The following is a 72,089-nucleotide window of genomic DNA, read 5'->3' on the forward strand; positions in this document are numbered from 1 at the left end:
GAACTTATAAAGAAACTAAAAGAGACAATAGAACCCAAGGGTAAAAGAGAAGGGTGCATGCAATATTCCTGAGGACATTGATATTTTTTTACTTTGGAGAGTGCTGTTCTTTTTTCTTTTATTTCCCACTCAACGTTATTAACCAAACACCCCTTGCCAGAAAGGATAGTAAGAGACCACTCTACTACTTCACAACCTCCTAAATACATAAAAAGGACAGATTCTTACCTATATGTTTGTTTCTGTTGAGGGTGCAGGCGCAGAGGAAACCCAAAGAACCTGCAAAAGAAGAAGGCATGGTTAATTATAAAGCAGACCTTTATGTTACATTCTTCAGCGATATCTCTACTAGTTGCCCTTCGAAATAAATTACCAAAAGTTAACTTAGTTCCTGAATGGTTGTTTGAACGTAAAGACCTACCTCTGGTCACAAGTGGTTGAGAATGTGGGCGCATCCCTCGCATTGATATAGAATTGATGCCTTAATACCACACCTTGTTCAGGGTCAACAGAAACTAATGGGCCCTAGAAGGCGAGATGTCATGCGCGACGGCTGACCGAGAACTGTTTCGCGATACAGTAAAGACTCAGATGGAACAGTTAGCTAAAATAGCCCAAGAACAACTACAGGTGACTTCTGGGATAGCGAGTCATGAGATGACCCAGTGTAGTGCTCCTATGGTGACTTTACAGAAGCTAAAACCCAGGGATAACGTGGATGCTTTTCTTACTAATTTCGAAAGTACTTAGAGAGCATGTGCCTGGCTCCTTGAGATGTAGCCCTTTTATTAAGCCCCCTTTTTGACAGGCGATGCCCAAGCAGCATATCATACTGCGAGCTCCAAAGGAGAAGCCACCTACTAAGAGGTGAAGAAGGTGATATTAGATAGGGCAGGTTTGCATGAAGAAGCCTACAGGATACGCTTTAGACAAGAAATGGATAGACCTGGCAACACCCCAAAAGTCTTGTACTTCAAGTTGAAAATGGCAGTTGAAAAATGGCTTAAACTCCACAAACATACTAAAGAAGAGATCGTGGAAAAAAATTGTTTAGAACTGTTTATAGAAGCCCTCACTCACCAGACCCAATGATGGCTGCACCAATATTCGGAACTCAGTAGCGAACAAGCCTGGGTTCAACCTCCGTTTTCATCCCAAGAAATGGACAGACACACCAAAAATCCCTCCCAAGCTGGAAATCTTCATACTGATTAAAAGCAAAATAAATTGACCAGTGAAAACAGGAAGACCGTCCAAACTAAAGCAGATTTTCAGATCCCCTCCGGTCTTCAGTGTTTTGAGTATGGCTAATGAGGCCACATCACTCATTTAATTAAAAACAAGAAAGCTACAGACGAACCGATGGAGGTTAATTATTCTCCAAACTCTGTTTATCTTACCCAAGAGATGGGCGGCCCGTGTTTTTTGTAAGCGTACAAATTAATCAGAAATGGACAACTGCCTTACTAGACTCCGAGTGTAAACAATCAATTGTACGAGCAGCGCTTGTTTTACCTTCCCAAGTCATACCTGAAAGATTTGTACTCATCAGATGTGTACTTGGGGATGTCAAGGAGTATCCCGTTGCCAGATTCTTTTGACGTCCAATAGGACAACGGAAGTAGATATAGGGGTACTTCCAAACTTACCTGAAGATATCATACTGGGAACTCCTAATACTAGTTGTACCTTGGCCCTCTAATATTTGATATCCAAAGCATATGCTTTTTTGGGAAGTGATTCTTAGTCCTGACCCGGTTAGGGTGCCCTGACTAGTAACCTACAGTATGTAGAATGTTTCTATATTTGTACAGAACGAGAACATCAGAACATTACATTTGTTTTGGAATTTTAATATCTTTTCTAGGTAGGTTTTAGTCTCAATACAATTTTCAACAGCAGAAAATGATGGTACAATGTACAGATTTCAAAGGACATCAATGATTTAGCAGGTTTCTTTTTCTAAATCCTCCACTTTTGTCCTGAGGAATTGAAGCAGGCAGCCGACACGTGTTTCGTTACTTGACATAACGTTATCAAGGCTTAAGCATCCTGTAACTGGGGAACATGAGTAAATTATTGTGTAGATTCCCAATTTAGAGCAAGTTCCCAGACCTGTTTCAGGATAAAATTGTTTCTTCCTGGGCATATAAGGAATGCCCTCAAATTGAATGAGTAAGTTCTGTGAAAATAACAGTATGTCGATTTTTAGAAAGCTCACGAGATATGGTTGCGATAGTTCTTGTGTGTGGAGCACAATGTCTTTTTATGTAAAACAGCTCTTCTTTTGGTCGCAATGTCGGGGCTATGATATGTCCCATAATTTGTAGCGCTCCCGCGCAAGATACAACTCATGGGCGTTTCACTCGGTTATGAGCATAGTTCCTCTTCACCCAGATAAAAGATATCTTCCTACAACCCATCTGGAAGTAGGCCCAACAGACTAACACCAAATGTTTACCCCATTTCCAAATAAAAAATTGACTTTTATATAGGATACCAGGGACCACTGACCCCCCCCCCCCCCCCCCACCAACTGTTGGTACCAAAGGACTTCCAGGACCATATTATGTTCTATGCTCACTCTCATTTATTAGCTGGACACTTAGGTCCTGAGAAAACAGCAAAATTTATATTGGCCTGGTAACTTCGCCCACATAAAAAGTATTGTTTAGAGTGTGAGGTGTACCAGAATAGGAATCAAATTGATAGGCCCTTTAGCTAAAACCACTAAAGAATGAAATATGCTCTTGTTATTGTTGATTATGCTACCATCTTCCCGGAAGCCTTCTCCCTTCATAATCCTGACACTAAGTCCATCGCAGGAAAACTTATAGAGTTGTTTTCCTGTGTTAGGTTTCCTAAAGAGATCATTACAAATCAGGGCACCCCTTTTGTGTCTCGACTCATGACTCAAATTTGTAAACAGCTAAATATTAAACATCTGAAAACCTCAGTGTATCATTTTCATTCAAATGGGCTGGCTGGACGATATAATGGCTCACTCAAACTCCTTCTCAAAAAGATGCTATCCAGAGAAGGAAAGCATTGGGATCAAATGCTTCCACTAGCCCTGTTCCTATTACGAAGCCAGGTGCAGAGTAGTTTAGAGTTTTCTTCTTTTGAACTACTCTATGGACAAAAACCCCGAACCCTTTGAGAAATAATTCGAGAGGCATGGGAGAAAGATATATAACTCAAAGGGGATAATCTGTTCGAGTATACCCAACAATTTAAAGATTGCATTGGGGAAACTCCGGGAATTAGCATTGAAAAACCTAGAGAAAAGCCAAGACAAACAAAAACGACTTTACGATACAGCGAAGAAATTAAGAATATACCAATCAGGTGACAGGGTTTTGGTCCTATTACCAAGCTCTCCTCATAAAATGAAATCTGAATGGATAGACCCCTTTTAAATCACATGGAGGATTGCAACCCTTAAATATAGGTTACAAATGGGAGGGCAAAGGGAACAGACATTTGATATAAATCTCTTTAAAAAGTGCTTAGGTCCTTTACCTAAAGAAGTGCATATCGTGATTATAGAAGATAATATTCAAACCACCCTAGAACAGCTACATATCAATGAGGAACTGTCTGGAGAACAGCTACATATCAATGAGGAACTGTCTGGAGAACAGAAGGAAGAGTTGAGGAAAATGCTACAACCCTTTGCTTCTGTTTTTTTCTGATATCCTCGGGAAAACACACCTAGCCCAAAACTCTATTCCCTTTCCAGAAGGTAGTATAATAAAGCAAAAACCATATCAAATTACAGCAGGAAGAAGACAAGCCATCCTTACAGAATTAGAGCAAATGTTGCAGATGAATGAAATTAAATGAATCAATGAAATGAAATGAAAACAGGATTTCTAAAGCACCTGGTTACCCTTAGGCATCCCCGCGCTATTGCCTAATTACAAACTGAGCTGTGACCCATTCATTTCATTACCGTTATAGAACCCTCGCAGAGGAACTGGTCTTCTCCCATTGTCTTAGATCCAAAGCCCGATGGAAGCATAAGATTTTGTATAGACTTCCGTGCAGTAAACAAGATCTCTAAGTTAGATGCATTCCCTCTCCTTATGCTAGATAAATGAATAGAGAGAATAAGAGATGCTAAATATATTACCATAATAAATCTTATGAAAGGTTACTGGCAGGTCCCATTAAAAGCAGAAGATAAAGAGAAAACCGCTTTCTCTACTTCATTTGGTTTGTTCCAATTCACAGTACTCTCTTTCGGACTCCATGGGGCCCCTTCTACTTTTCAAATACTGATTAACATTGGTCTAAAAAAGCATCTTGACTACTCTTCTGCCACATCATTATATTTAGCCATTCTTGAGATGGTCATTTGAAGCATTTACACTCAATTCTGAGTGATTTGACCAAGGCCAATCGTCACATAAACACAACAAAATCAAAGGTAGGTTTCAATAAAGTAAAGTATCTAGGATACCTGCTAGGTAATGGATTGATTGAGCCACAACGTGAGAAGGTCAGGGCTATCACTGAAGTTCCCTTTCCCTCCAATAAAAAAGCAGCACAATCTTTCTTGCGATTGGTAGGGTATTATTATAATTTCATTCCGGAAAACACCATCATATCTGCCCCCTTAACCAATATTTTAACCCCTTCAACGCTCATGACACGCTCAGCTCGTCATGAGATACACCTCTCGTACGCTCATGACGAGCTGAGCTCGTCATGAACGCATAGGTTTCCTTTTAGCGTTAGAGCACAGCGGAAATATGCGCTACATCGATGCGGTTAAGGAAGGGAACACCTACACCCAGTTTCCTGAACCCCTCAAAAGAAGCAATAAAAGTATTCCAAACGGTAAAAGAGAGAATAACATCTGCCCGATCCTCACTGCCCCAATTTTGAGAGAGCCTTTCTCCTACAAACAGATGCCCCTAACATTGGCATAGGGGCTGTACTTCTCAGAAAGATGATGAAGGTGTAGAAAGACCTTTTCTATATATTAGCAGGAAGTTATTCCCATGTGAGACTGTTTGCTCTACAACAGAAAAATAATATTTGGCCATCAAGTGGGCGATTGAAAAGCTCCGTAATTACCTTGAAGGCGAACCCTTTCTCCTATACACAGACCACACACCCTTAACCTGGCTAAGTAGGAACAAAGGGAAGAATCCCAGTGTTCTTAGGTGGTTAATTTCACTTCAGCCTTTTCAATTCGAAGTGTTCCAGAATCAGGTAAAGACTTATCTGGGCCAGACTTCCCGTCACGTTTTCCTTTTTTTTCTGATCAGGAACATCCAGGGATGGAGATGTGTCACTGACCTGACGAGCCTGATCCTCCGGAGCCCAAGGCTGGCTTGCTTTACTTTACCCTACTCAGAAGTCAGGCAGAGAGAGAGACCAGGATTCGCAGCATGACCCGAAAAATGCTGGTGATAATGGAGCGCGGCAATCTGGAAGACGCATAAAAGAGGAAGAGGAAGAACGGCATCTGTGTGCGCATTAGCAGAGGAGAAACGGCGAGGCTGAAGGAGCTGCAGAAGCAGGGAACGAGTGGCGAGGCCTATCCAGAGGAAGTCGATGCCCAGAGGAATAGACCGACAGCTTCAGCAATGGCAGAAGAATAAGCAGAGTCTTCTTACCGCCAGCTGCCGCTAGAGCCCCTTTGCGTACCAGGAGGGGCGTGGCTTCGCCAGGTGCATATGCAGTTCCTGATTCAAGGCCGAAAATAGTGTAGTGGGGAAAAGGAGGAAAGGGATTGAATGGATTGGGAAAAAGAGAGAACAAGGGTTGTCTAAACTTTTTTTATACCCCCTCCTAACAAATAACCCATTAAAAGAAAATCACAGGAACCTATAAAGAAACAAAAAAGGACAATAGAAACCAAGGGTAAAAGAGAAGGGTTCATGCAATATTCCTGAGGACAGTGATCATTTTTTCTGTGGAGAGTGCTGTTTTTTTCTCTTCTTTCCCACTGAACTTTATTAACTAACACCCCTTGCCAGAAAGGATAGTAAGAGGGCACTCTACTAATTCACAACAAGCTAAATACATAAAAAGGACAGATTCTTACCTATATGTTTGTTTCTGTCAAGAGTACTGGCGAAGAGGAACCCCAAAGAACCTGAAAAAGAAGAAGACATTGTTAGTTATAAATCAAACCTTTATGTTACATTCTTCAGGCATATGTCTACTAGTTGCCCTTTGAAATAAATTACCAAAAGATAACCAAGTTCCTGGGTGGTTACTTGAACATAAAGTCGTATGGCTGGTCACACACAGAGAAATCTCAAGTAAAAATCCTTAAATCCAATGTTTTATATGCAGCAGACAAGGAGAGTGATCCTTCCAGCTCCAAATCCAAATGAAAAGTGACCAGTTGACAAAGCACTGGGAGGAGCCTGCTAAACAGGAATGGAAAGTTCCAATCTCTGGGACTCTTCCTTCCTATTGGAAAAAAAGAGTACATTGGGCTAAGCAATCCTGTTGTTGCATCTGCTACAGGCCCATATAAAGAAGGTGTCTGAAAGGTTCGCCCCCTCAGGTGTGAACAACAACACAAAAGCACATGCTTTGGTTGAGAGCCTAATCCCTTGCTTAGCTTGTAATACAAGGCTGCAACAGGACATCACCTCGCCCAACCAGTACATCTGTGCCACACTACTTGATCCATGGTACAAAAGAATTGTGCCAAATTGTATGCCTTTTTCGGAAGGGGATGTTTCAAAATGCAGGAGGTGGATTGTTGAACAAGCCAGAGACCTGGACTAAAAACAGCTGGAACTTAGAGTCCTACCCCACCGTTCTGGGGTGCTGCCTTCAACTTCCACAGAGGGCAGTCTTATCTCGCAACAGCCAACAACAACATCAACCAAAACAACTGGCAACTCAGCAACAGAAGGACTGAACCTGACCTCTGTATTATATTTGTTTCAATCGGTAGGGCTTAAGTCCAGTGCAGAGGCGATGGCAAAAGAGGTTGAGCAAGTGGCAGCACCAATGACCATCCACAGGATGTTCCAAGAGTATCTGGATGACCCACTAGAGGTCTATGTGGCTCAAAACGGATTGATGTATTGGTATGGGAAGAAGCGTGAATAGTCGGAGCTCAGTCGGCTAGCAATAAAGTATCTGGCTTGTACTGTAGCCAGTGTGTCAGCTAAGCATGTGTTCAGTGCAGCTGGTATTGCTGTTACTGTGAGAAGAACCAGTCTCTCACCTTTAAACATGGAGAAATTGACAATGATCCAACTTAACCAACATTTAACACCAGCCTATTACACTATTCCTGAAGCAACAGAGGAGGAAGAGGATTGGTCAGATGTAAGCTTGTTAGTCGACCAACATCTGGGTGAACCAATGAGTTTGGTAATGAACTTTACTTCCCAGACTGAGTATGCCAGTGCCCCTATAGAACTTTTCAATTATTTCTCATTGACCCTCTACCACTGCAAAAAAAGTAGATAGTGGAGCATCATTTTTTTGTCAGATCTATGCTGCCCCACCATTGTTTTGTCACATATATTGCCAGATTGCATTGAAGAAGCCTCCATAATTCCTTCATGACATTGGAGACAAAGCCAGCCTCCCTCACATGGCTATCCTTTTTTACATCAGAAGGGCAGCTCCAGAAGATCGTTGATTTACAAGAGTGCCAATGCCACATTCCAATGTGTTGCCTGCATCAAAGATTAATTGTGTACCTACTATCTAACCTACTTGTGCGTGGATTGGAAGAAGTAACTACAACAATTGCAACAGTGAGTGAGTGGTTGTGAGTGATTGATGATTCATGTGGTGGCAGAGAGTGAGGAAAGGTGTTGAACTGTAATTTGGGAACTTGCTTGAGATGATTTGCAATGTTTGGGGCCTAAATGGGGGGTTATCATTTTTATCTTGGAGGTGATTGGCTTTTACACACTTACGTAGCAAATATTAACCTATGCGGTCCACTCCTATGATCCTTCTGTTTTTTCATCACCTAGGAGGGCTTTCTCAGATGATTATTTGATTTACAAGACTACTAAACCAATATGTTGCTTGCATCAAAGGGGAGATAGTGTACCTACCAGTGTGCTTGGATTGGAACTGGTAACCATTGCACCAATGAGTGATTATTGAGTGATGGATTCATGTGGTGCTAGGCAGTGGGGGAGGATGTTGAACTGTAATTTAGGGACTTGCTTGAGATGATTTGCAGTGCTTGGGGCATAAATAATGAGCAATCATTTTTTTTCTGGAGGTGATTGGCCCTTTCACACTTATCCAGATTTACTTCCAGGGTCCTCTCCTTTTAGTGATTCTTCAGAGACCAGAACAGTCACTTTAGTTAACAAACAAAAACCTATAAAAATTACTACAATTCCGTTTCTCTACTTTGTCTTCAACAGCAGTGCACTACACGACTATCTTGCTTAGGTCCTGACTATAAAGAAGTTACTTAGAGTCAGGAGGAGAATGAAAGAAGTACCTCATCAACAACTGGAAGCAAGATGTTAGCAACTTCAAAGGGAAACCATGGGTTTGCGGCCTGTTACTCAGCTATGTGGAAAGGGGAGAGGTTCATTGATATGTGAAATGTTGCTGTGTGTGTGTATGTGTTGCACTGGTGGCCAAAGTGACATATTTCTGCCTTTGTTTTCCTAGTACACTCCGCATGAAGCTCACCTTCCTTTTGTAATTCTCCTGAATCTAAAATACAGTTTCTGTTTCACAATTCACAGGCCTTCTAGTTTCATGCATGAACAAAAGGCGAAAGCTGACCTCAACACTCCTGCTTTCCTACTGGACCTGTCCATACAGGCACCCACAAGGGCTGGACACTCCAAAGGAGAATGCAGGTGCACCACCTAATTTTGCAATACAGTATCATTTCTATTTTAACAATAATATTTGGATAACTGGGTAAGGTGGTTCACTCTTCCATAATTGTATTTTTTCCAACATGGAAAAAAGAACATTTGGATATCTGATAACTTGGGTCTCACGGGCAGAAGGACTGTTTTTAATGCAATTAACGTTATGGTGTCATCCTCTTTCCTTTGTTTCCTTCCACAACAGATTGATGGCTATGATGTGCTGCTCATTGCCCAGATGAATGTTGCCCTTATGTAGTGTTTGTCTTTGGCAAACCTTTCACTAAATCCCCTTTCCCATCCATTCATCAAACCCCTAACCCTCTTCCCCTGGGTTGTGAAATGTATTGAGTTGTGGCTTACTTTACACCATCAATAGAACACACACCTGATGGGGCAGGTGTTGTGAAAGCAACACCAACTCACTGCAGGTTCTTCTAGTCCATAGTCCACACTTACCCTATTTATCCACCCTTGCATAAAAGTGATTCATATGCTTTATATATAATACAAAGAACATCAGTCATCGTGAAACATATTTTGTAATCACTTCACATGGCAATAAAATCAAATGTGGCACATGGCAAGAATGACTTTTTTTATGGGATGGAACAGGTGAACTCAGGAAAAAATAAAGGAGTGAAGAACTAAGATGTGACTGAGTATGCAAACGGAAGCACACCTTGTGTGTTCAGTTTGCCACACATTAAAAACTTTGTAAATGCTGCATTAACTAAAGAAGAGAGAATGTGGCCTAACGCCTAGATTGGTCAACCATTAAGCAGTGGGAGGCACACGGAGGGAGAGGAACATGGAGGCGGCAGGCTGACGGCTGCTGCGAGGTCCCACACTCTGAGACACCCTGAATAATGTTTTCGGTCGGTCTTTTTTCCACATTTTTGAGGAGGACTGCGTCTAAATAAGAGGTGAGGACAGATGCATACTTTTCAATCGATTTACCTTATGCAGTATTAAGTTTTCCCCTGTTTGTTTGCTTGGAGGTTAGAGGTTTCGGGGAGGAGAACACGAGAACGCTAGGACCCTGCCGGATGTTTGAGCGCCGCTACGCGAGGGAGGCAGAGACGGGACAGCTGAGTCGAATTGCGAGCAGCGAGAGCAGAGAGCTGCGGAAGCCAGCTGACGGTCGTAGTCAGAGTGTTGTGGCGAAACAAGATCAAAGTAAGCCCCGAGCTAGCCGTAGGAGTCTGTGGCTTCGTTCCAGAGAAGCGCTTCTTGTTCGAGTGAGAGCACCGGTATTCCGGGGGTCCCATACAGCGTTGAATAGCGGTAAGGTGGTTCCTGGAGGGGTAGACTGCATGGAGGCAGATAATCACAAAGCAGTTTGTCAAAGTGATTGTCATAAGACAACTAGAGGTATCAAGGTTGGCAGTGATATAGAGGGGGCAGCTTTTGTTGATTACCCTCTGAAGCAAGATACTGCAGTCAAAGAAAGATCGGGAGAAAAATCTGGAGAAGTAAAGAATAGATATCAGCTAAGGTCAAAGCAAGACCTAAGGAAACAAGGGGTTTGGAACTCTACAAATACTGTTGAAAAAGCGGGCCCGACGCCCATCTCTCCGTACAAACAAAATAAGAAAGGTGGAGCTAGAAGGGAAGGTCAGCTAAGGCTATAAAACAATTACAAGCGCCAAAAGGTACTCCCTCACTTAAAAGCTACTTTAAAATCATGGAGCAGGCGGTGAACTCCAAGGAGGGGGCTATAAATAAGGCAGAAGTTATTGCAGGCTCTAAAGCAGCTGAAGCAGCCAGGTCAGAAAAGCACCTACTCCCTCACTACATTCCATACTACCCTTGAGTAATAAGTACGCTATACTAGAGTTAACTCCTAATAAGGGGTGACCAGAGGTAGTAGCACAGATTAGCCCCGAGCATAATTTAGACACAGGCGCAGAAGCAAAAGCTCCATTGAATGTAGTTTACACCCCCCTCCCCACCAACAAATCCTGTATTACCGAGCTCTGCTGTAATTTCTTCCCCTTCAACCTCTCAAACTGGTTGTACTGAATTTCAATCTCTTCCCCCTCCAGCCTATGACACACATAGTTCGGCCCCTCAATCTAATGGTACAGATAGACCAATTGAGATGGAAAATGAGAGAGATAGACTTGGTTCTTTATTTCAAGCACTGAGGGATGATCTTCTCGGCAAGTTTGAGATCTCGGAGAGAAACCAAAGGTGATTACATGACAGATTTGATGGTTTAGAGGCCAAATTAGAGGGAATCAATGCTAGGACTAGTGTCCTGGAGAGTAAAGTTACTGCACTTTCAGAAACTTCGAAAGGAAATTCTAAAGATATAGAAGCCATCAAAGCACAGAATCAGACCCTAACAATGGACCTGGAAAGACTGGAAACGCAGAGTCGGCGTAACAACCTTAGGATTCTTAAAATTCCAGAAGGGGTAGAAGTGGAGGACATAAAGGGGTTTGTATGCAGACTACTTCGGTAAGATATATTAAAGGATCGACTGGATATTGATTTAGAAGCTGAGATCCAGCGAGTACATAGAGACCCTTTTAGGTTGCATCCGGATCGTAAAGCACCTAGGAAGATTTTGGTTTATTTCCAAACATACAGTGTTAAAGAGCTAATTCTTAGCAGATGTTCGGCACGTACCTCTTTGCATTACCGCGCCAACCCCTACCAAATAGGATCTGATATAGGGGGAAACACCGCTCAAAGACAATGGGAGCTGGGTTCAAGGATGCCAGAATTACGCTTAATGGGGGCCCAGGTCCAAATGAAGTTCCCCGCTCTGCTCAAAATTATGTGGAACAATAAGATGTTTACCTGTCACTTCCCAGAAGAAGTTGATGATTTATTATCTAAAATGAGAAAGTAGCTAACCCATTGTAAGATTGTGCTTTCAGAGATTGGGTGATAAATAAAAGGGGAAAAAAAGGCGGGGGATCCACTTAATCAAGGAATGTTTTTCAAAGAGAAAAAAAAAGAATAATATAAGGAATAGAAACTAATAAATAGGGAGTCCTTAGAATAAAAGAATAAAAAAAAAGGATATGGGAGAAAAGACTGATGTTTAGTTTCACTTAAGATGGTGTGTTAAGGGTGCAGGGCCTCCTAAGGCGTATTTACGCCAAACAGGAGGGTTGGGTTCCTCGGGGATGGGTGGGGAGGGGTCACAGGGGGGAAGGGAAGAAACAAATAAAAATGTCCTCATTTGCCATAAGCCATCACGCTTTTAAACTCAAATATGAACACACGCCACTACTGGTTATAGGTGTAGTATTACCACATAATGGCTTTAAATATGACACCTAGTAGTAAAATCCTTTCCTGGAACTTGAATGGCCTAGGGAGTCGGAAGAAACAACAAAGAGTTTGTGAATACTTGAAAAACTCTGAAGCTTACATATACCTTTTGCAAGAAACTCATTTGGAATCTGAAGAGTGTAGGAAAATATTTGTAAAACTTAACTGGGTCCAGGAAATTTTTTGCTCTAAGCAAACTGGTTCTACTAGAGGGGTAGCTATGGTGGTGCGCGCTAACAAAGGGATCAGGATTCATGACTGGGGTACAGATCCGTCAGGAAGATGGTTGGCTGCAGCTATTTCGATCAGCGACACTAAACTGTTGTGTGGGGTGTACTATGAATGAATGAATGAATGAATGAATGAATGAATGAATGAATGAATGAATGAAAAACAATTTGTATTGCGCAACTAAAACCCGAAGGTATCAAGGCACCTACCAAAACAGATCAGAAAAAAAAATAAGGCAAAGCACAACTACAAATATGTCCGCACAAAAAGACGAGTTTTCAGGGCATTTCTAAATAACTGAAGGGTGGCAAGAGACCTTAGTTCCAGTGGGAGGGCGTTCCACCACTTAGGTGCCAGGATGGAAAAGGCTTTACCACCCCATTTGGTTCTCCGAATGCGAGGGACTGATAAAAGGAGTCTGTTAGAGGAACGTAGGTTCCTAGAGGGACTATAACGGGACAAAATGGATCCAATACTATGGTCCTAATGAAGATAATGCTTGTTTCCTTCAAAAACTTGAACAATATATGCTACAACACACAGCTCCAGTCATATTAGGAGGTGATTTTAACCTCTTACTGGACCCACAACTAGACCGCACCTCTAAAGCTAAATATAATCCCCCAAATAAAGCCCTTCTAGCTTTAAAAAATATTATGAAAGATTTCACATTACAAGATGCTTGGAGAGTCAAACATGGCAATCTCAGAGAGTACTCCTTTTATAGCAAAAAATATACAGCCCGATTCATGAAACAAAATTGCGCTCGCAAAGGGCCAGATTCTGAGAATCTGGCCCTTTGCGAGTGCGATTTTTGCATTTGGGATTCATCATCCCAAATGCAAAAATCGCTATTTGTGAAATCGCATATTTGCGAGGAATTGGATTTAAGGAATCTCTAATAGAGATTCCTTAAATGCAATTTATCACCCTATTTGAAATTGCGAATTCGCAATATTTGGTCGCAATTTACCACGAATTCTGATTTCTTGGTAAATTGCGAAAAACGAGTAAAAAGCACTTTAGTGCATTTTTTTCTCTTGCATGTTACACACACACATGTCCTTTGGACATGTGTGTGCGCAACACCTGTTTGAATTTGCATTTAAGGGGTGCTACAGGGTGTCCTTTGGACACCCCTGGCACCCTTTAAATCGCTATTTTATTTGCGATTAGCAATTTGCTAATCGCAAATAAGGAATGTGTAGGAATCGCATTTAATTTTGCGATTCCTACATGAATCCCGTTTTGCGAGTCTGTAATAGCGATTCCTTATGAATCGCTATTACAGACTCGCAAAACGGGTCTTTGATGAATCTACCTGAAAGTCAGTTCTCTAGAATAGACTTTTTCTGTTAGACCAATTTTTCTTAGCCAATATTGCTTCTATTTAATATATTCCAGTAGGACTGTCAGATCATTCGGTGGTCGAGTTAAAAATAACCTTTAAAACTAGCCCCTCAGAATATAGGTGGACACTCGATAGGACCATTTTGCTAATTGATGTGATCAAAAATAAAATTAAGGAGAGTCTGCTGAAATTTTTCATGTTTAATGAAAATACGGCTTCAGATCAAACTATATGGGACACACTTAAGTCTTATCTAAGAGGAATTTACGGTTTAAATGTGATTCTAAATAGGAAACTTAAAAAAGAAAGAGATAATCAAGATCTTAACTCAATCAAAATAAAGGAACAACAACTACAGCTCGCTGCTTCCGAAGATAGAGCTAGTATTCCGGGTCTTGAAAGGGAAATACTAGAGTTACAGACAGACTTTAGAGCCCGAGCTGATAAGACAATCAAAGATAAGTGGGAAGTAAGTAAGCTTCGTAACTTTGAGTATGGTGAGAAATGTGGTTCCTTGTTAGCCTGGAAGGCAAGGACAGAGAGGAGTAGAAATAACATCAATTTCTTAACACAGCGTGGCACTAGATTGCCTCTAGTAGAAGAAATAGAGATTAAAAGAGAGGCTAGAGCCTTTATGGAGGAATTATATCAGGAGAAGAATAGTCTGAGGTTGGAAGAGCTAGATAACTGGTGGGTTTCGAGAGAGTTGCCCCAGTTGAGTGACTCAGATAAAGCTTTTCTAGTCACTGAGATTACGGAGGGAGAGGTAAGGTTACAGCTGAAAAAGATGGCTAGAAATAAGGCATCTGGCCCTGATGGGCTGCCGACTGAGGTTTATAAAGATAATATGGAAGACATCCTAACCCCACTATTGAGACTCTTTAATAAAATATTCATAAAGGGAGAGAAAACCCCAGCCTCATGGTCAGATGCCACAATCTCCCTGATAGTTAAACCAAACAAAGACCCGAAAAAGATAGAGTCATATCGACCTATCTCGCTCCTAAATTCAGACTCAAAGATCTACTCCGGTATACTTGCATCCAGACTAGCTAAAACAATTAAGTCTATAATCCACCCCGATCAGAGGGGGTTTATACCCGGTCGCCAATTAAATGAACTGACATTCCAAGTTATTGGAGCGATAGATATAGCAACTGAGAGGAAGACACCGCTTACTATTGTAGCAATTGACGCTGCAAAGGCATTTGATCAAGTTAATTGGCTATTTCTATGGAAGACAATGACTAAGTTTGGTTTTCCAGAGATATTTATTAAAGGAATTGAGACACTATATAGGGGTCCCAGGGCTAAGGTTTTGGTTAATGGTAGTTTGTCTGAATGGCTGAATATCTCTAGAGGAACAAGGCAGGGTTGTCCCCTATCCCCCCTCCTTTTTGACATTTATATTGAGCCTTTTGTTTGCTCTCTGAGACAAGATCTAGTAATCAAACCATTTATAATGGGAGACCTGGTGCTTAAGACAGCTCTTTATGCTGATGATCTCCTTTTATACACATCTAACCCAGAGGAGGCTATTCCCAGGCTATTTGAATTGGCAGAAGATTTTGGTACTGTATCGGGGTACAGCATCAACAAAGACAAAATGGACATAATGAGCTGGAACAATCCTACCCCGATCCTAGAAGCAAAATCAAAAATTAGATACTTGGGGATTCATCTTACCCACAATCTAGAAGAAATTCCTAAGACTAGTTGGTCAATAGTTGTTAAGGAGGTTAGAAAGCTCTTGACTAGATGGAACACTCTACCCTTAAACATCTATGGTAGGGTGAACCTGGTTAAAATTATAATCCTGCCAAAGGTTACCTTTTTATTCAATTCCATCCCCTTGACCTTCAATAAAAAGGATATTTCTAATCTGCAAGGGAGGATTGGCTCCTTCATATGGGCTACTAAGTCTCCCAGAATAGCCTGGAAGAAATTGAGAAGGGGGTAAAAACTCGGTGGGTTGGCGCTCCCTGATTTACTTTTTTATTGCTACGCCTTCCAGTTTAAAAACTTCAGGCTCTTAGCCAATAAGTTGGACTCTTCTTCGCATGGTAGACTTTTTCAGGCTATGCTACCAGACCTACCACATAGTTCAGACTTTTTTCTCTTTAAATTTGGAGATCAGAAGTTCTTTAAAAAAATTTGTCTGAAGCTCTTACGGACAGCCCTAGATAATTGGCAATCGATATGAAGAATCCTAGATATCCCTTATTACCATCCTCAAGCTCCAATTGGGATTCCCCCGGTACTCCGGAATGCCTAATGGACCAACTTGCTCTTCCGTTGAGAAAAGCTGGCCTCATGAAATGGGGGGATCTGTGTAATGGCTCAACACTACTAAGTTGGGAAAACCTATCAAGCTTAACAGAAGGTACCATCACGAGATTTTAATTCTACCAGCTGTCTGCTTGGTGGGGGAGCCAGAACTGGATCACCGAAGAGGAGAGTTCTATTTATGAATTAATAAGTAGGGAGAAGGGATGGAAAGGCGAGGTTGCCGTATGGCATAGAACATTGGTGGGAACTAAAGATAACTTAGAGGCTGAAATCACTAAGTTATGGAACACTTTCACAGTACAGATCTCAGGTGATATATTAAAAGTCTGGACAGACTCCTTCACACTTTCTCAAAAAATTATAAAACCATCAAACTTGAGAAGAAACCACTTTTTCACAGCATATACGGCTTATTGGACTCCAGCTAAACTCTCTAAAATTGCAACAGAAGAATATTCATGCCCAAGATGCAGGTTCCCAGCAGCAGATGATGGTCATATGTTCGTCGGATGCCCTGAAATAGTTAGCTACTGGAGACAGGTGTGTGGTTTTCTAGAAGAAGTACTGCCATCACCAATAACATGTACTCCTAGATTCGTTTTTTTTTACTTACTTATGATTATGATATAAATAGATGTACATCACAGTTTATCTTTTATGGGGTTGTCATTGCCAGGAGGGAGATCGGTAAAGAGTGAAAATCGGAACACCCCCTCCAAATTTGCGGACTGTCTTAGAAATATCATGGCGGTGAGTAGGTTAGACATGTTGTGTGGAGGGGAAAACTCCGCAAAGCTATGGTCTGCCTTACAAGCATGGTGTGAGAAATAACAACAAAAGTTTTTGCCAGAGGTTAAGTGGTCCCGTCCTCCCTAAGTGGCAAGTAATATTGTGATAGGGAGTAGGACTGGAAACGACCTACCTCTGGGCAATCTCCATTGGCTATCCACAAACTCAAGGGCAGGAAAGTGGCCTGGAGTACGCCCATTTAGAGCTAATATCTACTGGTGGCATATATGAGGACAAAAAAAAAAAAACATTAGGCAGTGGAACCTGTTTCAAGTTTTGGTGGGGACGCTCAACATCCTGTGATTCTGGGCAAATTACTTAATCTCAACATGCATAACAACTGGTGCTCATGTAAAGCGGTCTGATACCTTCGGGTCGAGTTTGCGCTATATAAGCCCCCCCAAAAAGAAGCAGACACACATTGCACAGCTAACATTGCAGTCATGAAATGAAAAATCTTGCACTTCTGTCATGTGTGGCAAAATGCCATGGGCTGGGAGGGGGAGTGATGTATTATGAAGAGTGGGATAAATCTGCCTCACTTAACAAACACAGCGAATCAAGGGAGTAGAACAAAAATAAAAAATACCCCCTACTTTGAACCAAAGCTTTCATGATAACCCTAGTTAAGCAAAGGAGGTAAGCGGCATGTCCCTCTCTAGGCGAAGGGCTGCCTTGCTTATTCACCCATCCAATCCTAATATTAATTCATTCTTTAATTCGAATTTCACCCAAAGCCTCCATGATTTAAGCTTTACTTTCTCTCGTCCAGTCTTTCACCAACATTTTGTATCAATTTTCGATCCATTCAATAGCCATCCTTTCTTCCAACCACCTTTGTGGTCTTGTGTTAAGCCTATATAAAAATGCATATTTATATACTACAACTTGTGTGATGTCCATCTGTAGTGTTGTCACTGGGTTACTGTATGTGTTCACAAATGCTTTACACACTACCTCTGAGATAAGCCTATCTGCTCGTGCCAAGCTACCAAGGGGATGAGCAGGGGTTATTTTGGGAGGGTACCCATTTACCCTGACTAGACGCAAAGGTCCCTATTTGGTCAAAGGTACCTACCTATGCCAATCAGAGACCCCCAAATCTAACAGGTCCCTTGCTCACTTTGCCACTGGATTCAAGCTTGCCTGACTGATGAGGGCTGTTAACCCGAAACTGGTCCCAGGATGCTTGTTTCCGGTCCAGGGAAGACATGGCTTGGCAGTACAGTCTGGACAGTTCCCGTGAGGCACAACGTCAAGACTGATTTGTATAAAGCTGTGTCTGAACTGGGGTGGCAAAGTGAGCTAAAGAACGATGATGAATTCAACCCAGATCTGTGACTGGGGGTGAGTGTCTGAAAAGTTTCAGCACTCTGTCCATCATCTCCTTGTGGTTGCTGTGTTCACCCTAAGTTGGCAGGGTATGCCAGGACGTGGGTGCCTTGCTCACTTTGCCACTGGATTCAAGCTAGCCTGGCTGATAAGGGCTGTTAGCCCAAAACTGTTCCCAGGATGCTTGTTTCCGGTCCAGGGAAGACATGGCTTGACAGTTCAGTATAGACTGTATCCATGAGCCACAGGGTCAAGACTAATTTGCATATAACTGTGTCTGAAATGGGGTGGCAAAGTAAGCTAACGAATGGTGATGGATTCAACCCAGATCGGTGACTGGGGGTGAGTGTCTGAAAAGATTCAGTGCTCCGTCCATCATCTCCTTGTGTTTGCTTTATTTGCCCTAAGTTGGCACGGTATGCACAGACGTTGGTCCCTTGCTCACTTTGCCACTGGATTCTAGCTAGCCTGGCTGATGAGGGCTGTTAGTATGAAACCAGTCCCAGGATGCTTGAGTCTGGTCCAGGGAAGATATGGCTTGGCAGTTCGGTCTGGATTGTTTCCATGAGGCACAGGGTCAACACTGATTTGCATGTAGTTGTGTCTGAACTGGGGTGGCAAAGTGAGGTAAAGAACAATGATGAATTCAACCCAGATCTGTGACTGGGGGTGAGTGTCTGAAAAGTTTCAGCGCTCTGTCCATCATCTCCTTGTGTTTGATTTGTTCACCCTAAGTTGGCAGGGTATGCCCAGACTTGGGTCCCTTGCTCACTTTGCCACTGGATTCAAGCTAGCCTGGCTGATGAGGGCTGTTATCCCCAAACAGTTCCCAGGATGCTTGTATCCGGTCAAGGGAAGACATGGCTTGACAGTTCGGTCTGGACTGTACCCATGAGCCACAGGGTCAAGACTAATTTGCATATCACTGTGTCTGAATTGGGGTCGCAAAGTCAACTAAAGAATGATGATGGATTCAACCTAGATCTGTGACTGGGGGTGAGTGTCTAAAAAGTTTCAGCGCTCTGTCCATCATCTCCTTGTGTTTGCTTTGTTCACCCTAAGTTGGCAGGGTGTGCCCGGACTTGAGTGCCTTGCTCACTTTGCCACTGGATTCAAGCTAGCCTGGCTGATGAGGGCTAATATCCCCAAACAGTACCCAGGATGCTTGTTTCCGAGCCAGGGAAGACATGGCTAGACAGTTCGGTCTGGACTGTGCCCATGAGCCACAGGGTCAAGACTAATTTGCATATCACTGTGTCTGAATTGGGGTCGCAAAGTCAGCTAAAGAATAATGATGGATTCAACCCAAATCTGTGACTGAGGGTGAGTATCTGAAAAGTTTCAGCACTCTGTCCCTCATCTTCTTGTGTTTGCTTTGTTCATCTTAAGTTGGCAGGGTATGCCCAGAGGTGGGTCCCTTGCTCACTTTGCCACTGGATTCAAGCTAGCCTGGCTGATGAGGGTTGTTAGCCAGAAACCTGTCCCAGGATGCTTGTTTCCGGTCCAGGGAAGACATAGCTTGACAGTTCAGTATGGACTGTACCCATGAGCCATAGGGTCAAGACTAATTTGCATATAACTGTGTCTGACATGGGGTGGCAAAGTGAGCTAAAGATCGATGATGAATTCAACCCAGATCTGTGACTGGGGGTGAGTGTCTGAAAAGTTTCAGAGCTCTGTCCATCATCTCCTTGTGTTGGCTTTGTTCACCCTAAGTTGGCAGGGTATGCCCAGACTCCGGTCCCTTGCTCACTTTGCCACTGGATTCAAGCTAGCCTGGCTGATGAGGGCTGTTAGTCCGCAACCAGTCCCAGGATGCTTGTTTCTGGGCTGGGGAAGACATGGCTTGACAGTTCGGTGTGGACTGTACCAATGAGCCACAGGGTCAAGACTAATTTGCATATACTGTGTCTGAAATGGGGTAGCAAAGTCAGCTAAAGAATGAGATGGATTCTACCCAGATCTGTGACTGAGTGTGTGAAAAGTTTCAGCGCTCTGTCCATCATCTCCTTGTGTTAGCTTTGTTTGCCCTAAGTTGGCAGGGTATGCCCAGACATGGGTCCCTTGCTCACTTTGCAACTGGACTCAAGCTAGCCTGGCTGATGAGGGTTATTATTCCGAAACCAGTCCCAGGATGCTTGTTTCTGGTCCAGGGAAGATATGGCTTGGCAGTTTGGTCTGGATTGTTTCCATGAGGCACAGGGTCTACACTGATTTGCATATAGCTGTGTCTGAACTGGGCTGGCAAAGTGAGGTAAAGAACAATGATGAATTCAACCCAGATCTGTAACTGGGGGTGAGTGAAATGTTTCAGCGTTCTGTCCATCATCTCCTTGTGTTTGCTTTGTTCACCCTAAGTTGGCACGGTATGCCCAGCTTTGGGATTCAAGCTAGCCTGGCTGATGAGGGCTGTTGGCCCGAAACCGGTCCCAGGATGCTTGTTTCTAGGCTGGGAAAGACATGGCTTGACAGTTCAGTCTGGACTGTTCCCATGAGGCACAGGGTCAAGACTGATTTGTATATAGCTGTGTCTGAACTGGGGAGGCAAAGTGAGCTATAGAATGATGATGAATTCAACCCAAATCTGTGACTGGGGGTGAGTGTCTGAAAAGTTTCAGCACTCTGTCCATCATCTCCTTGTGTTTGCTTCGTTCGCCCTAAGTTGGCAGGGTATGCCCAGCGGTGGGTCCCTTGCTCACTTTGCCACTGGATTCAAGCTAGCCTGGCTGATGAGGGCTGTTAGCCCGAAACCGGTCCCAGGATGCTTGTTTCCGTCCAGGGAAGACATGACTTGACAGTTCGGTCTGGAATGTACCCATGAGTCACAGGGTCAAGACTAATTTGCATATAACTGTGTCTGCACTGGGTTGGCAAAGTAAGCTAAAGAATGATGGATTCAACCCAGATCTGTGACTGGGGGTGAGTGTCTGAAAAGTTTCAGTGCTCCGTCCATCATCTCCTTGTGTTTGCTTTGTTTGCCTTAAGTTGACAGGCTCTGCCCAGACGTGGGTCCTTTGTTCACTTTGTCACTGGATTCAAGCTAGCCTGGCTGATGAGGGCTGTTAGTCCGAAACCGGTCCCAGGATGCTTTTTCCAGTCCAGGGAAGACATGATTTGGCAGTTCTGTCTGGACTGTTCCATGAGGCACAGGGTCAAGACTTATTTGCATATAACTGTGTCTGAACTGGGGTGGCAAAGTGAGGTAAAGAACGATGATGGATTCAACCAAGATCTCTGAATGGGGGTGAGTGTCTTAAAAGTTTCAGCGCTCCGTCCATCATCTCCTTGTGTTTGTTTTGTTCACCTTAAGTTGCCACGGGTATGCCCAGACGTGGGTCCCTTGCTCACTTTGCTACTGAATTCAAGCTAGCCTGGCTGATGAGGGCTGTTAGTCCGAAACCGGTTCCAGGATGCTTTTTCCAGTACAGGGAAGACATGGCTTGGCAGTTCTGTCTGGACTGTTCCATGAGGCACAGGGTCAAGACTTATTTGCATATAGCTGTGTCTGAACTGGGGTGGCAAAGTGAGGTGAAGAACGCTGATGGATTCAACCCAGATATGTGACTGGGGGTGAGTGTCTGTTGAGTTTCAGCACTCCGTCCATCATCTCCTTGTGTTTGCTTTGTTCGCCCTAAGTTGGCAGGGTATGCCCAGACATAGGTCCCTTGCTCACTTTGCCACTGGATTCAAGCTAACCTGGCTGATGAGGGCTGTTAGCCCAAAACTGGTCCCAGGATGCTTGTTTCAAGTCCAGGAAAGTCATGGATTGGCAGTTCGGTCTGGACTGTTCCCATGAGTCACAGGGTCAAGGATGATTTGCATATAGCTGTGTCTGAACTGGGGTGGCAAAGTGAGCTAAAAACGATGATGAATTCAACCCAGATCTGTGATTGGGGGTGAGTGTCTGAAAAGTTTCATTGCTCCGTCCATCATATCCTTGTGTTTGTTTTGGAAGAGGAAGAGAACATCACACAAATTATGTGGAAGTGACTGGGTACAGAGTTAGCGAAATGGATTACAGAGTTAGCAAAATGGACTGTAAACTAACCTCGCTTGTGGTTGGAGGTAAGCACAACAAGCAGGGCGTAGCACAGAGATGGGTCTGTGTTCTAAAAAGGGGCAGATAAGAAAATAAATGGATGCCAGGAACACAGCAAAATTAAGGCAGTAATGACAAGCGTAATTGAAGGAGTTGGAATGAGAGAAGCGCACCCCAACGGAATTAAGGCGGTGGGTACAAAGGGGAGAAACCTTCTGAATTATGTCCTCAAGGGGATGAGAGGTAAGGCGGAATGGGCCTCTAGTTGTTATTCAATGCTGTGAAATAAGGATAAAAACAAGGGCACACCTCCCGATTGGAGACATAAGGGACAGTCTGAGTGAATGTATGTAAATGGAGGCACTTACACGAAACAGGATTCATGCCTGGTACATCACATTCATGAAGTAAATATGTATCTGGTAAGAAATTGCTATCTGTGAAAAATGGAGACTCAAGGGGCATGGATCAAAGGAGGCCGATAATCAAGGGCTCTCTGAGATGCTATGCTCAATGACGGGTTGAACTTATTGTTGTAGCGGTGTGCTTATAAGGAGTCAATCATAGCGCTTACGGGGAATGTGGATTGAATCCATGGCCATGAAGGAATCAGGGCCATGTTCAAGGAAGTGTGTGACCAAGTGGGCATTCTGTTTTTTTAATCTGATTCAGCTCTTACGCTGAATTATCTGCTCTTTAACCATATGTGTGGTCTACCTTATGTAGAAGAGATCACATGGGCAGCATATGGCATAGGTGACCTTACAGGATAAGCAATTGGTTAAGCTTCTTAGAGGATAGGTGTGTTCATGCACTTTGAACTCTTTTGTGTTAATCATCATGGGGCAAACTGTACATTGTTGACATTTGTAGTGACCTGTGATCGGAGGTAAACCCCAGGATGGGTTCACCCTGGATGGGTTTTTAGGCCATGTGATGGCATGCACCAATCTGCCAGATTGTGTCCCGTCCGAAATGAGAATAGTGGTGGTTCTTGAAAGATACCCAGAGGGTTCAGAGTCTTCCAGTTCTTTCGTTTAACCCTGCATAAATTGTAGCTGGTTGGAGAGAAGGTTGATACAAATGGGATGCATGTGTTTTTTCGTTTCTCCAGACTGATTTGCATATGGCCATGTCTGAACTGGGGTGGCAGAGTGGGCTAAAGAATGGTGATGGATTAAACCCAGATCTGTTGACTGGGTGTGAGTGTTTGATTGGTTCAGATGCTCCGTCCATCACCACCTCCTTTTGTACCGATTTGTTCGCCATAAGTTGGCAGGGTGTGCTCAGACGTGAGTTCCTTGCTCACTTTGCCACTGGATTCAAGCAAGCCTGGCTGAAGACGGCTGTAATGCCAGAAACCGGTCCTAGGAAGCTTGTTTACGGTCCAGGGAAGGCATGGCTTGGAAGTTCGGGCTGGACTGTTCCCATGAGGCACAGGGTCAGACTGATTTGCATATGGCCATGTCTGAACTGGGGTGGCAGCTACTACAGCCCATTGACACGGTGTGGTGTAGTTCCTATTTTCCCTATAGGCCCTGCGCATTGGAATAACATAAACAGCAGTGTAGATGTAGAAGTGCGGTCTTCTAGGTCTCTACTGACTATGTTAGACTTAATTGGGTTTGTACCAACTAGCTCAGAGGTCACTGGAAACTTTCTTGACTGAATAGGAAGTGATCAGCTTCCCTGGCTCAGACAAGAAGGGATTCAGTTTTCCAACAACCGCATAAACATGACAACTTTGCTCCTCAGAATAAGAGTCAATCTCTAGAGTCGTGTGAAACAATAGACAACTATTTCACTCTGTCAGTTGTGAAGGAATTACTTTCACCAGGATGCAGAGAATAGAGAGACGGGCGTTTTCAATAAAAGGTATTATTTATTGAGCAGTCTTCCTTCTCATGCAAGAGAAAAGAATTGCCACAATTTTAAGACTTGTTATTATAAAAAGTGCGTACAGTAAAAGGATTATTGCGAAATAATACTGTAAAAGCATTGATATGGTTTTTTAGCCATATGATAGTTAAAATGGGTAAAATATATACATTCATATATACATTTGGCTAACGTCCTCAACTGCTGCTTCTAACTACGCCTACCCCAGTGTATTTATTTATTTATTTATTTGTATACTTGTAGAGCGCAAGCCTGTCACCCGGAGGGCATCCTGGCGCTTTGTGTACCTGACCTAAGCCTAATACTTGGGAGGGAGTAAGTAAGTAGCAGTTTAAGTTAAGTTGGTTTTGCCAAGGGTTTGCTTCAAGAATTCTCTCTAAGGGTCTAGTCAGCACCGTACCTCTGAAATAGAATGTTGGAGGTCTGGTATCTCCTCTCAGGACTCGATATTCCAGTTACCCGCAAGGGTAGGCTGGAAACGCCGGAGCTGGATTTTCTCTCAGCAGGAGAATAGACAGCGTCTTTCTCAGCGCGTCAAGGAGGAGGAGGGGCAGTGTCCGTGGACTTCTTGCATCTGCTGGGCTCTGCAAGGGACAGCTGTTCTGCTCCTGTATTCACCACCACCATCGTGTGTGCTTAAGGCAACGTTGGTATTATTTATACCTGAAAGGTGCCTTGTTTGACGTAAGTTTTTGGACATAAGATGTCAATAAAGATGTCACTAGAACTGGTCGTTCTTACAGTGCTCGTTAGAGTTCTATTACTAATCAAAGCAAAGCAAGCGGGCTTTCCCAGGTTGCTGGGGGTTTTATCTGTTAAAAGAACTCGGAGTGTTATCTAGGAATCTAAGGAAGTGGCTTCTGCTGTGTCATGTACTTTAATGAGCTGCAGAGACGAGTTACTGAAATATGGCTCTGATCGTTTATGCCATTATAGGGATATGTATTGATTATAGCCGTATAGGGGCATAAGGTCACAATATTGATCGGGGTCCTAGATAAAACACAACAACCACTCCACGAATTTATGTCCATCAAATTACTACTTCCCACCCCAAAATACATATTGCATTTGAAATGGCGTATATGAAATACATGAGAGTATAGGTACTGTACGTTTTTAAGCATAGAAATCATTCAAAAATTATTGCATATGTAATCAGTTGAACGATTTTGCGAAAAATTACACATGAAATGTCTCTTAATACAGAAAAGAAGGGCAAGACTATTTCATCACATATAAATACAATTGCTGTAAAATGTGCTAGAGGCCGAGGTAAAGTTTTTGTCTCTAGATCTACTAAAAATAGAAGTTCTGTTCTTTATGAATAGTTTTACTTTAAGCAAAAGTATTTGTGCCAGAAAAAGGTAAATATTTTGAAAAATGTTCAATTCCAAAAAAAAAGATTTTCTCATGGTGAACGGGGGAATAGAGTTCCAAACGCTTTTCAGTAGTTTTTGTTGATCAAAACTGAAGGCCAAATTCAGAGTTCATGGGAACGCTGTGCACCGAAATGTTTTTTCCAAAAAATCATTGTTGCTGTTCAGGGGAGAACTTCATATCAGACAGGCTCTTAAAGAATAGGTCTACATATTCAGGTGACAGTTCGACCAAGTTCGATAATGCTGTAACTTGGCAGGTGTGAGAATGATTGCTATCATCGATGTTTGGATCAGCAATGCTCACAGAAGGCCATACCTGGGTGATGTTGCTTTTATGTACCGCTTCACTGCCGCCACCTAGTCGTAGCGCAGGAGTCTCAACGAATGCCGTCATCAGGATTGGTAGCCGCTGGGGACAACATGATTCATGAGCCATTACAGGACTTAGCAAAGTATCGATATCCATTGGTACTGCTGATGGTAGTGCAAGACAGATGTCTAACACGCATTCTTCTCCGCATAGCATACATCGAAGCACAGGTAAGATGCAGGTCTGCCATATAGGTCTGAATGAAAGAAACCAGGTCATGTTCAGATCTCTCAGCTGGGCCAATCCAAGGACTCTAGTTATGCGGTCCCGGTAGCGTACTGCTAGGATCGTTTCTTCCATCCTTGCCGGAATCATGTCTGTGTTTTGGCTTGCCAAATCGGAACAGGATGGTCAAAAATAAAATGCCTGCTACAAGTCCCAAAATTAGGGGTATGCCGCCAAAAACTGAATGGACAAAATTGGGAATAATGCCCAGAATTGCTTTGAATGGTGTTAACAGTCCCGAAAAAATCGTCTTAAATACGTTTGAGATACCAATGGCATCCGACATATTTATGATTTGGCTTAGCATTTCTGTGAAATGCACAAGGCAATTTGTTGATAAAAGTTCATGTATGTCTGAAGCTGTCCTTGCAACTTGGAGATCATACGTCCTTTTGATGACGTGATGGGCACTGTTGTCTGTAAAAGCACAGACTTCATTCTGCTTAAAGTATCAATTCGTATAGAAGAGACATTCAAAGGAGGCCAAATCGGCGTCTCAGAATCTCCAGGGCCGTTTGGAAACAATGCTTGCATACAGCAAGTGACCATGGAAGTCACGCTTACGAGATATGCTTTCCCTGGCACCAAGCCACAACAGCTGTGATCCGTTAATAGAATGTAACTCCCGTTAGAAAGTTGCCTAAAGAAGGGCTCTATCTGTGTTGCAGGTCTGACGTGCTGGTGGCATGAAAGGTTGTTTGAAGTCCTTTAGCAGGTCCCATGCAAATTAATACCCTGGCACAAAAGTATACCGCTTAGCGAATGTTTGCAATTTTCACCACTAAGAAATACATTTTTGTTGTTGTCACTGTAGCATGTGTGTGTATATGGTAATTTCCATGATGACTTAATGTACCCTTTACCCAATCGTTCCTACTGGCCAGTCGGTATATACTCAAGGCAATTTTTAAATCGGAAAGTCGTTATTGGAATTGTGATAATCCCGTGTATTCTCCATTCAATGACAGGTCTTTTTGACATTGTCAATGGTAATCTCTCAAGTTTTTCGATGCTCAGGGTTGTATAGTCTGCTCCTTTTTGTGCCAAACTGATTTGTTTATCAATAAGGTTAAAGATGGAAAACAATGATGTTGATTAAACGCCATGGCACATAACCTGAACGAAGATTTTGCAGCGTCCAGCCTAGCTGTACAATAGAACGTAATTGCAACTGGCCATGTTGTAACATTAGCAAGTCTTTATCTATTATATCGATGGCAGATGATACAATACTGTCCAGTGAATATATTCTGGAGGACAGAGTCATTAACCCATTGTCCATAACAGAAAGTGATTTTTCCAAATTTTCTGCCGTTTCAATTTGTGTTACTTTCCATGCCTCGTTGTATGCCGCATATTCACTTGCCGTTATGAAACGTTTCTGACGCTGTTTGCGTGGTCCCATAATGAAATCGCGCAAATCAGCACCATCTTTAAGTAAAGATAAGTGTTGCTTAATTTCTGCCAGTGTGGATAATTCTAGCCATTCAAGGCACAGCTTCCCTACACTGTATGTTGTTACTATCCCTGGATGTTGTCTCTGGGGGTATCTAGGGTCTGGTCTGGTCATTTTTAACCCCTGTGTTTTGTTCAGGAATCTATCTTGACAGTTATTCATGTCAGTAGGCCAGATTAATCACTTTTTCCAATCAGGATGTGTTCTGTTTAGATGTAAAATTTTTGAAACGTCTATTTCAATATCTGTGGTTGCATTATCAGGTATTGGCTTTGGAATAGACGGTTTGTTAAGGTCTTTAATCTTAGCTAGGCCAAGACAGGTTGTTTGGTGAATTGTGTCATTTAAAAACATTATTTGTTCTGGGATCATGCAGGCTCAAAATAATGCTTCTAGGCCTTGTACCTGCCAATCTTTTGTACCCCAGATGGTTTTTGTTTCAATGTTGTTTTTCCAGAAATCAAAACCAAATGTCATCATTTTTTCATAAAATGCTTCTGAATATATAATTTAGTATTTGTCAGCATTGTTTTCGTCCCTGTTTTATCCAATAGTTTATAATAAAATGTTTCTGCATCACTTGTGTTAAACCCTGAGAAGTATTTTAATTTCTCAAAAAACGTTTTTGAACTACTTTTAGGTGGAGTAGCACAATGTTTCCATTGGTTAAATTTAAAAACATTTCTAGGTTGTGCAGATTTATGTGAGTAATGGTCTGCGTAATGTGAAAAACAGTACATCTGTTCATAATTAGATGAACCTTGTAAATAATCATGTTCTGTAAATTTTGCTGACAACACTAAATCCGACATCATATTATTTATACTTTCAAAATCCCAATCATCAGAGAATGTACTTGGTTTTACAAAGTCACTTAATGAAACCTTGAACTGGTGAGGATATTTCAAGATCTCGACCGGGCATATACTTCCTAGTAAGTCTTGTCCCACACTACCGCGCCGGGTATTGGAATGGCTGTGACATTTACTGATGATAGTCCTCTTTTCTTGACGTGAGATGATTTGTGAGGTTTTAGAACTCAGTTGATGTTCTGACTTGCTCTGTCCATTGAACTGTATTGTCCCTCAATGAATTTTCCCAAACAAAGTACCATGATGAGCCAAAGCAGGAGGAAAAATACACCTAGCCCAAACCAAAACTCTAACCATGGAGAAATAAGAAAAGTTTACTTGAGTTGATGAAAGAGTTCTGTTGCCTTTTCTTTAAAAGTTTTTGTTTCGGGCATCACTTCAGGGTCACTTTGATCTTCAGAAAAGTTATCGAAATTGATGAAGCAACCAGAGGCAGTTCTGTCAATTGTTGGAATTGTTTTCTCAATTTGTCTTTCATTAGCACATTCTGATGCCACATCATTGTAGACTGGAATTTCATGACAAACTGTTTCAGTCTGTGTTTCAAGAGGCACAAGTTCCATGGCATTATTGCATAGTCCCTCTCTGTGCACTGCAGGTTTATCAAATGTGATTAGTCTTTCATTTTGAACCTCTTGGATTGTTGCAAATTTGAGTATTCTGTTATTTCTTGGGAGTCCACTTGGCCTACTGTTGATTATAGGCCACATGATTGTGGTTTTACCAGGTCGATTGATACAACTCGGTTCTCCTTTTTACCAGCAAGGGGCGGTAGTACTACTGATCTTCTTCCGTTGATTGCTAAGACAGGTACTGCTTTTCTGTAAGAAGGCCCAAATTCCTTCTTCACCGCTATTTTCTCTCTGACCAGATCCCCAATCTTTGGAATCCCGACAGGTCTTGCTGGGACAGGTGGTGTGTCTTCAGTGGTAGTTGGCTGTTGCTTTATTTTTATGTTGCTTAAGGATTTTCTTGTTTCATTCAAGTCCTGTAAAATAGCCAAACGATCTTTGATGTCAAAGTCTTTATTTGTATCTTTTACCACTGAAGCCTGACTATCAAGATCCTGAACATGCATTCTAGTTCCGAACACTAGTTCGTACGGGCTGAAACCTTTTAGAGAATTTCTTGGCAAATTATTAAGACTACGTTGGACACTTATTAAATGTTTGACCCACCCATCACCCGAACCTAATACCCTCGCTGTTATAGACTGCTTTATGTCACGGTTTTTTCTTTCCACTACACTGTTTCCCTCAGGGTAAAATGGACAAGAGAATCGCAACCCAATGCCCATACTTGTCATGGCCTCCTTATAAGCTCGAGAGCTGAAAGCAGGACCCTGGTCAGAATGAAACATGGCAATTGCGTATGTGCCGATAAAGACTCGCAGATCTTTTATAACAGTTTTGGCGTCAGCTGAGCGCTGGGGCCACATCCATATGAATCTCGTACAGGAATCCACTGCGACCATGATATATTTATAGTTGCCATCCCTTTGTAAGGGACCACAGTGGTCCAGGTAAACACATGCTAATGGTTTATCTGAGATGAGAAGGGGTGTCTGCGCTGGTCGTTTTACTGTTGACACTTTCATTCTTTGGCATATTTCGCATTCTAATACATATTTCTTAGTTTGTATACTCATGCGGGGTCACCAATATCTCTGTTTTAATAATGATATTGTTGCGGAAACGCCAGTGTGTGCAGAAGCAAGCCCTTCATGTGCCGCTGTAATTAGTCCTAACCTGTGTTCCATGTTTGGAATTACTCTGTCCCCCACTCCAGGGATTCGAGCAAAAGGAACATTATTTGTATCTGTTAAATATAAGTACTTTTCTGGAAAGCCTTTTGGGAGTGTTTTTCTATCATCTTTTACTGACGCACTGACAGCTTGTAGTATATCGCTGTCTATTTTTGTTTTTGACCGAGTGATAGCAGCTACGGAAGCCGGTTGTACAGCTGCCTTCGCGGCTTCATCAGCCAATGAATTCCCTGCAACGTGAACGCCATCACGTTGATGACTCAGAGTGTGTATCACTTGAGTCTTTTGTAGTTCCTTCTGTAAAAGAACTACTTGTTCCCAGAGCATTTTATGCTTGATTGTGCCACCTTTTGCATCTTTGAACCCATTTTCAACCCAATTCTGCAAGTATTCATTATAAGATTGAACGCAATAATATGAATCGCACACTATAAGTGTGGGGAATTCGCGATCGGTATTTTCAAGCGCCATCTTAAATGCTAGTAGTTCAGCTCGCTGAGCTGTACAATCTCCTAGAGATTGCGTCTTAGTGACCAGTGGTCTAAATTTTCCTTTGTGCCAACGACCTTTAACAATCGCGCACGCAGCACTGTAAGCTTGTTTACCCCCAACTGCGGGTTGTGCTGATCCATCTGTATATATGATGCTTCTGTATTGTTCTAGAGGCAGGATTTCAATTGGCAAAGGACGTTCATATTCATATTGTAAAAATTCCTGTGTCTTTCGGTTAGGATCAAATTCATACACTACGTTTGTTGCAGCAAGAGAATTAACCCATTGGATCCATCTTGGATGCAGAGCTTTAGCATTTGGAATGCTTGCTTTAGTTACCGCTTCTAAAGCAGGTATAGGTGTGATGATTATTATTCGTTTACCTTGTGCTAGGGCCCTTTCTTTTGCTACAGCAGTCTGAACCGCAGTTAGAATTTTTTCCGTCAAACTGAATTTTATTTCAGCTTTTGCGTACAAGTGAGATTTGTAAGCTAACGGTACAGTTTCTCCCTCATTAGAGGTCAGGTACATGAATCCGCATCTTCCTGGGATGACTCGGATGACAAGGTTGCGTGTATTGTCACGTGTCTCTAATTTTGTTTTTGCTAACATGTCCGTTTGCAATGATCTCAACATTTCTGTGTGTTTTTGAGTCCAGTTGATTGGTTTAAAATCAGGTTTAATTAATTCATAGAGAGGTTTAACCCTCTCCGCATAATTTAGAATGTAAGTTCTTCCGAAATTCAGGAAGCCTAGAATCGATTGTAAGTTCTTCAGCGTTTTTGGTGCTTGGAGTACAGCGCACTTCTCTAAGAAGTTGTCTGCTAGGCTTTTCCCTTCACTTGATAATTCGTATCCTAAAAATAATACTGTCAGATGGGCAATTCTTGACTTTTTAAAGTTGAATTTGTAACCCACTGCAGCGAACCCAAGTATTATGGTGTTCACCCTTTTCAAGTGAGTACCCAAGTCGTCGTCTGTTAGATAGATGTCATCGACATAAGATAATGCCTCATCATCATATATTTGTAGTAACTCTGTTACTCTGGCTGAGAATAGTCCTGGACTGTTCTTGAATCCCTGTGGGAGCCTACAGAAATTTTTCTGTGACCCCATTATTGAGAAAGCGGTCAAGTATCTGCTTTCTGGTGCAATATTTTGACAAAAGAAACCATTAGATATGTCTAATGTTGTTTTGTATTTTTTGCAAACTATGTTATTCATTAGTGCAGCACTATATGAATTTTGTACTGCAAATGTTTTGCAACATGAGTTAAGGTGTCTGTAGTCCAAGACTAGACGATACTAATCGTCCGGTTTGGAGACAGGAAACAAAGGATTGTTCATTTGAGAGGTGCATGTTTCAATCACCACCTGGTATTCAAGTTGATCTAAAATCTCACTGACCTGTTTTTTAGCTTCTTGGTTAACTGGGTAGTGCCTTTGTGCAGTCGGTTTACATTTTAACTGGATTTTGTGAGGAGGAGAGTCCTCATCCCATCCTACATGATTTTTATATAATGCTGGTGCCTGGGCTACTGCCCATTTCCTTGCATATATATATTTAGTGTGAATTGGAATGTGATTTGAGAAGGCAGGCATAATTATTTCTTCGCCATGAGGGCACTTCCTGACAAACTCCGGGGGCCAATCTTTCTCAGCTAACAGGATATCATAGCCTTTTGAGAGGTTATCCGAAATAGGCCCCTTATTTTCCTAGTCTTATCTCCCTCTATACGCAGTGTTATTTCGTATATCTTATGAGGTTCGCTTACTCTGGTGTCAGCAGTTTCTACTTGAATGTATTCATTCATGTCCACTGTCTCCAGATGACTCATTTGGATCTTGCGAGCTATGGTGATTTCTGCTGCACTGTCTAGCATTGTCTGTACCCACTCCACGTTTTTCAGCTGTGTCCTCAGTATTCTCGGCATGTTCGATTACTCTAATACTGGCTACCTTCTTTCTTGGAAATTGTAATTTTTTACTTTGAGCAGGTTCCTTGTCTTTGGACTTGGTGTGCTCTCCTGGGTCTGACCGTCCTCTTCTTTCCGATTTCTGCGAAAAAGATCGAGAGGGACGTGTATCAATACTTTAATATCTATCAGGCTTTTTCAAGTTATCCCTATTTCTAAGGTTATATCTTTTCTCAGAGGGCTCCCTCTGGGGAGATTGGTGTTCTCGAGTCAGAGTTCTTTCCCTCCGTCGAGGAAACCTTCCTCTGGACTGGAATACTTTTTCCTTGGGAGTGGATTTTTTATTTCCATCCCAGCTCTTTTTAGGAGAGTTTAAATTGTTTTTATTAAATAATTTTTCAGGATTTTCGAGTAGTTGGGGTTTTACTGGTTTCCCACCTAAACTATCTCTACCTAATTCTTCATAGCATTTTTCTATAATTTTGGCAAGCTCAATTGGTTGATCTGTTATATCTGTTTCCTTCAATTTATGGCGGATCGCCACAGATGCTGCTTCTCCTTTTATGTTGGCTAGTAATATAGCTGAGACCTGCTTGAAGTCTTTCAGTAATTTCATACCAAGAGTTAAAGCAGGTTCTGGACCGTATTTATTCTGAATCTGTTCTTGCACATCTGGTATTACCGCCATTGACGGAACACCATGTGTTTTTGTGTAAATGGAAGCAAAAACTGTACCCCAAGTGTCACAGTCCTCCACATGTGGTGCCACCCCCATTGGAAGGCAGATGGTCAGAATTCTGTGTTTCTCAATAGGGGTATTATTCGGAAATACTGCCTCTATTTGAGTAATTTTGTGTGATAACCAGAAAGGAATTTGTTCCCGTTTTATGGGTGTTTTACAAAGACATCATTGTATGTTCTGTGGTGTAATTTTATTTGTGTTCCCCTGATGAGGGGTCAGCTGTGGAACATTAACAGCTGTTTGGACTGTTGCAGTCCGCATTACATATTGGACTAATTGTCTATGTATTTTAATTATTGTTTTTAGCTGTGCTAAAAGTTCTTCTTTTGACATTTTATCAATGACCGGATGTGGTGTGTAGCTGGCTAGAACCGGCCACGTTGCTCCTGGTCTACCTAGTGGACCGAGCCTGGTAATATGATCATTGTGTTTTAGGGCACCTTTAAACCAGAGCAGATGCTCTTGGTATTTTAATGGGATTTCAATCTCCTCGAAAGGAGCGTACTCATCCGGTGGATCCTCTATTTTGTAATAGTGGAACTTGTGTGTTGTAGCGTTTGCCGCTGGAAATTTTATCCAAGAATAGAATACCTCTGTTTGCCGATATTCATGAGCCTCTATCACGAAGACGACTGTGCTACCTTGTGTGGTCAGTCCGTTTTCTATAGGTTTTAACGTTATAGTTTTTCTTGTGTTGACCAGGATGATTATTGCACCCGGTTCATTAATCCCTGTAACATCGGGACCCTGCTGAGTCGCATTTACTGTGGCTTCAGCGGTTCCGTTGTCTTCTACTTACATTGTATAATTGAAAGTTTTGCAGAGCAGGTCTCCAAGGAGACAAAGACTAGGTGCACAATATTTTGGAACACTGTATCCTTCAACGTTGAATAAACCAGAAGCTCTACATAGGAATCTCTTCCTACTAAGTTCGGGCGGATTTTAACCTTTCACCCACTCCAGACGTCTATTGGAGTATTTACGGGAGAAAGGGTCTGTGTGAAAAAGCACGCCTGAGGTACTCTAACGTCTTGCGTTAATTTTATCGCCTTACCAAACGTTGGGCGCCATGTAGTGTAGTTCCTATTTTCACTATAGGCCCTGCGCATTGGAATAACATAAACAGCAGTGTAGATGTAGAAGTGCGGTCTTCTAGGTCTCTACTGACTATGTTAGACTTAATTGGGTTTGTACCAACTAGCTCAGAGGTCACTGGAAACTTTCTTGACTGAATAGGAAATGATCAGCTTCCCTGGCTCAGACAAGAAGGGATTCAGTTTTCCAACAACAGTCGTGTGAAACAATAGACAGCTATTTCACTCAGTCAGTTGTGCAGGAATTACTTTCACCAGGATGCAGGGAATAGAGAGACGGCGTTTTCAATAAAAGGTATTATTTATTGAGCAGTCTTCCTTCTCATGCAAGAGAAATGAATTGCCACAATTGCAAGACTTGTTATTATAAAAAGTGCGTACAGTAAAAGGAGTATTGCGAAATAATACTGTAAAAGCATTGATATGGTTTCTTAGCCATATGATAGTTAAAATGAGTAAAATATATACATTCATATATACATTTGGCTAACGTCCTCAACTGGTGCTTCTAACTACGCCTACCCCAGTGTACCTGACCTAAGCCTAATACTTGGGAGGGAGTAAGTAAGTAGCAGTTTAAGTTAAGTTGGTTTTGCCAAGGGTTTGCTTCAAGAATTCTCTCTAAGGGTCTAGTCAGCACCATACCTCTGAAATAGAATGTTGGAGGTCTGGTATCTCCTCTCAGGACTCGATATTCCAGTTACCTGCAAGGGTAGGCTGTAAACGCCGGAGCTGAATTTTCTCGGCAGGAGAAAAGACCGTCTTTCTCAGCGTGTCAAGGAGGAGGAGGGGCAGCGTCCGTGGGCTTCTTGCATCTGCTGGGCTCTACCAGGGACAGCTGTTCTGCTCCTGTATTCACCACCACCATCGTGTGCGCTTAAGGCAATGTGGTATTATTTATACCTGAAAGGTGCCTTGTTTGACGTAAGTTTTTGGACATAAGACGTCAATAAAGATGTCACTAAGAACTGGTCGTTCTTACAGTGCTCGTTAGAGTTCTATTACTAATCAAAACAAAGCACGCGGGGCTTTCCCAGGTTGCTGGGGGTTTTATCTGCTAAAAGAACTCAGAGTGTTATCTAGGAATCTAAGGAAGTGGCTTCTGCTGTGTCATGTACTTTAATGAGCTGCAGAGATGAGTTACTGAAATATGGCTCTGATCGTTTATGCCATTATAGGGATATGTATTGAATATAGCCGTTTAGGGGCATAAGGTCACAATATTGATCGGGGTCCTATATAAAACACAACAACGGCTCACCTTCCCCCTAACACGACCAAGCAATCCGCTGGTGCACTACTCCAAGTCTCCGGTATCACGGGATGACGATCCCGTTGTACTAATCCTACAAACAACCGAGTGTCTCTGCCGGTCTGTGTCCGCAAGGCTTTCCTAATATATGTAAGATACATACCAAGTCTGACCCTTTTAAAACCAACGTGGGGAACCCTAAGCAATAATTATTTCTTCTATCCCAGATTGCCGTGCTACTCCACCTTCTCATACTTTCACCTGGCATACACCTTCTGCGCGGTACCCATAGGCTACTGTGGCTCTTACTATTTAGGCATTATTTTGTCCTGATGATGATCCCTCTGATTTTATAATGGGATCGAAACGTCGTCGACTTTTCTAAACACCATATACTGTGAATGTGTACTTCATGTGTTACGCTCGTAATTGTGTTGAATTGAATTTCTGTTATTGTGTAACTTACAGAAATCTGAAGCTTCAGCCTAAAACCCTGTTCTATCTTTTGACTAAATCCTTCACCATGCCAATTTGTATATGTATGTGTACAGGCTTGTGCCCTACTTCGAAGAATTGTTGAAGGTATCTTTGTGTGAACTCTTTTTATAGTAAAAATTGGACCTCTGTCCGGCTGGACAAGTCATAACTGAATATAGTTTCCATTGTGTCTATATTGACTTTTGCTCTTATATTTCCTAAGCATGGGACCACTGTTGTTCTATAAAAAAAAGTACTGTTCCCATGAGGCACAGGGTCAGACTGATTTGCATATGCAAAACCCTCCCCCACTCTAAAATTTAAGTTTGCATAAACCATTTGATGTTTATTTTCCCATTTCTTCCAGATTGTGGAGAGCGTATTTTCCATAGCAACTAGTATGTGAAAAGGATTACCGCACAAGTTGTGTGAGTAAATTATGTGTTTGTAAGTCCTGACGAAAGCTCCACAGACCTCCTGGCCCAAGGAGCTGAAACATGTCGACAACTTTTTTCATGCAATACTACAAGACCTAGTAACTCGGTCCAAAGATAGTATACAATCCATTTTTAATAAGTGGAAACTTGCCCAGTAATAAAAGCATTTGGGCATTTTTCTCCATCTTTTTAACAATATCTCTTATGTGTATCACTTGTTTGTTTAATTTCTTTTTTTGTGGGGAAATCCTTTTTATCTCTGGACACTGCTGTTACAAGTGTCCATTTTTTCTTGATTAAATGCATCTACTACCCTGGGGAAAGAAACGTACACACTAATTCCTCATCCCTTCCTGTTGATAAAATGATTTGCATATGGCCATGTCTGAACTGGGGTGGCAGAGTGGGCTAAAGAACGGTGATGGATTAAACCCAGATATGTTGACTGGGTGTGAGTGTTTGATTGGTTCATATGCTCCGTCCATCACCATCCCCTTTTGTACCGCTTTGAAAGAATTGAATGGCACTCATCATGCTCAGTGTTTGTCAGTGTGCCTGCTGGGATGTGGGTTCGGGTGAACACCATGTTGGTCTGCTCCTCGATGAGGCTGCTAAGCAGACTCCTGATTTTGCCAACTGATAGATTTATTCCTGCAGTGTTTTTTTCAAACACAAGATCCAGAAAAGCAGGGAACATGGAAGTTGCTAGCTAGCATCTACAAGCTCTCAGGAGGAGAGAGTCTCTCTGTAGTTGGTGGCCCCCTCTCCTCCCCCAGCACTTACCAGTGTATGGTTTCTCATACATTGGACTTGCTGTCCCTGGTGTGTCTGCCTCTGTGTCATCTTTGTACACCCTCAGCTCATGTGAGCTGTAGGGCTGGGGTGATCCCTTACTTGAAAGCAGCCGCGAGGGAGCTGTAGGGGTACTGGGCTGCCAGCATCCAGATCCAGGTATACAGTGACAGAGACAGCACAGGAGAACCTCTCACAGGTTGCAGATGTGTTTGTGGAGCTGTAAGATTCTCTGCAGTCCTCGCAGAGGATTTGGAAGATTTGGAGGAGTATCCTGGGTTCATTAAAAGAAGTTTGGTGGACTCAGCCTTTTTTGTATATGGAGAGAAGTGGATTAATTCTATAGAAGTCTACTAAACTTTATGCACGGTCTCGAGGTACACTTTGCCTAACAGAGCTGTAACAACAGCATTGAGGGAAAGTCCTGGGTGTGAATTTCCCCAGTATATCTAGCTCCTTGCCCTAAGGAGACTGGGCGGGGTTAAACTACCTACAAAGTAAACAGTAGATTTGGAGCCAAAAGTGGCAATGCCAGGGAAACTAGGAAAAGCAGCAAATATCCTGCCCCTTCAGAGTAAGGTGCCCCCTCCTTAAAATCCTTCTATAAAGTATTGTCTTTCCATGTTTATCCAGTGAAGATAGAGAAGTGAGAGGGGTTGGAACCCGGATGTCATCCAACATGGAAGCTCCTCATAAGTCACCTTTGGTTAGCGATGACAATCCATAAAATAAGAGTAACGGGACTGAAATGTATAGTGGTTCTCTGGATGACCTAAGAACTGTAGTTGAGATCCCTACGCACAATATATTTGAGGTCCCTGCAGTATTTATTGAAGCAAGCTTAGGCCCAGGTTGTTGTCAAAGAGCGTTAGAGGTGGGGGAGTCAACTGCGGAGCAAATGGATGAATCATTGGTCTCCATCCTATTAGGGTTGAAGGAAGAGATGAAGAAAAGGTTCAAGACATCAGAAGCAAACCAGGCAGGCATACAGGCCTCTTGCTCTCTCCTTGCCCAAAAGCTGGATGAAGTAGCTGTTCGAACTGGATCATTAGAAGAGGAGTTATGTCTTATGAGACATGATATCACAAAAAAACTCCTAGGACATTAGTTTGCTTGCAAAACAGAACCAATCATTAAGACAGGATCTTGAGAGGATCATTAATCCATATCCGGAAATATCAGTTGGTTCCTGAATGTTCCTGAGGCGTAGGAGGAATCCAATATGAAGGCCTTTATAATTAAGTTGCTGTGAGGTATGGTTCTCAAAGATAGACCTGATATCAACCTTGAACTGGAGATACAACAAGGGAAAAGAGACCTCTTTAAAAGGAATCCCCAAAGGCAGACACTTGGGAAAATCTTAGTTAACTTCCTTTCATATTCAGTGAAAGAGGAAATACTGACTATAGCTTTAGGGAATGGGCCCTTCACGTTCGGTTCCTAGTCCCCTGTGATCAGATCAGACTTACATTGTGAGACAGACCAGAAGCAGTGGAACCTGGGAAAAGGATGGAGGAACTCCATAAAATAGGGGCAAAAACTTAGATAAATTTCTTGGCAATGCACCAGGTTATGTGGAACAATCAAAAACGCAATTCTTGAATTGTGGAAGTGGCAGAGGACCTAATCAAACTCATTAAAAAGGGACGGGCTCCTGAATTCTGACCAAGGCAAAGTATGCTGGGGGACGACAAAAGGGGATCCCGCCGGGCTAAGCTAATTTCAGTTTTCCAATTATGTAGGGAAGCTCATCAGACACTACATGCCTGGTATCAATGGGAGGGTACCCCAGAGTTGGCAGGGTGGGTGGAGGTTCACAGAGTGAGGTAGGGTGCAGGGTTTGGAGCAGTGGAAGAAAAAACAAACATTCGTTCTCAATGTCACCCTTCAAAATAGGGTTTACAGCTTGCCCAATGATACACTATATAAATATAGGCCCCAGGTCCCCCCCCCCCCAATGAGGATGGGTAGTAGCACCAAGATCTCATTCATATCGTGGAATGTAGATGGCCTTAGAATTAAAAACCGGCAGAGGCTGATAATGAGATACTTAGAGGATAGCCTGGCCCAACTAATTATATTGCAAGAGACGCACTTAATGTCAAGTGAGAGCAGAGCCCTTGTCTGTAAATTGGGTTGGATTGGTAGGTAAGTTGTCTCAGAGCAGACAGTGCCCAATAAGGGGATGGCCATTTGGATAAGGAGCAGAGGAAGGGTGGAGGTGATATCTTCAAAAAAAGATAGTTTTGGTAGGTGGGTTATGGCAGCTCTGACATATGGAGACTCCGAGTTCATATGTGTCTGTTTTTATGGGCCGAACCTCAATGCAGTCCAATATATATTAAATCTGGAGTGGGACTTAGTGGAGGTGACCTCCCCAATAATAATTGTGGGATATGTTAATACCCTGCTGAACTCCCTTTTATATAGATCTACTTAGAGGTTTATGCCCAATCTCCTATGGCGAAACAAGCCCTTAAGAATATGCTCCATAATATATGCCTGGTAGAAATCTGGAGATACTTACTGGGCTCAAGAAGAGGCTATACTTTTTATAGTAAGAAGTATTGTCACTTCTCCAGATTGGATTATATCTTGGTCGACAAAGCCCTGGCTGGGGAAATAAAAGAGGTTAACCTATTGCCAATACATATTTCAGACCATGCTACAGTTAGCACGATGCTTAGTGGATTTAGAGGGCAAAGTAACACACAGAGGCCATTAAAAAGGGTGATCCTCTTGGATTCAGATGTAGTTGGCACTTTGAGAAAAGCATGAGCTCTACCTCACTGGATATAATATGGGACACTTTCAAAGCCATCATTAGAGGGGTGTTGAAATGTCTAGTATACAGTTAAAACCGGGCTGAAAGAGTAGAGCTCATTAGATTGAAGGAAAGAGTAGGGGCATTGGAAGCCGAGATGCAGCAGCAAAATGCTTGTTCTAAAATCATCTGGGAGGGACTATCAAGTAAACTGAGGAGACCAGGCCAAATTACAAGGTCAAATTGGAAGCAAAGTATAGAGCGAGATGGCAAGCTGGTGGTTGAAGAAATTTGAATATGGGGCGAAAGCATGGGCATTGCTAGCATGGAAGGCAAGGGATGTTGTCTCTGGTGGCTGAAGGTTAGTTGGTTAGGGAGAGGATCAGCTGGATGTTGGCTCCGTAGAAGACAATGTTGAGTATGTGTTTCCTGACGATGGCTGCAAATGGGGACATGTGTATGTTAAAGAGGGTAGGGCTCAGGAATGACACCTGGGGCACTCCATAGCTGATCTATGTGGGTTCTAAGAGGAACGGTCTGAACACCTCTACCTCTACCCTGTGAAACACCAATTCCTCCTTGAACACTTTGGGTCTGCAAACCAACTCCTTGCATCCCACTCTGATTCTGTGCAAATTACTATTTTGTGTAACCTTTCTGAGCCAACCTCTTCTGGGCTAAAATGAACCCGTCCTTGAGCTTTTTATGTTTCATATCTTGTTTATCACTACAATATTTTGCATATCTCAGGATCTCATCTAAGGGTTTTGTCTACCAGCAAATCATTCTCTGTGGTATGTGCATACTGATCTCTAGTCTTAACCCCAGAACAAACTCCTTGTCAGGATGCTCTCATCTACTGTGTTGTTGAAACACCTAAAAAAGTTGCTCATAGTAATCAAGTACTGATCTTTTGGTTCATATGAGTTTCTTTTTTATTTTTACCCAATCAACATCTTTTGGGGGAAATTTGCCTTTCACAAAATGTAATCACCTCATTGAATTTATTTATTACCGTAGGAGATGGTGCATTAGTGGAGGCATTCCTCATTGGTTCTGCACGCAGCCATTGTACAGCAATTTTACATTCAGCTGACAAATCACTTGGCACTACAATATCAAAAATGAATTCAAATCAGTCCACAGTACTTTTGAAGGTTTGACAAATCTATCAACTTGTGCATATCACTGTATAGTCTTCTCTCTCAACTTTTGGAACTTATACGTAAATGCTGCAAGATCACCTATGCTCCAAGGCACATGAACATCCCCTCCACCTGAATAGACGAGGCTCCTACTTCTGCTACCTCTAATTGTTTCTGTTTCTTCTCATGCTTCTTTGTCCATTTGCTTTCTAATTTCTCAAAATTACTCCATTTACAAATCCATTTGACTAATTCAAAATGTGTAATCAATTTCCGGCAGAACGCATTGTCTCAATAGCTTCATTATCAAATTGTATTCTGAAGCATTCCTACAACTGGACACTTTTTGAAAGATCAACTTCATATTTTAGGGCTCATTCAGAACAACTGCAGCAAATCTGAAAAAATAATAATCTTAAATATATCAGCTCTTTTTCTTGGTACTGATTCACATGCTCAAGATTCAAACATCCTCTGATTATTGCTTCTAGCTCTACATGTAAGCTCAGGACATTTAGCGGTCTCTCCTCCTCTGTCTGTTGTGTAGTGGGAACCTGATTTCCTGAATTTGCTGCCTTTTTATTCTCTGTTATTTCTTCAAACCATGGGGGGAAACCCATCCTTAACTAGGTTAGTCTCACTCTGTGTTCTCAGTGTTGTAAAGACAATCCTTATTCCTTCTCTCAATGATTGAAGGAAGGTGGTGTGAAAGCAAAATTTTGTGAGTTCTGCGATGCTGGGATAAACCCTGTCACAGACGCTCCTCCAACAGTTCTTGGAATAACTGCATCTGGAACAATATTACTCAGAGCAGCTGTTGTGCGAATCTCTAACGGCTGTACTGTTATAACCCTAGTAAAAGGTGTTTGGACAGTTACACTAGAAGCAGTGACATATGGAGGTATCGCTGTAGGAACATTCACAGCTTGGGGAAGAATAACATTAGATATAACAGGTTGCACCATAAGCTGGTTGTGTCAACAGAGGCTGCAATCACTGCTGCAAGGAATATCAACGCACCCTCAGTTTTTGTTACAGGGGCCACTTAAGGTGGTGGATGCGTGGCTAACAATGCATACATAATTTCATCTAAAAAAAGGGAAAGATAGGGGGGTCTACGTGGGTTAGTTTTAACGACCTCGACATCTCACAACCCAAGCCATAACAAGAACAATAAACAGGAGATGTCAGGTCAGAGAAAATGTGTGCTGTACTGAAACTAAGAACAAAAAGGGATCATGAAGCAACACCAAGAAATTAGACGAGGCTGAAAACTCCCATCAGCCCACCATTGTGGCGGAATCTCATCATGTGGATACGGATGGTAGATCCAAATCTTGCCCAACCCATCAAGTGATGGTGCAGAGATGGATTTCCGGGGTAGACCTCTAGCCACTGTGTATTTCAAGTAGGTGCTGATGGTGTGCAGTGCTGTGAGAAGAGTGAGTGATAAGATAAAAATAACTACTAGAACAGAACATTTGTTTAATAGGCACTGTTCTAGTGTCAAGATTAAAATGACGCTGAATAGTCTGAAAATATGACTATATAATGGCGCAGTGCAGAGTGGTCGACATGTTTCAGCTATATGGATCAATTTAATCCAGCTTTCTTCAGGACCGTGGTCTAATAGCAACTGCAAAGTAGGTGATAGTGTGAGAATAAAGCCATGCAATATATCAAAATATTCCTACCAGGAACTTGGGTCCCCAATGTAGACTGGTGAAAAAATGAATTATTCGTCCTTTCCCAGCGTTATGTGGGAAGTCACCTCACCTCAACCGGCACCTGCTCGGAAGCCGGCGAGAGGTACCGACGGACAGAGCGGGCCTCATTTTTCCCGAGCGGGTGCCGGGTGAGGTGAGGTGACTTCTGTTTTCTTCCAAGCATTTAATGCTACATACTGTGTGGGTGTAAGTGGTGGCTTAATCTCATATAGCTTTTCTATCAATTTTTCATTGACTCTCATTTCAAATGTACCTTATCTTGAAAAACTCGAAGGACCTTCATTTTTAGTGATCATGCACCATTGACGAAGCTACAAACATGTATGCAACCCCATATTTGCTGTCATATAATGTGCTGGTGCACCCTTTGGGTGGCACCTCTTCACCTTCCCGTACTTGAACTGTGACATCTTCTCATACAAAAGGTTTAAACAATTTAACTAACAATAAATGTTGAGTGATTCAATTCAATTTAATGTTTTCAATTTACAATTCCCTATGTATCAAATGTCTTTCTCCAATCCTGTTAAAGCTTTACTACTTTAAGGCACATTAACCAATCTCAATGCAGCACTTGCACAACAATTGACTTATAACAGCGTGGCACTCTGCGTCATCATCCACCAATAACGGTGCTACAGTATACCAACCAATCTATCTCAGTGCTGCACACTATGATGATGATCTCACTCCTTGCAGGGGTTCACCCCCCTTTACAATTTTCTCCTACAATACTACAACTCTAGGTGAATGTAAGTAAACAATCTTTGTCTGCTCCCATAAAGAAATAAAAAAACGTCATCAATTGAAATATTCCACACATAAAGATTTTCCACACATTTGAATGAAATTTTGACCAGCAGACAATCACGATAACCAATGTAGCTTTACATTTTGTGCAATAGGTCGTTCACTATCAATCAATATTAGTGCATTCACAACAATCTGTTATAATCCTTGTCTCAATTGTGCAGTCAACAGTACCTAATGACCTACACCACAAATCTATAGCAGACAAGAAATCCTTAAATCAATTCTTTTTATTCTATCCCGGGAACTTAGACTACTTCAGAGTTGGATAACTTTGTCAGCTTCTTCACAATAAGCACATGAACAACTTTTCACACACATTCTCTAATGCCTCATGAGCAAAGCCCATCAATAAAACCATTCAGGGGGAGTAACAGACTCCGAATTTGAGGGCCCCAGCTGGGGATTAGTTGGGGTACTATGAGGCACTAATGCACTTTTCTTGAGCCCGCTTGATAAAAGACCAGTTGGGGAACATAAATTAAAATTGTGATATTTAAACTGCACTAGCACTTTTCTGTCTGTACTATTTCATTTGTGTACATCATCCTATTACTCACTGTAATTGTTTATTTATGAAGCTCTGAATGAGGATGTATAACACCTCTTATGCACATTTCTGTCATGTATTACATTTGTAGGGGAGGGAGGGGGAGGGATGGGGTTCAGGGGCTTACGAGATGAATTTGTTATGCTTTGTATGAGATAAACTTGAGAGAAGAATAAAAATAGTTTTCTTTATTAAATATAATAAATAAAACAATTCACAACACATAACCTTATTGATACTCACACCTTCAATACAGCAAAAGCCTTTGAAACTGCACCTCATCTATCTTCAAATTGTAAGCTTTGGGCTATGGAACTCAAGCATTTCTCTACTTTAGTATAATTATGTATAGCTACACTTCTCATAACATATATCATCCTTCTGCTATCATGTTTGTTGGAGTGGGAATCAGTTTGAATTAAAATCTAAGTTTACCATCATTCAGGCTATTTCCCACTGTCAATGATGCATTGGATCTTTCCTTTAAAGATGACCAGGAGCTGTATCTCACATAAATTATAATCAAAATTTCTAATCTAATTTTGGTCAAGAATGAGTTTGATAAGAGTTAAAGGGTTTTAATATTTTCATTTTTAGTAAGTCATCTTTATTAGGTCACAAGTTAAATTCATCAATATTAGTCATTAGAATCTTATTATAAATCAATAAGCAATCAGTTAGCAATCAATACGTTGTAACAAACTGCATTAAGCATGAATCTATATTCTAAGAATGAGGAAAGAAAATGGTGTCAATCAGAACCCATGAGGAATTCCTGTTTTAGACAGTGAGAATTCAAGAATAAAGCTTCGGCCTAAAAATTCAATTCAATAAATCTAAATCAATCAAAGCAGACTTGCAATAAAGTGAGATTCAAGAAACTGAGTATAGTCTCAAAGCAATGTTGAAAATGACACAGGGAATGCAACAAGTTGAAGTGGATGTGGATCTAGGTAAGTGACAAAGGGAATGGCTGCCTACTCTCGGAGCATGCACTATTATAAACAAGCAAAATAAAGGTTTCAATCTTCATGTTGCTTCTTCTCTCCTTGGTCAACCAATCAGCTTTCGATGCTCTCATGGGAACGTGTTCAAACTCTCTTTTCACAGGAATACAATAGTCCACAGACAGCAATGTCTAAGATTGCAACTAAGTTGATGAGGGTCATTCTCCCATTGAAGACTACTTTCCTAGATATAAACTACATTTCTAACCTTCAAATATGCCAAGTTGATTGCTAATAGTGGTCTATGTAGAAGTTGAAACACCTATATAATGAAGAGAAAACATTTAGCACAGCAACCATTCTTTTTTTGTGGAAAAGCTGCATCTTTATATGTGAGTTTCCTCATCTTTCTTCTATCAATATGAATAACAATGTAAATGTTTGTTTGTTCAAAATCCCAAATCTCCAAAAGTTCTTCCCCGATTGCTTTGAAATTTTGACACAACTTTGGATTCGAATACAGGCGTGTTTTTATATACACAACGTTGGATTCCAATATGCGCGTATCGAATACGTGCGTGTTTTTAATCAAAAGCCCGAACAGACCCATGAAAATGTCAATGTTTGTTTGTTCAAAAATCTTAAATTTCCGAAAGTTCTTCACTGATTGATTTAAAAATTTGACACAACGTTGGATTCGATTAAGCACGTGTTCATATATACACAACGTGGGATTCAAATAGGCGCGTGTGTTTTTAATCGAATGGCCGAACAGACCCTATCGATTTGGTTGCTGCGCAACAACTACAAGGTACGCATAGAGGCAATAGTCTACATATATTAGTATGGACAGTTGGTGTCAGGGTGGCAGACTGGTAAGTGGGTGGAGGGAGGGGGGAGGAGTTTGTTCACTTTGCGACATTAGCGTAAGTTTATATATACACAACGTTGGATTCGAAAACCCGCGTGTCCAATACCCGCGTATTTTTAATCGAAAGGCCGAACAGACCCTATCGATTTGGTTGCTGCGCAACAACTACAAGGGACGCATATAGACAATAGTCTACATATATTAAGGTGGACAGTTGGTGTCAGGATGGCAGACCGGGAAGTGGGTGGAGGGAGGGAGCAGGAGTTGGTCCACTTTGTAACATTAACCCCTCCCATGCTGGTGACGGAACCGCTCCATCACCAGCCACGGCCGCCCTGTGCTGATGACGGAGCAGTTCCGTCATGGCCCGCTCGGCACTCCTGCGCGGCGCGTATTCCGCGCCTGCGCTGGACGTTCTGTTGAGCGGGAGGGGCCGTAACGGAACCGCTCCGTCATCAGCACAGCGCACCCGAAGCTCCTGATGGAGCGGTTCCGTCACGAGCATGGGAGCGCCGCATGGCCCCCCAACCCTCCTAGTGCTGCGGCGGAATTGCCGCCGCAGCGAAGGGGTTAAAAAAGGAAGCATAGAGACAATAGTCTACATATATTAGGATGGACAGTTGGTGTCAGGATGGCAGACAGGGAAGTGGGTGGAGGGAGCGGGGAGGAGTTGGTTCACTTTGTAACTTTAAGAAAGGATGCATAGAGACAATAGTCTACATATATTAGGATGGACAGTTGGTGTCAGGATGGCAGACCAGGAAGTGGGTGGAAGGAGCGGGGAGGGGTTTGTTCACTTTGCAACATTTGAGCGTTTTTATATATACACAACGTTGGATTCAAATACGCGTGTGTACAATACGAGCATGTTTTTAATCGAAAGGCCGAACAGACCCTATCGATTTGCTTGCTGCACAACAACTACAAGGGACGCATACAGATAATAGTCACAAAAACATATTGTGTACCCACAAGCATTGTGAAATTAAACATATTAGAAATGTGCGCTTCTCTTTTCTTTCTCTTCCATTTAACCAGACTGAGCCACAGCAACGCGAGGCAGGGTACAGCTAGTTACTTCAATAAAAGACAAAAACTAATCATGAGTTAACAGTGTCTTTGTGAAAGCAGAAACATTTCGTCGGGTTTAGATTGGAAATATTTATATAGCTTTGGTATCGCTTTGTTCACCCTAAGTTTGCAGGGTATGCCCAGACGTGGGTCCCTTGCTCACTTTGCCACTGGATTCAAGATAGCCTGGCTGATGAAGGTTTTGAACCCAAAACTGGTCCAGGGAAGACATGGCTTGGCAGTTTGGCTGGACTGTTCCCATGAGTCACAGGGTCAGACTTATTTGAATATGGCCATGTCTGAACTGGGGTGGTGGAGTGAGCTAAAGAATCATGATGGATTAAACCCATATCAGATGACTGGGGGTGAGTGTTTGATTTGCTCAAGCCATATGCAAATCAGTCTGACCCTGTGCCTCACGGGAACAGTCCACCTGCCAAGCCATGTCTTCCCTGGACCGGAAACAAGCATCCTGGGACCAGTTTCCGGTTCATAACTCTCATCAGCCAGGCTATCTTGAATCCAGTGGCAGAGTGAGCAAGGGACCCATGTCTGGGCATACCCTGCCAACTTAGGGTAAACAAAGCGATACCAAAGGGGATGATGACGGAGCATTTCAGCAAATCAAACACTCACCCCAGTCAACTGATCTGGGTTTAATCCATCATCATTCTTTAGCTCACTCCACCACCCCAGTTCAGACATGGCCATATGCAAATCAGTCTGACCCTGTGCCTCATGGGAACAGTCCAGCCCAAACTGCCAAGCCATGTCTTCCCTGGACCAGAAACAAGCATCCTGGGACCGTCTTTGGTTTCAAAACCCTCATCAGCCAGGCTATCTTGAATCCAGTGGCAAAGTGAGCAAGAGACCCATGTCTAGGCATACCCTGCCAACTTAGGACGAACAAAGCAATAACAAAGGGGATGATGGACGGAGCGCTTGAGCGAATCAAACACTCACCCTCAGTCAACTGATCTGCCAGATCTCTGTACTGGGCTGAATGTATGACATTGTTCCGCATTCTGTCCATCAACTGTTGTTTTTGCATTTGTCACCCCGAGTGGGACGGGTATGCTCAGACGTGAGTCCCGTGCTCTCTATGCCACTGGAATCAAGCTATCCTGGCTGATGAGGGCTGAAAGCCCGAAACCGGTCCTAGGATGCTTATTTCCAGTCCAGGGAGGACCTGGCTTGGCAGTTCGGGCTGGACTATTCCCATGGGGCACAGGGTTAAGACTTATTTGCATATGGCTGTGTTCAACCTGGAATGGCATGGTGAGCAAAAAAACGAGGGATTTAGGCCTATATCTCTGTACTGGGGTGAATGTATGACATTGTTCTGAATTCTGTCCATCAACTGTTGTTTTTGCAATCTCTCTGCTAGGGCAGGACCTCTCACCCCGCCACGAGGCTATCGCCGTAAGAGCGGTGATTCCTGTGATCCTGTGCACCTGCTGCACTCCGGGCTGCTGGTCCCCAAACCAGTCTTGCCAGCCTCTGCGCACCCAGGCCTCAATGCTCACCTGCCAACACCGGCGTGTGTCGACGAGGGCCCACCACGTGCCGGAGCATGCTGCAAGCCCGAGGGCCGTGACCCTGGCAGCCTCCTCAGACGATCATGGCATCCACAACACAGGCCCGCAGTGCTTCTTTCTCGTTGACGTACTCCACCAGCATACACAGCGGACTTTTAGGTCACACATTTGGAACTGAGTCTTGATTACACCATGGAAGAGAACATTATTTATGGCACAGTTAATATCACTATACTCCCTTTGATGTGGTGCCACCAAACCTGTATTTAGCATTACAACCAAACGTGTCTGTGGGCCCATGCTGACTACTGCCCTCGGGCCACACTGCGCTTGAGTAGGTCACACATTTGGAACTAAGTCTTGATTTTTCAATGGCAGAGTACATATCATTGCACGCAAGGAGAGGTGTAAGAGGATGGCAAGTTTCAGTCAGGAGGAATAAAGGATCATTGTTACGGAGTTGATCGAACACTACCGGCAACTGCCCTGGTGTCACTAACTCTGTGCATTACGAGCCAACGACACATGGCTGTGGGCCACTGTTGACCACTGCCTCTGGCCTACACTGTGTTCGAGTAGGTCACACATTTGGGACTGAGTCTTGATTTAGCAATGGCACAATTCATATCATTGTACCGGCATCATCACAGACTGCATTCCCTCTCAGCCCGGTGGCACTAAGTCTGTTCCCTGACATTCATGGACACTCTCTGGGTGAACTTTAGTGGTGTCTGAGTCTATGGACTAGGGGGTTGAATTCACCCTCAAATAGCTACTACCAAATTGGTGGTGAAAATGAGGCTATAGCATTCCAGTCCTCCATTTGCTTCTTCCGGACGACTTCTGCCTCTGCATCATACCCTGGAGGACACTTTCCACTGTCCCCCGCAAACCTCCGCTGCATTCTCCTTGGACATTGACGAGGACCTGCGTGGCCCTCATTCAGTGCATTGCAAGTCACCGTCCCGTAGCTGTGTGCCTGTGGTGGTGGCAGCGCATCCGGGGCCACTAACTCTGTGCAGCTCAAGTCATGGACCCTCTGATTGAATATTGGATGGCCTCTGAAACGATGGCCTTGGGGGCATCAACGCCATGTGTATGTGGCCCTGCGCTGTCCGCTGCCTCCGACCTCAACTGCGGTAAACCAGGGCTCACACATCAAATCGAGACCTGACTGGCCCGGATGTTGCATCACCGCAGGAGTCACATGCCACAATCGACAGGACCACCTCCAACCGCCAACTGCCAGAGTCAAAACAGTCGTACTGGCAGACTAACAGAGTTACTCACACCTGTCGTGGATGCCATCATCTGCCTGATACCCTGCTCAGCACCCCAGGTCCCACTAACTCAGCGCACAGCACCCCATGTACCCTTACTGATAGAGTTTTGTGTTGGGAGAGGTTACGCAGCTATGTCACCACAGGCAGTGTGGGAGACCTGAGACGATGATGAGGAAGATGATGCAGGTGTAACACACCCCACTGCAGCTGCAGCAGGTATATTCCGAAGGGACACAATCGTAGAGAATTTGTTCACACAAACACACTCAGCTCTAGGTCCCCAACCTCAGTGCACTGCTACTCACTGACACTTCTGTTTGATATTGGGTGACCTCTGTACTTGCTCCGGCTACCTCCATGATACTCCACAGTTGTCTCTGTTATGCTGGTGTTTTCAGTTTCCATTTTAATAGTGTTCACTGTTCGAGTTATTGCCAGTACCAACCACTCTGCGAGGGCTGGCTAACACTCACCCCACGCACATCCAGCACAAGCGCTACTGTACATGTGGCCCTGCCAATAAAGGGGCCAAGTGCATGTGTCCGTAGCCAGTTCCATCCACATACTATCTGGGTGTGTCCGTGTGGTCATAATGTATGCATTAGGCCCCGTGCCCTCCAACATTACATTGTGCTGTGTACAGCGGAAGCAAACATGTCACTGCAGGCAGCGGGTTAGAGCTTGGACAAGTAGCTTTGTCGTCACCCACTCAATACATAAGAGGAGTGGACTGGGCCGTCAAACGCAGGTCCAGCATGGGTGTGTGAATGAATATTACATGCCTCTAGGCGTGGTTCGGTACTGGAAATGTAAAAATGCATGTGTCTCTGTAGCAGTGTTGGTCTTCTTTGTGAGGTGTAGGTGGTCCCTGAAGGGACTTAGACACCCACATATGTGATCTAGTTCATCTTCCATGGTTTCGGACCCCACCCGCACCTGTTCAGCAACCTCCTTTTGGCATTCGGATACCTGGCATTGGAATGGCATGTGTGGTTCTGGGAAGTGTTGTGAGCCAGCCGTGCTTGTGGGAGCTTCCTGCTTGGTGGTATGTGCAGGGGCCTGATTCTCCTCTATGTAGCTTGGCTGCCTTGGTGGTGGGTTGCCTGGGATGTCCATGAGCTGTTATAGGTCATCAGTATTGAAGGTGTGGTGGTCTACTCCAGCATCACTGATGAGTTGTCTGCTCTGCTCCGCTGGAGGTGTTGTGTGTCCCTCTGCAATGTGAAGGGGAGAATGATGCACGTTGACCTTATGTAAACATGTATGTTGGCGCATTGTTCTTGTTTACATGCAGACTGCATGATAATGTGCATTGTGACTGTTTTGGAGGTGCTGGATTTTGTTGCGGGACAGTGGACATTTGGACTACAGGTCGGATGTGAGGTTGTATGTGTACATTTCCATCTCACAGTTTCCTGCTCTGTTAGATGTGGTTTGTCTGTTTCTGCGCATGTGCGGTGTAGTGTAGTTCCTATTTTCCCAATGGGCTCTGTGCATTGGAATAACATAAACAGCAGTGTAGACGTAGGACTGAGGTCATCTAGGTCTCTACTGACTATGTTAGACTTAATTTAGGTTTGCGCCAGCTAGCTCAGAGGTCACTAGAAACATTCTTGAATGAAGAGGGAGGAGTGAACTTCCCTGATTCAGACAAGAAGGGATTCAGTTTCTGACAACCGCGTAAACATGACAACTTTGCTCCCTCAAAATAAGAGTGTATCTCTAGAGTCGTGTGAAAACAATAGGCAGATATTTCACTCAGTCAACCGTGCATACTTAGTTTCACCAGAGTGCAGAGAAATAGAGAGACGGGCGTTTTCAATAAAAGGTGTTATTTATTGAGCAGTCTTCTTTCTCATGCAAGAGAAGTGAATTGTCACAATTGCAATACTTATCATAAAGTAAAGTGCGTACAGTAAAAGTAGTATTATGAAATAATACTGTAAAAGCATTGATATGGTTTCTTAGCCATATGATACTTTAAAATGGATAAAATATATACATTCATAAAAATATTGACTAACGTACTCAACTGGTGCTTCTAACTACGCCTACCCCAGTGTACCTGACCCAAGCCTAATACTTGGGAAGGAGTAAGTAAGTAGCAGTTTAAGTTAAGTTGGTTAAGATTGTTTTGCCAAGAATCTGCATCAAGAATTCTCTTAAGGGTTTTAGTCAGCTCCGTACCTTGGTAATAGAATGTGGGAGGTCTGGTATCTCTTTCATCAGGACTCGATCCCCCAGCAACCCGCAAGGGTAGGCTGGAAACACCGGAGCTGGATTTTCTCGGCTGGAGAAAAAGACAGCGTCTCTCTCAGTGCGTCAAACGGGAGGGGCGGCTTCCGTGGGCTCTTGCATCAGCTGGACTCTCGGGCAAGTAGATAGCCGCTCTGCTCCAAACCATTGTGTGTTTGCTTAAGGCAACTGTTGGTATATTTATACCTGAAAGGTGCCGGGTTTGACGTAAGGTTGGACATAAGACGTCACTAAGAACTAACAGTTCTTTCTGGACTTCAGGAGTTCTTGTTCAAATCAAAACAAAAGCAGGAGGGATTTCCCGGGCTGCTGGAGGCTTGGTTTGTTTAAAGAACGCGTTGTGCTTTCTTGGAGTCGATGGGAGTAGCCGTGCTGTGCTTTGGACTGCATGGGCTAATACTAAATATGGATATGATTCTTATGCCTTTATAAGGGTATTATTGATTATAACCACATAAGGGCTTGAATCGAGAATATTGAATTAGGGTCCTAGATAGAAACACGACACCCACTCCACGGATTAATGTCCATCATTACTAAAAAAATTGTAAACATATATCGAAGCATGTGTGTTTTCCAACCCACCCCAAAATACATATTTTCGCATTTGAAATGGTATATGGTAAATACCCGAAAATGAGTGTTGGTACTGTACATTTTTCAAGCAGTGTCATCATTCAGTTAAATGCATATTTATATCAGCTGAATGAATTGCGAAAATTAAACATGAAATGGCTCTTAATACAGAAAAGAAGGTCGAGACCATTCCATCACATATTTATACAAAATGCTGTATATGTGCTAGAGGCTGAGGTAAAATATTGTCTCTAGTATCCTAAAAATATAAGCTCTGTTCTCTAGGAATAGTTCTACTTTAAGCAGAGTACCATGTGCCAAAAAAGGGTACATATTTTGGAAAATGTAAAAAATAATTTCGATTTCAGGGGAAAAAATAGTTCCAAATATTTTCGGTAGCTTTGTTTATCAAAACTGAAGGCCGAATTCAGAGTTCAGGGAACGCTGTGTGCTTGTTAAAATATTTTCATTCTCGTTGCTCAGGGGAGAACATTATTTCAGACAGACTGGCACAAAAATTTGGTCTACGACATCAGGTGAAAGTTCGACCAAGTTCGAAAATACTGCAACTGTGCAGTTCTCTGCGTGATTGCTATCATTGATGTTAGGATCAGTAATGCTCACAGAAGGTTGTACCTGTTTGGTGCTGCTTTCCTCTCGTACCTCACCGCCACCTACTCGTAGTGGTTAAGTCTCAACGAATGCCATCATCAGAATCGGTAGCCGCTGGGTACAACACGATGCATGAGTTGTTGCAGGACCTAGCAAAGTATCGATATCCATTGGTACTGCTGATGGTGATGGTAGTGTAAGACAGACGTCCACACGCATTCTTCTCCGCATAGCAGACATCGAAGCACAGGTAAGATGCAATCTTGCCAGATCGGTCTGAATGAAAGAAACCAGGTTGCACTCAGATCTCTTAGCCGGGCCAATCCGAGGACCTTAGTGATATGGTCTCGGTATCGTATTGCTAGGATCGTTTCTTCCATCGTTGCTAGAGTCTTGTCTGTGGATTGGCTTGCCATATCGGTGCAGAAGGAGCAAAAATAAAATTCCTGCCACGAGTCCCAAGATTAAGGGTAGGCCACCAAAGACAGAATGGACAAAATTCGGGAAGATGCCCAGAACTGTTTCAAAGGGTGCTAACAGTCCCGAAAAAACTGTCTTAAATACATATGTGATGCCACTGGTATCAGACATGTTTAAGATTTGGCTCAATATTTCTACGAAATGCATGGGGCAATTTGTCGATAAAAGGGAATGTATCTCTGCCGATGTCCTTGCCACTTGCAGATCATACGTTCCTTTGGATGACGTTAAAGGCACAGTTGTCTGTAAAAGAATAGACTTCATTCTGCTTAAAGTATCAATTCGAATAGAAGAGATATTCAACGAAGGCCATAACGCAGCCCCCTTATCTGGCTTGCTGTGTGGATACAATACTTGCATACAGCAAACAGCCCTGGAAGTTACGGTTGTCAGATACGCTTTTCCTGGCAGCATGCCACAACAGCTGTGGTCACTTATTAAAATGTAACTGCTGTTAAAAAGTGGTCTAAAAAACGGCTCTATCTGTTTTGCAGGCGTGCCATGCAGGTGACATGAAAGGTTATTTGAATACCCTTCGCAGGCTCCAAGCAAGTTAATACCTTGACACAGAAGTGTACCGCTTAGTGATTTTTTACAGTTGTTACCACTAAGGAATACTTCCTTTTTCCCTTCACTATAACATCTGTGTGTATAAGGTAAACTCCAGATTGATTTGATGTATTCTTTACCCAACCTTTCATACTGGCCCACAGGTATATACTTTTGGCAGTATTTAAACTGGAAAGTTGTTATCGGAATTGTAATCGTTCCGTGTATTATCCATTCAATGACAGGTCTCTCTGACATTGTCAATGGTAATCTCTCAAGTTTTTCAATGCTCAGAATCGTATATTCTGCTCCTTTTTGTGCCAAACTGATTTGTTTATCAGTAAGGTTAAAGATACCGAATAATGATGTTGTGTTGATTAAACGCCATGGTACGTAGCCTGAACGCAGATTTTGCAACGTCCAACCAAGCTGTACAATAGAACGTAATTGAGACTGACCATGTTGTAACAATAGTAAGTCTTGCTTTATTATATCAAAAGCAGATGATACAATGCTGTCCAGTGAATATATTCTGGAGGACAGATTCGTTAACCCATTGTCCACTACAGAAAGTGATTTTTCCAAATTTATACGATTAATTTCTCGTATTTTTTCTGCTGTTTCAATTTGCATTACTTTCCAAGCTTCGTTGTACGCAGCGTATATACCGGCCGCTATGAAACGTTTTTGACGCTGTTTGCGTGGTCCCAGTATGAAATCACGCAAGTCAGCACCGTCTTTAAGTAAAGTCAAGTGTTGCTTAATTTCAGCCAGTGTGGATTTCTCTAGCCACTCAAGGCATAGTTTCCCTACACTGTATGTTGTAACTATCCCTGGATGTTGTCTCTGGGAGTATCTTGGGTCTGACCTGGTCATTTTGAACCCCTGTGTTTTGTTCAGGAATCTATCTTGACAGTTATTTGTGTCTGTTGGCCAGATCAACCACTTTTTCCAATCAGGATGTGTTCTGTTTTGGTGTAAAATATGGGATACGTCTATCTCCACATCTGTAGTGCTGTCACCATCAGTTATGGGTTTCGAAATAGACGGTGTATTTAAGTCTTTTATCTTAGCTAGGCCAAGACAAGTAGTTTGTTGAATTGTGTCATTCAAGAATATCATTTGTTCTGGGATCATGCAGGCCCTAAATAATGCTTCTAGGCCTTGTACTTGCAAATCTTGGGTACCCCAGATCGTTTTTGTTTCAATTGTGTTTTTCCAAAATTCGAAACCAAATGTAGACATTTTGTCATAACATTTTTCAGAAAAAATCAATTTAGTGTTTGTCAACATTGTTTTCATTCCTGTCCTAGTTAACATTTTAAAATAAAAAGTTTCTGGACAACTGTTGTTAAACTCTGAGAAGTACTGGAATTTCTCATAAAATGTTTTCGAGCTGCATTTTGGCGGAGTTGGACAGTGTTCCCATTGGTTATACGATAAAATATTTCTAGGCTGAGCAGTTTTATGCAAATAGTGATCACCAAAATAATTGTAACAGTATAACTCTTCATAATTCGATGAACCATGTAAGTAATCATTGTCTGTAAATTTGGCTGACATTACTAAATCTGACATCATATTATTAATGTTTTCAAAGTCCCAATCAGCAGAAAAGGTACTGGGTGTCACAAAGTCACTTAATGAATCCTTGAACTGGTGTGGATATTTCAAGAGCTCAACCGGGCCCAAAATGTTATAATCAGTTCTGTCCCATGCTACCCACCGGGTATTGGATTGGCTGAGATGTTGACTGATGACAGTTCTCTTTTCTCGATGTGGGAGGATGTGTGAGGCTTTAGGACCAAGTTGATGTTCTGACTTGCTGTGTCCATTGTACTATATTTTCCATCTAGGAATTTTCCCAAACATAGAATCATGATGAGCCAAAGCAGGAGAGTAAGTTTACCTAACACAAACCAAAATTCAATCCATGGTGAAATCAGATATGTTTCTTTTAGTTGGTGAAAAAGTTCAATTACTTTGTCTTTGAAAGTTTTTGTTGCATGCGTTTCTTCATGCTCACTTTGATCTTCAGAAAAGTCGTCGAAGTTGATGAAGTAGCCAGATGCAGTTCTGTCAATTGTTGGAATTATTTCCGGATTTTCATTTGCTTTTGCATTTTTCTTTGTTTCATTAGCATAGTCAGAAGCTACATCATTGTAGACTGGTGTTTCTTGACGAGCTGTTGCAATTTGGGTTTCAAGAGGCACAAGTTCCATGGCATTATTGCATGGTCCTTTTGTATTCACTGCAGGTTTATCAAATGTGATTAGTCTCTCAGTATGAGCCTCTTTGATTGTAGCAAATTTTGGTATTCTGCTATTTCTTGGGAGTCCACTGGGCCTACTACTTATTATTGGCCACATGATTGTGGTTTTACCAGGTCGATGGATACAACTCTGTTCTCCTTTTTACCAGCAAGAGGCGGTAGTACAACTGATCTTGTTCCGCTGACAGCTAGGACAGGTACTGCTTTTCTGTAAGATGGCCCAAATTCCTTCTTTACCGCGATCTTCTCTCTGACCAGATCCCTAATCTTTGGAATCCAGACAGGTCTTGCTGGGACAGGTGGTTTTTCTTCAGTGGCGGTCGGCTGTTGTTTCAACTTTATGTTACTCAAGTTTTTTCTTGTTTCATTTAAACCCTGTAAAACAGCCAAACGGTCTTTAATATCAAATGATTTTTCTTCTACCACTGAAGTGTGACAATCAAGATCCTGAATGAGCATTCTAGTGCCGAACAATAGTTTGTATGGAGTGAGACCTTATAGAGAATTTCTTGGTAGATTATTAAGACTACGTTGGACACTTGTTAAATGTTTGACCCACCCAACACCTGAACCTAATACCCTCGCTGTTCTAGATTGCTTTATGTCCGGGTTTTTTTCTTTCCACTACCGCATTTCCCTCAGGATGGAAGGGAGAAGAGTACCGCAATGCAATGCCCATGCTGTTCATGGCCTCTTTGTAAGCTCGAGAGCTAAACGCAGGACCCAGATCAGAATGTAGCATGCCAATTGCGTATGTGCCGATAAAGACTCGCAAATCTTTTATAACAGTTCTGGCGTCAGCCGAGCGCTGGGGTCTAAATTTTAAGTGAATTCAATCTTAATAATTATGGGGACGCATTTCTCCGGCTGGATTTCTGCTCTATAGATAGCCTGATGCTCTCTAATAGTGGTATCTGGGCTGTTGTCTGGTCCGGTTCACAACTGCAATCTCTGTTGCAGTCTTCACAATTTCTTGCAAAATAGTAGATATCTACGCTCATTCCCGGCCACCAGTACTTTGATTGTAATTCTGTCAAAGATTTTAAAGTTTCTTGGTGCCTCAGACCCAATCCCCTGTGTGAGTCTTCAATTAAGAAAACTCTCCGGGTCGTGTTTGGAATTACTCTGTCCCCCACTCCAGGGATTTGAGCAAAAGGAACGGAGTTTGCATCAATTATGTATGTATTACAGAGTGGATAGTAGAGAGGTAATGCTGTATAATCACCTTTTAATGAGGATTTTACCGCCAGCATGGTTTCCCCATCTATTTGTTTTTCTGAACGCTTTTTTTGTGGCTATGGAAGCCGGTTGAACCGCTGCCGCTGTGGCTGTGTTAGCCAATGAATTCCCTGCAACGTGAACGCCATCACGTTGATGACTCAGTGCGTGTATCACGTGAGTCTTTTGTAGTTCTTTCTTTAAAAGAACTACTCGTTCCCAAAGCGTTTTAGGCTTTATTGTGGCACCTGTGTCATCTTTATAATCGTTTTTACTCCATGTCTGCATATCACTGTTGTATGACTTGACGCAGAAATACGAATCACACACTATTAGTGTGGGGAATTCGTGATCGGCATTTTCAAGCGCCATCTTTAAAGATCTTATTTCAGCTCGCTGAGCTGAACAGTTTCTGAGTGATTCAGTTTTGGTGATCATTGGTTTGAATTTACCAGAGCGCCAGCGACATTTAACAATTGCGCACGATGCATTGTAGGATTTTTTATCTACATCGTAGTGTTGTGCGAATCTGTCCATATAGATTACGTAGGTATATTGTTCCACAGGCAGAATTTCGATTGGCAGAGGATATTCTTGTTCATATTCTAGTTCACCTAGTTTTTTCAGTTTCGGGTCAAAATAGTATTTCACGTCTTCTGTAGCAAGAGAATTCTCCCATTGTATCCATTTTGGATCTAATGCCACTGTATTCAGATTGCGTGGACTTGTTAGTGCCTCAAGGGCTGATTCTGCTGAAAAACAGCTATTCTTTTGCCTTGGGCTAGGGTTCTTTCTCTTGTTACAGCAGTTTGAACCGCTGTCAGAATTTTTTCTGTAGAGCTGAATTTCATTTCAGCTTGAGTGTACAAATGTGATTTGTAAGCTATAGGTACCGTTTCTCCCTCATTAGAGGTCAGGCATGTGAATCCACATCTTCCTGGGATGACTCGGATTACAAGATTGCGTATGCTTTCGCGAGTTTGTAATTTTGTTTTAGTTAACATGTCTGTTTGCAATGATCTCAAGATCTCTGTGTGTTTCTGAGTCCAATTTATTGGTTTGAAATCAGGTCTTATCAATTCATAGAGAGGTTTAACCCTCTCTGCAGAATTTAGAATGTATGTTCTTCCAAAATTCAGGAAACCTAGTATTGATTGTACATTCTTCAGCGTTTTTGGTGCTTGGAGTACAGCACATTTCTCTAAGAAATTGTCAGCTAGGCTCTTGCCTTCACTTGATAATTCATATCCTAAAAACAGGACAGTTAGATGGGCAATTCGTGACTTTTAGAGTTGAATTTGTAACCCTCTGATGCGAACCCAAGTATTATGGTGTTCACTCTTTTTAAGTGAGTCTCCAGGTCATCATCTGTCATATAGATGTCATCTACATATGATAATGCCTCATCATCATATATTTGTAGTAACTCGGTTACCCTTGCTGAGAATAATCCTGGGCTATTCTTGAATTCCTGTGGGAGTCGACACATTTTTTTTTGCGATCCCATTATTGAGAAAGCGGTCAAATACCTGCTTTCAGGTGCAATGTTTTGACAGAAGAATCCATTAGAGATATCTAATGTTGTTTTATATTTTTTGCGCACAATGTTATTCATTAGTGCTGCACTATGTGAGTTTTGTACTGCATAATGTTTTACAACAGGAGTTAAGGTGTCTGTAGTCCAAAACTAGACGATAGGAAAGGATTGTTCATTTGTGAGGTGCATGTTTCAATCACCCCTTGATATTCAAGTTGATCTAAGATCTCCCTGACTTGCTTTTTAGCTTCTTGTTTAACCCCTTTGCTGCTGATGACGAGCTCAGCTCGTCATCAGCCATGGTGGTCATGTGCGGATGATGAGCTGAGCTCGTCATGTAACGCGGTTTTTAGAAAAAAGCCGCACAGCGCAAAAATAACCCCCGCACGCATGTGGTTAACTGGGTACTGCCTTTGTGCAGTGGGCTGATTTTTTAACTGGATTTTGTGGTGGGGCGAGTCCTCATCCCATCCTACTTGATTTTTGTATGAAGCAGGAGCTTGGGCCACTGCCCATTTTCTTGCCAATGTGTATTTTTTTATGAATTGGAATATGATTTGAGAAGACAGACATAATCATTTCTTCGCCATGAGGGCACTCCCTGACAAACTCTGGTGGCCAGTCTTTTACAGCTAGCAGGATGTCATAGCCTTTAGAAAGTTTTTCTCAAAACAGACCTTTTATTTTCCTAGTTCTAGCTCCCTCTATACGTAATGTTATTTCATATAGTTTATGGGGCACACTAACTCGTGTGTCTGCAGTTTCCACCTGAATGTATTCATTCGTGTCCACTGTCTCCAGAAGATTCATCAGGATCTTGTGATCTATGGTCACTTCTGCTGCGCTCTCTAGCATTGTCTGTGCCCACTCTCCGTTTTTCAGTTGTGTCCTCAGAATTCTCTGCATGTTTAATTTTAATACTTGCTACCTTCTTTCTGGGAAATTGTAATTTTTTATTTTGATGAGCAGGTTCCTTGTCTTTGGACTTGACGTGCTCTTCTCTGTGTTCTGACCGTCCTCTTCTTTCCGATTTCTGTGAGGAAGTCTGAAAAGATCAAGAGGGACGTGTATCAACATCTTGATATCTATCAGGTTTTTTCAAATTATCCCTATTTCTAAGGTTGTATCTTTTCTCAGAGGGCTCCCTTTGGGGAGACTTGTTTCCTCGGTCTGGACATTTTTCTCTCCGTTGCGGAGACCTTCCTCTGGACTGGAATCGTTTTTCCCTGGGAGTCGACTGTTTATTACCATCCCAACTCCTTTTTGGAGTATTTAAATTATTTTTAATAAATGTTTTTTCAGGATTTTCAGTTAGTTGGGGTTTTACCGGTTTCCCACCCAAACTATCTCTTCCTAGCTCTTCATAGGATTTTTTTATGATTCTGTCAAGTTCAAATGGTTGGTCTGCTATATCTGTTTCCTTCAATTTCTGGCGGTTCGCCACAGATGCTGCTTCTCCTTTTATGTTGGCTAGTAATATAGCCAAGACCTGCTTAAAATCTTTCAGTGATTTCATACCCAGAGTTAAAGCAGGTTCTGGACCGTATTCGTTTTTAATCTGTCTTAGTACATCTGTTATAACAGCAATAGACGGAACACCATTTGTTTTTGTGTATATAGAAGCAAAGACTGTACCCTAAGTGTCACAGTCTTCCACATGTGCTGCGATCCCCATTGAAAGACAGATAGTCAGAATTCTGTGTTTCTCAGTAGGAGTAGTATCCGGAAATTTATTTATTTATTTATTTAATTTATATGGCGCGTTATAACCACAGGGGTCTCTAAGCGCTGTCTGACCAGATTTACGTGATAGATGTTATATTCACTTGAAACCAGCTGTGCACCTAAGGTCTGCTCCATGCTTGTTTAAACAGTACAGTTTTTAGTTTTTTTCTGAAGGAAAGTAAATTACTTTCCTTCCTGAGCTCTGGATCCAATTTGTTCCATAAAGCTGGAATCGTGTTGGAAAAAGCACGGCCCCCCACCGTGGTCATTTTGAAGCGGGACTGAGACAGAAGAGTGGCGTCCGACGAATGCAAAGTCCTACCCGGTATGTAGGGGGATAGTCGGGATTTCAGGTATTTTGGTGCTTTGCCATACAAAGCCTTGTGGGCAATGCACATTCCTTTGAAGATAATTCTCTGGCGAATTGGCAGCCAGTGCAACTCCTGCATCAGGGGAGAGGCATGGGCATTTCTGGGTTTTTTAAATATCAACCTAGCTGCATCATTCATAACTCCCTGTAGTTTGTCCAGCAGCCGCTGTGGCAAACCTAAATAAAGGGAGTTCCCGTAGTCCAGCCTAGCCAGAATTGTGGCTGAGACCACGTGTCTCAAGGTAGAGAATGCGAGTAGGGCAGCGATCTTCCTAAGTTGTCTTAACAGGCCTATACTGGTGCCTACTACGGTGGTAACTTGTTTTTCCATGGATAATTTATTATCCACATATAGGCCTAGGCTTTTAACTGCAACTGCCGGCTTTGGTGGTGCACCCAGCTCCCTAGGCCAAAATTTATCACTCCAAGGGTTACCCGAGATGGAAATGGGTAATACTTCCGTCTTATCCGGATTAACTTTCAAGGAGTTCTCGGACATCCAATTGACTGTAGTTTTCAATATGTCCTGTAACCTGGTGGATGCTCCTGGACCATCATCCAGCCGGATGATTATCTGGGTGTCATCGGCATAGTTGTACACTAGGCAGTCCATCCTATTCAGGAGAGCAATTAGTGGCTGCAGGTAGATGTTAAAAAGTAGGGGGGACAAGGCAGAACCCTGGGGGACCCCGCAGGTGATCGGAGCAGGGGTGGAAAGTAGATCCCCCAGCTGCACTCGTTGTGTCCTACCCTGCAGAAATACTGCCTCTATTTGAGTAATTTTTTGTGCTAACCAGAATGGAATATGTTCCCGTTTTGTCGGTACTTTACCAAGACATGATTGTATTTTCTGTGGTGTAATTTTGTTTGTGTTCCCCTGATTAGGGGTCAGCTGTGGGATTTTAGTTGCTGGTTGGACTGTTTCAGTCCGAAATGACATATTGGACCAATTGTCTATGTATTTTAATTAAAAATTTTAGCTGAGCTAAAAGTTCCACGTTCGACCTTTTTTCAATGTCTGGGTGTGGTGTGTAGCTGGCTAGAACCGGCCACGTGGCTCCTGGTCTACCTAGTGGACCATGCCTGGTGATTTGATTTCGATGTTTTAGGGCGCCATTAAACCAGAACAGGTGCTCTTGGTAATTTAGTGGGATTTCAACCTCCTTGAAAGGAGTGTATTCACTCGGAGGTTCCTCTATTTTTTAATAGTGGAAGTCTTTTGTCACAGCGTGTGCTGCTGGAAAATGTATCCATGAATAGAATACTCTGTCTGCCGATATTCATGTGCCTCTACTACGAATATGACTGTACCAATTCATGATGTCAGTCCATTTTCAATAAGTTTAAGAGCTATATTTCTCCTTACGTTGACCGGAATGAGTATAACACTTGGGTCATTTTCTTAGAGAGTTGTGTCTTCCTCTATTAGTTGAGCTGCTATTCTAGCTCTTTCGTCGTCCCTTTTGGACATTTTTATTGACTGAAAGTTTTTTGTTGCAGATCGAGGTTCAAGGAAACAAAGATTAGGTGCACAATATTTTGGAACACTGTATCCTTCAACGTTGACTAAACCAAAAACTAATACATAGGATTCTCATCCTACTAAGTTCCGGCGGATATTAACCTTTCACCCACTCCAGACGTCTTTTGGAGTTTTTACGGGAAAAAGGGGTCTGTGTGAAAAAGGACGACTGAGTTACTCTAGTGTCTTGCGTTAGATTATCGCCTTACCAAACGTTGGGCGCCATGTAGTGTAGTTCCTATTTTCCCAAGAGGCTCTGCGCATTGGAATATCATAAACAGCAGTGTAGACGTAGGACTGAGGTCATCTAGGTCTCTACTGACTATGTTAAACTTAATTTAGGTTTGCGCAAGCTAGCTCAGAGGTCACTAGAAACTTTCTTGAATGAATAGGGAGGAGTGAACTTCCCTGATTCAGACAAGAAGGGATTCAGTTTCTGACAACCGCATAAACATGACAACTTTGCTCCCTCAGAATAAGAGTGTGGGCCCGATTCACAGAACTAACTTAAGACAAAATCCTAAACTTACTACTTTTGGTATTCACAGAAGATAGGATTTTCTCTTAAGTCTGTCTTAAGTCTGGCATAAGTCTGTCTTAAGTCTGTCTTAAGTTTGTCTTAAGACAAAATCCTAACTTCTGTGAATACCAAAAGTAGTAAGTTTAGGATTTTGTCTTACGTTAGTTCTGTGAATCGGCCCCCATATCTTTAGAGTCGCGTGAAAACAATAGGCAGCTATTTCACTCAGTCAACCGTGCATACTTAGTTTCACCAGAGTGCAGAGAAATAGAGAGACGGGCGTTTTCAATAAAAGGTGTTATTTATTGAGCAGTCTTCTTTCTCATGCAAGAGAAGTGAATTGCCACAATTGAAATACTTATCATAAAGTAAAGTGCGTACAGTAAAAGTAGTATTATGAAATAATACTGTAAAAGCATTGATATGGTTTCTTAGCCATATGATACTTTAAAATGGATAAAATATATACATACATAAAAACATTGACTAACATACTCAACTGGTGCTTCTAACTAAGCCTACCCCAGTGTTCCTGACCTAAGCCTAAAACTTGGGAAGGAGTATGTAAGTAGCAGTTTAAATTAGGTTAGTTAAGATTGTTTTGCCAAGAATCTGCATCAAGAATTCTCTTAAGGGTTTTGGTCAGCTCCGTACCTTGGTAATTGAATGTGGGAGGTCTTGTATCTCTTTCTTCAGTACTCGATCCCCAAGCAACCCGCAAGGGTAGGCTGGAAACACCAGAGCTGGATTTTCTCGGCTGGAGAAAAAGGCAGCGTCTCTCTCAGTGCTTCAAAAGGGAGGGGTGGCTTCCGTGGGCTCTCGCATCAGCTGGGCTCTCGGGCAAGTAGATAGCCGCTCTGCTCCAAACCACCTTGTGTTTGCTTAAGGCAACTGTTGGTATATTTATACCTGAAAGGTGCCGGGTTTGACGTAAGGTTGGACATAAGATGTCACTAAGAACTAACAGTTCTTTCTGGACTGCAGGAGTTCTTGTTCAAATCCAAACAAAAGCAGGGGGGATTTCCCGGGCTGCTGGAGGCTTGGTTTGTTTAAAGAATGCGTTGTGCTTTCTGGGAGTCAAAGGGAGTAGCCGTGCTGTGCTTTGGACTGCATGGGCTATTACTGAATATGGATATGATTCTTATGCCTTTATCAGGATATTATTGATTATAATCACATAAGGGCTTGCATCGGGAATATTGAATTAGGGTCCTAGATAGAAGCGCAACAGCCAGTTGTGTCCTCTGTTGTGCCGTGTCAGGGTTGCACATTTTACCCCATTGTCGTCAATGTGGATGTGCAGTTCTTGCTATGTGTGTGTGCTGCAGTGTGCCACGGGATAAGGGACATGATCCAAGGTAATTGTGGGTGTGCAGTGTGCTACACATCGTTGTGCATATGTGCCATTGTGCCCATCTCCCACAGGCCCCCCAGTCCCTGGCAGTTACTCACCCTGTTGATGTTGAGTCAGGTCATCTCAAGCTGTGTCCGGACTCCCAAATCCTTGCACCATCTCCACACTGATGACTGTGGCCTCTGTTTCCTTCAGCTCCTCTTGTGGTGCTGCTCCAACCTCCTGTCGCCGTTGATGCCTTCCAGTTGGCAGCAGGTTTGTGCTTGGTTTAGATTTTCACATCAGGTTAGCGCCTCTTGGCCTCCTCCATTGACCTCCTCGACACTCCGACTGCATTCACTGTAGTCTAATTGTGGGTCAGTTGATCGTAGTGTTCTGTCACCTCCGTGACACTGATCTGGTTTTCCTGAGTACTGCACCCCATCTTCCTCTCCCTCTTCTCCTTGGCCTTCCCCAACCCCGTTGTTCCCTGCTGGTGGTCTGTGGGGCTTATGGGGTTCGCTCTCACCTCTGCATTTGGTCCGAGTGCATTCATGTTGCTACGCAATTTTAATTGTTTTTGCTGTGTTATTTTTTGTGGCTTTTATAGTGACCCTTGGGATTTGCAGGCCTGTCGCTGTTTTTTGCTGGTTTTTGTTGCTTTTTGTATCTCAACTGGCCTCTTAGCAACATTTTTTTTTGTATTTCGCATTTTTGCAGCGTCACATTGATCTTAACGCATTTTTTGACGTGTTATCGTGAGACTATCGCATGGTACCGCCGTGTTGAGAATACCATGTTAACACAACGTTTTTTTACCGCGATAGACTGAGATTCTGAAAAATGCGTTAAGCTAATTTTGAGATAGTTATCACACGTTCTTGAGAATATCCCCGTACAGTTTTTAAAACAACCAGATCGGCGACTCTTTTCAGACCAACATTGAAGTACATGGGAGTGGAAGGTGAACTTGATGGCAAAGCAAGCAATTTCCTAATAAAGATATTTCCTGCAGTTGTCAGCAAGTGAGAGTTTATGGAAATCCAGATCTCAGCCCCATAAAGCGCGGTACCCTTAGCCATAGCTTGATAAATTTCCAGGGCGGGTGAAATTACACGTGATGTTGTTTGATTATAGAACCTTATGATGGCATTGGATCTGTGTTCTATTGTTAGTGTGTTTTTTTTATTTGACTTGACTACCTATAGTTGTCCATAAGTCTAACGACCAGATAGTCAAAATTGTATACTCTTTTGAGAACCTCTCTACCTGCACAGACAGTACAGCTTTTCTTTTTAGTCTTCTCGAACACCATGGACACCATTTTACTAGAATTCTAGTTACAAAAGCTTAAAAATGTATCAATTAAAATTTGGAGTCCCATTGGTGTTTTTGAGATCAGGAGGGAGTCATCAGCAAAGAGAGAAATTGGTATCTTTCTCGCATCAGGACCGGTGAGTCATGTTTACATTGCTCTAGGACTTCTACAACATCATTAATGTATAAGGAGAACAAAGTAGGTGCCAGACACAGCCCTGGCAAACTCCTCTCTCAATAGGGATACGATCTGTTAATTCTCCATTAGGGCCTCAATGGACTTAAGCATAATCATTTACATATAATTTATTAATTAAATATACCAAATTACCAGGAGCCCCCATTTTCATCAGGGCTTGCCATAGTTTTGGACGTGGAATAGGATTGAATGCTGCTCTAAGGTCAATAAAAGCCACATAAAGATTTTGGTTTTGTAATAAAAAGTATTTCCAAAATTGTTGGAAATGGCCCTTTTAACAGGGTCATCCCTAAACTTTTCGTCTTCCTCTTGTATCTTATCTGACCTGTTGTTGTTGGTTTTATGACTCTGGGCACTTTACCACTGCTGATCAGTGCTAAAGTGCATGTGCTCTCCCTGTGTAAATTTAACTGTGTGAATTGGTATATCCCTGATTGCTTATTTGGTTTACCTGTTAGTCCCTAGTAGTGTGGCCTATGTGTGCCTAGGGCTGGTAACCCAAATGCTGTGGGTGGGCCTGCAGCGCGGGTTTGCGGCACCCACAGAAGCAGCTTGTAAAGTGTTCCTCAGACCTGCCACTGCAGTGTCTGCGTGCAGTCCAGAACTGTCAGCTTGGCTGTGAAGTGCCCACACCTCCCAGCCCCTGAACCTTCCCTTAACATCATGTCAGTATGTCAGTCACCCCTATGGTAGGTGGATTGTGTGTGTAAGGTAGGACATGGCTTGATATGTGTAGCATGTCCTAGTAGTCAATCACCCTCCATTTTGTTTTTCACTGCCGCAAGGCTACCTGTTCTCCATAGGCTAGAATGAGCAAACTGGCTATTACATCTTATAGTCCTATCTGACTACGGGAACATGGTAGAAATTTGAGTTTAGTATGCCTGAGCTCAGAATAATAAAATACATATTTTAGCAAAGTTGGTTTTAATATTCTGTGTTTGAAAATGCCACTTTTAGAAAGTAGGTATTTTCTTGCCTAAGCCTTCCAGTGTGCTCTGCTGTTATGTGTATTGGCTGTCTGGGTTTAGAGGGACAAGGCAAGCTGAGTCAGATCTGCATTGAGTACTGGGGAGGGGTAGCTCCTTGACCTGAATAGGGCTGTGTCTGTCAAGGTGAATGCTAGCTCCACCTCCTACTGTGCGTCTGATGGCAGACCCCTCTTTCTGAAAGGAAGGATGCAGCCTGGTAAACCAAGTGCTCCAGGCCTGAGCAGAACTGGTTGTGGCTGGGTTCAGTGACTAAAGACTTTTGAGAACAAAGACTTTTGAGGTATAAATATCTGTGCCCAAACCCCTGATTTGTGTATTGCTCCTGGATGTCAAGAGTAACCTCTGTCCGTGTTACTGAAGGAATATGTAGGAGAGGTCTGTCCTTGTGTGCTGTTTCTTGGATTGGCCTGCAGTAGTTCCCCGTGGACTTGGAAGAAGAGGGAAAAGGGCTATTGAGAGACTCTTATTTTTGCTAAGCAATCACCCAAGGACTAGAAGAGAGCTGGCCTCCTGCTGGAGTCACAGGCACACCTGACTCCCACACCAGCCTCCTGATTCCTCCCAGTGGGGATTTCAATCTGCAGGCGAGGTTCCTGTAAGTTCCAGGGCCTCTAGTTCTAATCCAAAGAAGAGAGTGCAGAAAATTATAGCTAACGCCGTTTACGAGCCGCAGCAGCTGAAGAGCGTAAGAAAAATCATTGCGCTGCTGCTGCCGAGTGCTCGCAATCCGAAGATCATTGCATCGCACGCTTGAGGGCCACAAAGTGCTCGCTAACCCAAGAGATCATCGCATTGCACGTTTGCGGGCACCGTGCGTCCGTCATTTTCCTCGCATCGCACCGGGATCGTCGCTCCCTCGCGGGCGCCATTTTCTTTTGTCGCAACAAGATCGCACACACAACAGGATCAGCCCATCATCCTCCCTTGCGGCAAGGATTCAACGCATTGTTGGCCTAGCGTGAAGAAGTCTGTCTCTTTGTACCGCACGCACCCGCAGACCGGCGCATAATCCTCCCTTGCAGCGAGGATTCAACGCATCGCCGGCCTAGCGTGGGGAAAATCATCGCTACAGCTCATTTGCGACATTTAGCTTGTTTTGGCTACGTAATCCAGGTACTTTGTAAGTAAAAGGGTCGCAGAGAACCCTGCCTTGAACTGAACCCCATTTTGAACACTTTAAACTCTTTTTCCAGCTATTCAAGAGTACCCCCACCTTTTTCAGTACTGTGGCGTTTTACCGTTATTGGTCTTGTTAAGTCTATATATAAAGATACGTATTTTTTATAACTACTTGTGTGGTGTCCCTTTGTAGTGTCCTTCACTGTGTTACTGTGTATGATCATAAATGCTTTACACACTGCCTCTGAGATAATCCTAGCTGCTTGTGCTACGTTACCACAGGTTTAGCAGGGGTTATCTAAAGTTGTAGCCCCCTTACTCGGACTTAGGAAGAAGGGTCCCTACTTGGACTATGGCCAGCCACTGCCAATTAGAGACCCCCATTTCTAACATTGGTGGTTATTAGTGAGGATCTGGACTTGCATTTGTGATCACATACAGTAATTATAGTGTACACTACTAGTGAGTGCAGACCATAACGCAACCACATACTTTGTTGAGGTTTTTTGGTTCTATTTTTGATTCGTTATTGCCAGTATTGCTACAATGGGTCTTGCTGAAATGAGACCAACCTTTTACATAGATGACCTTTTGACCTACATTCTAGAGGAGAAAGTTGAGTTATGTAGTGATGACAGTGTAGTACACACACCCAGAGATGTGGCACCTGACTTGAAGGAGGGGGTTGATCTACACCAGGGAATTCAAGGATATGAGGTAGCTCCATTGGTGTGCACTGTCCCTGAGGTGGATTGGGGAACTAGCACAGGGGCCCATAGTCCTAGTGAGGGGAGGGACACCCTACCGACTCAAGATATGAGGTGCAGGGAGAGGGGTTCCCCCTTGGCTAAAGTCCTGGTGTATGAGTGTGAGAACCACCCAGAAGAGTGTGGGTTGGGTGATAGAGACAGTCATGTAATGTCTCACCCATTTCAGGAGAGTGGTGTGGGGTACGTGTGTGAGGCACTGAGTTGTGAGGTGAAGGTTAGCACCTGCGTGGAACTGTGTAATGCAATTGTGGGAGAGCATATTGTGAGTTCCTGTTTTCCAGAGCTAAACCAACACCTATTAGAGGGCGAGTTCTCTGATCCTAGGGAACTTGCACAGGAGGCAGACCTCTGGGTGAGTACCAGAGTCTCTGTAGAGGCATTAGGGAATGACCCTAATAGGAGTGGTTCAGATGTCTTCCAACCCAGAGTGGTGGGAGATGGTCGGAGTGATGCAGCTAGGTCCCCTTGTAGTGAGGAGGATGTAGGATCTCACATCCTGTCTCGTGGGAGCAGGAGTGAGACTGGGATAGGTCCCGAAGTGCCCCAACCTCAGTCTCCAGAACTGGATGGTTCCATGAGGGAACACCAAGTAGGGAATCTAGTCTGTCCAGATGGACCGTCAGTTGTGGGGATTTTCCCCGTGTTAGGTGAGTTGGGAGTTCATGTAGTCAGGCCTCCATCAGCTCGTGTGTCTGGCAGTGCCATTCCTAGAGGGATGGTACAGAAGTCCAGCTTGTGGGGGTAAGAGGGGGGAGGAGCCCCCGGTGGGAGAACCAGTGGGTCAGGGGCCAGTCAGGAGGGCTGAGCCCCAGAGCTATGACAATTGTAAAACCACTTCTGTCCTGGGTGATCTTCACGCACTGTCAGGTGGACAGGGGTCTGTAGATCTGCGCCAGGCAGACTGGTACGCAACACAGGAGCTCTGTGTTACTCTTGGAGAGGTTGTTGGTGCTCCCCAGGAAGTCCTGGTTCGCTGGGAAATTGTTCAGCTACAGGGGTTGGACCCTGAGTTGGGATGTCAGGTCCAGGTGTTGTCTGACCTCGAGGGAGGGACAACTAATAGGAGTGGTTCAGATGTCTTCCAACCCAGAGTGGTGGGAGATGGTCGGAGTGATGCAGCTAGGTCCCCTTGTTGTGAGGAGGTTGTAGGATCTCACATCCTGTCTCGTGGAAGTGCCCCAACCTCAGTGTAAGCAGAGTACCGTTGATTTTTTCTTTAAGAGCACCACTCCAGGTGGGACGGTGCAGTATGCTGGAAGGAGGTGCAGAGGGAAGGAGTCCTCACCTCTAACCCCGGTGCCACCGGAGGAGTTTTCCAGGTTGGTAGATCGGTTGCAGGGTCAAGGCCCTGCACTGGTGGAGGGGTGTGTTTCCCTCGAGGGGGGCCTGTGTGCTCCCCAGGAAGTTCTGGTGCACCAGGCAGACTGTTGCACAACTCTAGAGGAGTGTGCTTTCCTTGGGGGGAATTGGTGTACTCCCCCAGAATCCTGGGTTGCCAGGCACAGGCCCAGCCTAAGGGTACTGACCCTGGGTTGGAGGGCCAGGTTCAGAGTACCCCCCTTACCTGGAGGGAGGGGGCACTGCTAACAGTGCCCCTACCGGTTTGTGTTATGGGGCACCTCTCCAGGTGGGAGGGAGCAGGGCCCCAGTAAGGGGGGTGGGGAGAGGGCATCCTCACCTCTGACCTCCACCCTGTCTGAGGGTACAGACCTTGGGTTGGAGGGCCAGGTTCAGGGTGTCCCACTTGACCTGGAGGAAGGGGCCACTGCTAACAGTGCCCCTACTGGTTTGTGTTATGGGGGCACCTCTCCATGTGGGAGGGTGCAGGGCCCCAGTAAATGGGGCAGGGAGAGGGCAGCCTAACCACTGACTTCCCCCCAGACTAAGGGTACAGATCCTATGCTGGGATGCCAGTTGCTGGATAGAACCCCTGAAATGGTGGGATAATTGTGTGGGACACCTGCCACAGGTGCCCCAAAAATTCTGGAAGGGGTACCGCTCCAGGTGGGAGGGTACCGAGCCCAAAAGAGGAGGACTGGGTGTGGAAACGCCCACCCCAGTCAATGACCCTTAAAAATGTATCAATTAAAATTTGGAGTCCCATTGGTGTTTTTGAGATCAGGAGGGAGTCATCAGCAAAGAGAGAAATTGGTATCTTTCTCGCATCAGGACCGGTGAGTCATGTTTACATTGCTCTAGGACTTCTACAACATCATTAATGTATAAGGAGAACAAAGTAGGTGCCAGACACAGCCCTGGCAAACTCCTCTCTCAATAGGGATACGGTCTGTTAATTCTCCATTAGGGCCTCAATGGACTTAAGCATAATCATTTACATATAATTTATTAATTAAATATACCAAATTACCAGGAGCCCCCATTTTCATCAGGGCTTGCCATAGTTTTGGACGTGGAATAGGATTGAATGCTGCTCTAAGGTCAATAAAAGCCACATAAAGATTTTGGTTTTGTAATAAAAAGTATTTCCAAAATTGTTGGAAATGGCCCTTTTAACAGGGTCATCCCTAAACTTTTCGTCTTCCTCTTGTATCTTATCTGACCTGTTGTTGTTGGTTTTATGACTCTGGGCACTTTACCACTGCTGATCAGTGCTAAAGTGCATGTGCTCTCCCTGTGTAAATTTAACTGTGTGAATTGGTATATCCCTGATTGCTTATTT

This window comes from Lissotriton vulgaris, chromosome 3_1, assembly GCF_964263255.1.
Source record: "Lissotriton vulgaris chromosome 3_1, aLisVul1.2, whole genome shotgun sequence".
NCBI lineage: Eukaryota > Metazoa > Chordata > Amphibia > Caudata > Salamandridae > Lissotriton > Lissotriton vulgaris.